Here is a 72,089-nt window from a genome sequence, read left to right on the forward strand (position 1 = left end):
CTGCATTTCTTTAATTATATTTAAATAGCCATTTCATTGTCCTTGCCCCACTCAAACATCAAGTGACTAGTATGTTATAGTATGTTCAGTAAGTATGATTTAAATTACCTTATGGTAATGTAAGGTACAAGCTTATGGTGCCCATTCTTGACTTGCCCGAGTGGAAATCCCAGGTTTGATAAATTATCTTATCCGGAAGTTAGCATCTCATCTGGTTTCTGGTCACACTTCAGACCTGCCCCAAATCTAACCTAATGACTTCAAAATACAGCCAGTAGAAAAGGAGGCACTTATCAAGCTAAACAGGAAACCCAGTGACCAAAACCAACTTTCAAGATAAATGAATACTTCAACGTGATCCAAAATGAGGGAGTACACAAAGAAATCTCTAACTTTGCAGATGACTCAGTTCTTCCAGATAATAAAATGGCAAGCTGCTGAACTTCAAGAAGGTCCGACAAAGGAATAAGTAGTAGACAGGAATATACAGCTCTAATTCTCTGGGAGTATTTGTGGTTATACTTTTCCTTAAAATGACTTCCAGAAATGTTACTTCTACTATTTTTATAAAATAAAGATGTCAACCTATCGATTATAACCCTGAGAAGAAACGTGGCCATTCACTGCGTCCAGTTCTTGGCAACATTTACCCATTGCCCCACTGAGTCAAAGGGTAGCAAGACCACCAATGTCGGAAACAGTCATTCTGTGTTTGCCTAAAACTGACTTTGAGCTGTATTTGGAAAACTATGTGAACTCTGGGTCACCACAGCTTTAAAAAGAGGCTCAAGGAAGCTCTCAGAGCACAAGTGATGGTTGTAGAGATGTGTACAAGGTCTACATACACTAGACAAGAAAACAGAGAGCTGGATAAAAATCCCAGTGGGTGTGGCTTGAGCAGACTTCCCCTTCTCAGTCTCTGTTCTCTCTGGACTTGAGAGAGGATCTGATCAGGTAACATTTGTGAAAGTTCCTTTCAGGATGGCTGGAATTGACTAAGGGCTCAGAAAAACCCCGATTTGCCTTTTCATGGGAAGCATGCTATGGGAAGATCCCACCATGCTGAGGATCTTCAACCAGAACAGATCAAGGCACTGGGGATACTAACATTATTACAAAAAACCAGGAGAATGTGTAGAATGAGACCATCCTCCCCAGGACCCTCAGGAAACCAACCAGTGTACCTTCCTACCTCCAGATAGCCAGCATTTAGTAGAAAGCACCACAAGGACCCCAGGCCAGTTCAAGACAAGATCTAAAAGCAGTGACAGCCAGCAGAAAAAAGAGAGCAGCCTGGCCAGGGGCAGGCATCCATGGAATCTTCGAGGGCTTTCTCTGTCCCCCTGCCAGCCCCAACCAACCCAGAGGTGTGCATTCAGGGGAAACAAAGAGGGTGTAAGATAACAGACCTCACTATATACACCAGTACACAACACACACACACACACATACACACACACACACACACACACACACACCACACAGCAGTGGGTAAATGGAAGAAATATATCATGAAATTAATTTTTTTTAATGAACAATACTAAGTATGAGCAATCAGAACCAGACTGTTCCAATAACCCAACATTATTGAAAAGTTATGAAAATGGACCAATGAGTCATTCGGGGGATCCACAGCCAGAGAAAAATGGGTATGTCAGGACACAACTGGCTATAGTTATTGAAAAAATTTCAAAACCATGTCATGCCTTTGCCCCCAAAGAGGTGAGACACCTGAATAAATTAGTTCCACAATTAGTAAAAGAAGATGTCTTTTTTCCAACAGTACCTGTGTGACATAAGGAACCGTGACGAGGGTGCCTATAAGGTGGAGAAGATGATAGCCTTATCTGAATGGCCAGTCTCCTGGACCTCACTGTGGCATGGGACACCACTGCTTCCTGCTGGAAGTCCTCCTCAAGCCTGGACATGAGCTCAGCAAACCAGCCCTCTCATCTTCTGAGCACCCGGCTAGTCACCTCAGACTTCTGGCTTCTTCAGCTGCAGGCATTCCCCCAAATTTTTGTTGTACTTTCTGCTTTACTTTCTCTCAGGAAGCTCATCTATAATCATCACTGTACCTACTAACCGCTCATGGAAACCTCCTCAGATGGCCTCTGATACATCTGACTTATGTTTGCAGGTTGACTCAGAAGACTTAGGTCCACCCCTTAAAATTCAACGCTGAGAATGGAGCATGCTTTCCCCTCTTGGGGACAGTTTCTTCCGATTCTTGATCCCAAATCCCAGATGTGGATCACAGAGGAAAAGAGAGAGGTGCCCAAATTTTCCCCATGATTTCCTAATATGTGTATTTGGAACTTAGTCGAAACAGTTGTATTTGGGCCTAAATGTAAAGATGGTACATGTCCTTCTAAAAAGGGTAAGGCTTCGGTGACTACAGGAAACAGAAAGTCGTGGCGAGTTTCCAGTTATCTACTGCTGAGGAACAAATTACTTCAAAACTTAGAAACTTAAAATAACAAGTATATTACTTCATCTTACAATTTTGTAGGTCAAGAAGATGGGCGGTTGGGTGACTCATCTGTTCCATGTGGCACCTAAAGAGGTTACTTGGTGGCACTCTGTTGGAAGGGGCCTGGTCTGGTGGGTATCTGCTACATCTGGCACTTTGGCAGGGGCAGTTGGGAGGCCAGACTTAGATAATAATCTCATCTAGAGCGCTTTCCTGGGCCTCTCCAGCATGGCAACCTCAGCGAGGTTAGGCATCTAATATGGCAGCTCGGCACCAAGAGCAAGCGTTCCAGTCAAGACGCCCAGCTGTAAGCTGTAGAGATACCTGAGAACAAACTTTGAGAGGCCCAGGAAGTTGCTTCTGCCTCATCTTATGGGTCAAGCAAGTCACTAAGATAAGACCGAATTTAGAAGGAGGGGATTTAAATGCCACTTTTGCTGGGCGAAATTGCAAAGAATTTTCGACCATCTTTTTTTTTTTTTTTTCTTCCCCGACCATCTTTAATGCACCACAGACCCTATTATTGTCCTTTTCACTATTTTATGCTTGGGTTAGGCCAACTAGTTTGCTCTGTAGATTCTTTTTTTAGAGTTTATTTATTTATTTTGAGAGAGAGAGAGAGAGCAAGGAGGGGCACTCTCTGCCCCTCCTTGAGAGAGAGAGGGAGAAAGAGAGAGAATCCCAAGCAGGCTCAGCACTGTCAGCACGAAGCCAGACGTGGGGTTCAGACTCATGAACCATGAGATCATGACCTGTAGTGTGCTCTGTAGATTACACCATGTCGTCCCTCGCTAGCTCCTGGTGACGTGACTCCCCTTATGCAGGTACTGTGGTGGCAGCAAGCTTAGCATTACTTCTAGGCCTAGAGGAATTAGTGACTGTTAGAAAAATATCATACCGACACTGATGCTAACATCCATTTTAGCAGATGATGAAGGTAAGAGTGTGAGTTTTGCAGGCACAGACTACCTTGGTTCAAATCCTTGCTCTGTCATTTACTGGCAATAAAAAAAAGGGGGGGACAAGAGGCTAAAATTTTCTGACCCTCACCTTTTGAATGAATATAATACCTGAGCAGGTGTCTCAGGGACCCCTCACTCCTGATCTGTGTCCATTCCTTCAAGTAAAACATTATGGGGGAACTTCTATGTGCCTTTCAGGAGATCCTGGGGACAAGAGCCCCAGTGGCCACAGTAGGCGAGCTCCATAAATCACCCTTTGCATGTTTTTCCCTTACTCCCTGCCTCCTTCTCCAGGCTCCCTCCCTCCTGCTTCCTGGTATCACCTCCCCCATAAACTACCTGCATCCAAGTCTTTGTCCCAGAATTCACCTTCAGGGGAGCCAAACTAAGGGAATTCTCACCTAACAGGTTATTCTAGCATAACTTAGCCTCAGAACATGAGAAATGTCCGGCACAAAACTGGGATATAGTTCTCCCAATCCTTGCTTATTCTCTGCCTTTCTGGGATGTCAGGACCACTCACCTTTCCCCAAACTTGGCCATCCCTTTCCAGATCCACTCACTGCTCAGCCTTCCCTCCCTCCACTTGGCAAGACCCCACTCACTCCTCCCTAAGCAAGGGAACAGCCCTAACTCTGTCCCTTCCCAATAGCACGACTCTCTCCTTCCTGCACCTTCCACAGTCTCACACTTTATAATACTCATTACATTATCTTCGTCTGTTTTCATCATGAGACAAGCTCTCACACAGCAGTGGACAAGTCTGTTCTTGCTGGCTAAGGTAGGAAACGTCAGTATTTGTTGAATGAATGAATGAATGAATGAACTAAATCCGCTTTCTTCTGTGATGCAAGCACTATCCTCATCCCCTTCCTACTTGCCCTCCACCGACCTGCACACACAACCACCCTGCAAGCCTTTCGCCTGCTGCATTCCCACAGCACACTGGTGTGTCAGGCATGTACCACGCTATTCTCCACAGTACAAACTAGTGGGTTTTGCTTGTATGTTTCTCTCCTTCCTTCTTTCCTTTCTTTCTTTTCTTTTTCTTTTTTCCTTTTCCTTCCTTCCTTTTCTTTTTTCTTTCTTCCTTTTTTCCTTTTCCTTGCTTCCTTCCTTTTTTCTTTCTTCCTTTCTTCATTTCCCTTCCTTCCTTCCTTGCTTCCCTCCTTTCGTGAGAGTCCCAGCATCATGGCCTAAATCATGTGCTCACCAGAACGTCATGCATGTTGGTGTCAGTCCCACCTGGGTCTCCCTTACATGAGCTCCCTGGGATTACTGCACTGCACATAGAGGCTAATATTTGGCCTTACCCCAGATCCACCCTCTTGCAAATCAAGGACAACTGGCTGCCCCTCCAAAATAATATTCTCACTTGGAAAATGAGCTGCCCCAAAGGAAGGGAGGTTGGGCACGGGATCCAGGTGTGGGAATACCTGCTGAGGGCTGAGAGCAGAGAAACATGCTGTGTTACCGCACCAGCCTTCTTCCAATCCAGCCCACAGAAACATGTTGCCAGGTTGCTAGGACACTGGGCTGTAATCAGTGAGAAAAGAAAGGCTGCTAACACGGCTGTACTATACAGTAGAAAACTGAGTGCACAAGGCTGGGATTGGCTTTCTCAGGAAAAGGGAAGCCCGTGTGACCGTTTTGTTCCATGAGACGTAGCAGGAAGCTCAGGAAAGGGTTTCCAGATGAAGGTAAAGACAGAACAGAGGCTCCCCTTCTCCTCCCTGCCTTGAATGTGGGAACTACGTCTGGCACTCCAACTGTCATCTTGTGACCATGAGAAAAGGTCAAAAATTCAAACGTCACTGATCCTGACATCTTTGAGCTGCCAAACCTCTCTACTTCCCGTAATGTGAGAAAAAATAAACACCCGTTTTGGTTCAAATCGCCCTGTATTGGTTTTTCTGCTCCTTGAGGACACATGCATCCCATCTGATACAGGTCTGGACTACAGAAGGCTTTTAGCTGCCATCGTGGCCCCTTCGCCGGTGGCACCCACAAGCTGGTGTGGCCTGGAGAAGCAGGTGCGGTCTGTGAAATGTCATGCCCACTCTTGTTCCATGAGCTCCTGGAGAGCAAGGAAATGCTGCAGAATGTGTCAGTGTGTCTTCTTTCAAACCCCCACCAAGCCTAGCACCTCATTCATGGTAGTTGTTTAATAGATTTTGTTTGTTTGTTTACATACTTTGCTTCTAAGCAGGAGAAAACAGAGAATCTGCTTTGGGCTATTGCAGAACAATTGTAATTTAGGAAATATTAGAGTCAGTGTTGTCAGTGAGCATGGGGAGGTCAAGAGGCTCATGGTCCCCCAACTTCCCTGAAATCACCCCCACTCTACCACCACATGCTCTGGCTTGAGGGGATGGTGGAATAGCAAAGGGGAGACTGAGGACGACCTCTTCGTAAATTTTCTCTCCAGGCAGATTGTAATGTCAAGTGCATTACAGGAATTTGTCTTTTAAAGATGACGGGGGTGGGGCTGAGGTGGGGGTGAGGGGGGCAATGATGCGCTAAAACACAAAGGACTGCCCATGAGATATCATCAGATGCCATTCTCTCCAGGAGACTTCTGAAGTCAACCTGGGCTTATGACCTTAAAGATAAGTCTTCTGAATTTCCTCAGGATGAACATTGCTGCGTAAAAGCTGACTCAAAAAGTCATGGCAGACTCAAATGTTTACCAAGAAAAGTGTGCTCAGCACTTGACATAACTCCCAAAGGACTTTATTCTAAAAATATTTTTATTGGAGTCTGAAATAACTTAATCACAGGCTCCGATTAGTCAGAGCTCAGCAAGCACCCTGTGCCCAGACTCTCAGACATTTAAACAGGAAAGTCTAAGTCCAAAGAACAGAAAACATTCTGAACCACGCCAGTGACTCGGAAAGTGACCCTCCCTGTTCATACCAAGCTGTCAGGCCCTACTTTGTTGTTGGAAGATAATGTTAAATCTAAATCTCAAAGCGGGGCTGGGAGGGTTCTTTTCACAAGGGGATGAAGGAGTGAGGGCAGACAGAGCCTGGCAACACTAGATCTTCAAGAAAGGGAACTCCAATCTCTGGGTGTAGGAGGGAGTAATTCCTGCAGTAGGACTCTAGTGTCCTCCTTTGGCTGCAGAGAAAAACCTCCTTATTCACCTCAGAACATCTCGCTTCCTATGAACACGTAGCCTGTTCACTCATCCATCTGATATCCTTGACATTGGGAAATCTATAGATCTCTGCTTTCCAAATAATATTTGTAAGGATGGATTCCTTTGAGGCATCCAAGTACACACATGGGTAGATAAACGGGGCCTTAAGGGAAAAGCCCATATAGACACTCCAGGAATAGGTAATGAGCTTTCTGGATGGATGTGGAGGTAGGGGACAGGGACTCTGTTTTCCTGGTCCGTGTGTGCTCCAAACCTTAACACTGTCCCTTGCTCATTCATTCACCAAGTGCCTACTGGGTGCTTAACATGTATTAAGTCAGTTAACCCGTGCTAAGCATGCCACTGGGACAAAGCCAAAGGGTATAAAGTAGAAACCCTACCCTTAAGGAGCCGATAATCCACTAGAAAAGACAGGTAAGGATGCAAGCAACTTCAGTGCCCTCAGAAAAGCGATTTCGGGGCCAAGAGTGTGGCATCCAGAGCTAGATAATAGGGTTCAAACCCTGCCTCTACCCCCCTTACTACCTTTGTAACCAAGACAAGTAACTGAACCTGCTCAAGCCTCAGTTTCTCCATATGTCAAGTTGGGAGGGGTATTATTACTAGCTGTCTTATAAGTTTGGGAAAGCGAAGGAGACAGTGTCTGAAAAAATATATAGAAAAAGCCTAGGCCGTCGGCTCAATAAATGACAAGTATTCTATCTGTGTTGGCTGCCTGGTGCCCTGCGGGCACATAAGAGAAGTGTCTTTGCCAGCTTTGGTGGGTTGGGAAAGGCTTTCCAGGAAAGATCTGAACAGAAAGGAGGAGTCAGCCAACTGAACACAAGGGAAGGAGTTTTCCAGGCCCAGGAAATAGCACAGGCCAAGGCCCCGAGAGACCAGAGAGAATAGAGACCTGGCAGAAATGCAAGCGGTTCAGTGTGACCAGCACTGCGTAAGAAGACAGGCAGAGACTGGCAGCAGGTGAAGCCAGAGGCTAAGAATTCACCTATTCACTCAAAAAGTATTTGCTGGGCACCTGCCTCTGCTAGAAGCTGCAAACACGACAGTGAACAGATACAACCCACTGCCCTCATGGAGCTTACAATCTAGCAAAAGGGGACAGAAGTAGACAAAATAAATGAGACAAGTAAGCTGACTGGAAAAGGCCTCTGGGTTTAGACGCCAGAAGGTGGGCAATAGGTAGCCATTAAAAAGTTTGAAGCAGAGCAGCGACCATCACGTTTGAGTTTCAGAAAGATGACTCTGGCTGCCCCGGGGGGAGGTGGGCTGGAGCTGGAGGCTGGCCTGGACACAGGGGATCGAGTCCCAGCTTGAGCAAAGTATAAGCCTAGGATGGAACTGTCTGTGGCCTGAAGAAACCGTGAGGCTGTGGCACACGCGAGAGCTGCAGGTGCACGCGTTCCTGCCCGCGGGCCCTCATCACACACCCCTTGGCTTTTGAGCTCCCCCTCCAGCGCCCCCTCGTGGCTGGCTCTCTGCGTGTTGGGGGGTCAGGCTCTCCGGAGAGAATCTGATTGGCTCTGAGATCTGAGCTGTATCACGCGGCCCCTCTGGGGCCTCTTAGAGCTCAGCCTCTTTTTTTTTTTTTTTTTTTTTTGCTTTTATTGCCTTTTTAATTTATGTTAATATGAAATTTATTGTCAAATTGGTTTCCATACAACACCCAGTGTTTATCCCAATGGGAAACAATCCCATTGCCCTCCTCAATGCCCATCACCCACCTTCCCCTCCCTCCCACCCCCCCATCAACCCTCAGTTTATTCTCAGTTTTCAAGAGCCTCTTATGGTTTGCCTCCCTCCCTCCCAGCCTGTCCTAAGCTTTCCTCCTCAAAGCCCTTGCGCGGGTCTACCAATGCTTTTTGCTCTGTGACCCTCTGCAGTCTGCTTTGGAGGAACAAAAAGTCAGACCCTGAACCCTCACTCAAATCACTCATAGGCGAGAAAAGAGAAACATGTGATTAACAGCATAGAAAGTTGAAAGCACTAAATGCTATAATAAAGATCCACATAGGATTCAGGGCTGGGAGGGATTATCCCTGTGTTTGGGAAGGCTTTGTGGTGGAAGCAGCATTTGAAAAGAGCCCTAAAGTGGGAGTAGGGTTTGGAGAGAAAGGAAATGCATGAGACAAAGCCAGTTGCAGGAAAGCCAATGGTAAATGGGCAAGCTCCTCCTCTGGCCCTATCCATTCAGTGCAGAAGCCATTCGTTGATTCATCCATTTATCCATTAAATCATTCGTTCATTTGTTTGTCCATTCATCCATTCATTTGTTCATTCATCCATTCGTTCATTCACTTATTTATCTATCCATTCATTCATTTATTCATCCATTCATTCAACAAGCAAATTGATCACCTACCGAGTACCAAGCTATAAGGACCTCTTGGCTTCTGAATGTCTCTTGAACAATTGCTGGACTTTTTTTTTTTCTTTTCTTTTTGGTACAAAGGTGAGGCCATATTGCACAGGAAACAAAGGCTTGGACAATGGCCTTAGAAAGGTTCTGCCCCACTCTCTGGGTCTGGCCTCCATGAAGAGAGCCCAGTGGTACTCGAACTTTTTGACCACAGCCCAGCGATTCTGCCTGTTCTTTCTTCCAAAAAGAAGTTTTTGATAATGAAGAGTTGGGCAGGAACAACAACAAAAGTTGCAGTACAGTTGCCAGAAATAACCAAGAATTGCTCATTTTTAGGAGGCAATATTTGGTCCCCACTCCTAATGTTTCCTTCGATTTGGACACTCCTGGACCCTGGTCCCCTCAATGTCCACCCTGAGGGAGGAGGTGTGAGGGACCTTCCATGAGTTTCAGAGAGGGGCCAAGCATGCCTTGCTCAGTCACATGCTCCTGTTCCACCTTTTAGGGGCAAGGCTATCGACAGGGAACAAACTTCTGCTGGGCTCCTCCCTGTCCTAAATTCTTCTGGGACTGAGTGCTGGGACCTGTCCAGCTCAGGCATTCAGAATCAGGAAGCTCCTAGGCCACATATCTACGACATACCCTCCAGCACCAGCTCCGTCCGTGATGTGGGTAATGCTCAGGTTCCCCTTCTTCTGCCTACTTTTCTGTCCTTCCTCTGAATTGCTTCAGAACTCAGCTGGGGAAAACAGAAGTGATAAGGAGTGGGATTTGTGGGTAAAATATACACCACGATGGAAACATCTGATGTGGCCCAGGGGACGCCTTTAAGTTGTGGTGGCCCTGCTGGCTCTTCCCTTGGAGGCTTGCAGCAGCCCACATGGGACCATGTGCTGCCTAGGTTGTTTTACAGAGAGTGGCGGGCAATTTCCAATCCGCATTATGCTTTGCCCCATGGAAACTTCCTCTGGCAGCCATTGCAGCTCCTGGGTGATTGGTTTGCTTGCTTGTTTGTTAGCATGTAGTTTCATATTAAGGCTGTTCGAAGTAGGATGGGGGTGAAACAGGGAGGCAGGCCCTGTAGTGACCAAAGCAAAGACAGGAGCCTTTGGAGGCAGACTGCTCCAGCCGGACCTTGAACTACATTAGCTACAGGCGTGTGTGGCATGATTTCAGGCAAAGCTGAATGAAAGTGGACTACGCCTTTTCAGTGGTGGTGGTACTGCATCTAAACTGCAAAGCTACTGAGTGCCTGTGCTGCCCATGGGCACTGAGACATTCTAGCCCTGCAGTCAGTCCCAGGCCCAAGCAGGCAGAGCCAGATTACGTGCCCCAGCTGCCTTCTCCACTTAGGCCAAGGACAATACTGTGGAGGGACGTATTTTAAATCCATGTGCCTTGTCCATAATCTAAGAATCTTAAAATGCTCAAATAATTGCTGAGTGAGTTTCAATGTGACATGATTCTTGCTAGATGGGGTGGCAAGAATTGTTTGTTGAGGGAACGTGGCTAAAACCGTATTTCAGGCAGTTTATTAGGACAGTAATAAAGGAAGGTACAGCACAGATAAGGCAGAGTAAAGGGGCCATTAGGACAATGGCATTGAGTCTGGCCTGGGGTAGATGTTGAACCGATAGCATATAGTGGGATTATCCAGCTTGAGAGAGAAGATGAGCAGGGGGCTCTGGCAAGCCTAAGCTTATAGAGTTTATAGTGTTCACATGGAAGAGCCAAATGAGACAAAAACCTAGAAGAATGTGCCAGGATGAATGAATGGATGAATGAATGAATAATGCTTGGTCTAGAAAGCAAAGGAAACTAAATGAAGGAAGGCTTTCAGACCCACAGGTGCTAGAAAACTAAACAGGACAAGCCAAGGTTCCAGTCCAGCTGCTCTGGGAACCACCTGCAGGGCATGGAAATTGCTGGCACCCTGACCACTGACAGCAGAATCTGTGCAGGTGGGGCCAGACTTCAGCAACATTGCTTCAGGCACTCCACGTGATTCCAGTATGTGGCCAAGGCTGGGAACCCTCCTGCTTACCTGGTGCACACAGGATTGGAGCACATCCCTCTGCTTCAGAAACATATTTAAGTGAGTGGGAAGTGGACTAAATGAGGGATGGGCATTATGGGGGGCATTTGTTGGGATGAGCACTGGGTGTCATGTATGTAAGTGGTGAATCACTGGGTTCTTCTCCTGAAATCAGTACTACACGGCATGCTAACTAACTTGAATTTAAGTTAAAAAATAATAAAGATAAAGAAAGATTTATGTAGGGGAAATGCTGCAGAGGGTCTTGATCATTCAAAAGCTGAGGGAAAATCAGGAACAGAGAAGCATGTGGTGAGGGGATCACTCTCAGGGGACCTCAGGGGCACAGGCAGGGTCTGCGATCTGCTGAGGGTGATTTTTCAGCCAAAGTGGGGCTGGAAGAGACACCTGCCCTAGGGAAAGGCGCAGAGGCCTAGAAATTTCCACAGCAGGAGGCTATAGTCACTGGTGCTCTGGCCCAGGACCACATGGCCTGCTGACAACATATCGGGGAAGCTCTGTCACCAGGCAGGGCCTAAAACACAGGACTCATCAGAACAGGCCATGTAAGAAGTTCTGAGTGGGGAGCTGGGTGGGGAAGAAAGACCCCAGGAAAGACTTCTGGGATAGGGGGATAGGGGCTTCCCCTGGAGACACATACGTTACTCAAGAAAACATCAGAGATCCAAATGCTAAGATAAGATGCACAGGTGGAATTTTCCAGATGAGGTCCCCATGGTGCTGTCACTAAGGCCTGTGGGAGTAGTTGGCCCAACAGACTTGACATTCCCACATCGTGGATTCTGGACAAACCACGTGGGACTCAGACTGTGAGCGTGCCTCACAACTCCCCGGGGGCACCACCGCAAGCTTCCCATCAGCGGCTCTGTCATTTCCAGTGAGTCCCCTGGGATGCCAATGCTGCTGGTCTGGGGCTGGCATTCCAAGAACCAGCTGCCTGCACCAGCACCCATCTGCCCTTCTCCCCAGCACCCCTGGGACTGCTATGGTCACTGCTGACACCCAGTGCCAGGTGGGAGCAACCATGGTCTGAGAAATCAGCTCCAGAAGCCAGGAAACAGCTTATTTTAAAATTTGGCGTGAGTGGAGTCAGGGCTGTGCTAATATTGCATTAACACCTGGGACTTTTTAAAGGGGACATGTGAGAGGCCAATTCGATGCCCAAGGCCTCGGCACCACACCCTTCCCTGCAAGAGACAGAAGACGGCCTAGACCGCAGTCCCCTGTCCCTGGACAGAGAAGCCGTCCTGCTGGGACCAAGCAAGGTAGAATTGGGGAGGAGGAAACTCAGACTTTTATTTCAACATTTTTGAGGTTTGGTTCCTTTACACTCGCATTTACAAGGGCAGGATAATTTGCTCTTTGAACTTTAATGTCTCCTTGGGAACCTGATAGTGCAAAAAGAATTTAAAATCAAACCTGGGCTACAGAATATTATTTTACAACATTTTCGTGCTAACCCTTGACAGGTTTATGGTGACTGCTTTACCAGCTTGAGTTTGCTTGATAAAGGATGTTTGATATTCTTGCAAAAAAATAAAACTGGGGCATAGGTATTTTGTTGGCTCTTTACTTTTGGCCATTTATTTCCTTGCTGAACTTCTGGCGAGCTGTCAGATGAAGCTGGGCATAACTGTATTAACCCTGTGTTTCTGACACCTGAGCTTTGCTGACCCTGAAGGGACTGCCCTTCCCTAGTTAGCCCATTCAGGGAGCATACTTTTCAAATGCACACCAACCAACCCAGAGTCCACAACCCAACTACCTCCTTTATCAGTCTCTCACGCTCTCAGGGCCACTATCCACCTGCCCTAAGCCAGGTACCAGTGAATGAAATTACTCAGTGAAATTAGTCAAACTGGCCAACCTGAAGCTTGCCTCCACTGTCCTGTCCATTCCTTCCTCAGAAACCATACTTGGGTCGCTTGGGTGGCTCAGTTAAGCTTCTGACTTTGGCTCAGGTCATGATCTCCTCGTCCTTGAGTTTGAGCCCCACGTCGGGCTCTGTGCTGACAGCTCAGAGCCTGGAGCCTGTTCGGATTGTGTCTCCCTCTCTTTCTGCCCCTCCCCCACTCACACTGTCTCTCACAAACATAAATAAACATCAAAAAAAAAAAGAAGCCATAGTAAAGGCCATGCTCTCCCTTCCCTCCCTCTGCCTCCTGACCCACCCTGGTGCTTCCCCATGTGGCCCTGCATGGCAAGGGCTGCCCTCTTCAGGGATCTATAACAAACCATCTTTTTAATGACAATCATTGCCTGATTTGTTGGTCTCACCACACCTGAATAATAATAAAACTGACATTTTAAAACAGTAATTTGGAACAGGAAATTTAATTTTTTTTTAAGTTTATTTTTGAGAGAGAGAGAGAGAGAGAGAGAGAGAGAGAGAGAGAGAGAGAGAAAGTGTGTGTGTGTGTGTGTGTGTGAGAGAGAGAGAGAGAGAGAGAGAGAGAGAGCAGGGAAGGGGTAGAGAGAGGGAAACAGAAGATCCAAATCAGGCTCTGCACTAGGAGGACAGAGCCCAATGCAGGGCTCGAACTCATTACCGTGAAACCATGACCTGAGCCAGAATTAAGAGTTGGCCACTTAACCGACTGAGCCACCCAGGCACCCCTGGAACAGGAAATTTAATTCCCATGCTGTCCCTAACCATTTCTGAGCCTTCAGGGGGCCAAATCTACATTGCCCACCACCAGGTCCAGAAAAAGTTCATGTGTTTCCAGGACAAGCAGCCTCGGAAAGGCCAACTGGGACTGTGTGGGTGGGCTGTCCACCTTCACCCTGCGGGATTCAGGCTGGTTGGAGTCCCACAAGACAAGAGAACTAAAACCCTGAGGAATTCTGTAGGGGAGAGGGACACTTGGGTCCCATTCCTGGTGCTTCCTTCCCCATGGTGGGACCCCCACTAGAATCACTCTTGTCCCCTCATGGATTCCAGATGTACCTCTGGTGAGTTTGGAGAGGAACCAGACACATGCATCTCAGCTCTTGTCAGTGGCCGGGTCACCCCCAGGAAAGCAAATATTTGCTCTGCTCCTTCTTTTCTGTGTTCTTGCAAAGGACTCACCCCAAATTGGGGCCAGCTGTTCTCCAGCTGTGTTGAGGCCTGGGAGTCAGTATCAGTTGTTTGCTGCCATACATCTAAGCCACTTTATGATGTAATATTTAAACTTAGCCTCCATGCCCTTGTCTCCAAAACATGGGTTACAGTATTCGCCCACAGATATTTTGAGGATTAAATTGAGTAAAACATATAAAATCTTGCACATTGTAAGCAATTAAATGTTGGTTTCCTCTTCTTCCTTGCTTTTTTCTCCCTCATCTAAAGCTTTCTCTGGCTTGGTCCTTGCAGCTGGCTGAGCAGCTCTTGGCCCCCTGTGACCCAAATCCTTGACCTCCCTCAGGAGCCTGGTAACTGCAGACAGGCCATTTCTGAAGAACCAGTAAGCAGCACCTCTGGGAGTTTCTTTGCAGGAGACTTTGTTTTGCTTCGCTTCATCTGAACAAGAATGAGGAAGAATTTTCTGCAGTCACGCCAGGGAGAAGAGGCATACTCCATGGCTGAGCCATGTGGGAGAAGGGCTGCAGGCCCCCACCGCCACTGCGGTTGTCTGGCTGGCCACATGAGCCATGAAAGGAGAGCTTCTGGCTCCTGGCACCACAGCTGACAGAAACTGCAGCCCAGGGTGGCGGTTGGACGGCTTGTCCTCCGGACACCCTGGAACACTGCCTTCTGGGGGGGAACAGTGCTCCATTGGAGGCCAGATACAGTACTGAGGAGCCTTGAAGAGATGGCATGTTTAGCAGATGTTTGTAGATGGGGACAAGAGCAGGAAAACAACCACCAAACACGAGGCCCATTTATGTGGCCAAGTGAGCTATTGGCAGGAGTCGTGCAAATAACCAGTGCAGATTTGGGAATAGGGGCAGGAGCCGGGAAACTTGGAAGAGTCCTACTGGTGGGATTCCATTTGTCCACACAGGCTGGCGAGTCCTGGGAAAACCCAAGCAGCACACAATTTCTCTATCCACCCAGCGGGCGCTTCTTAAGTACCTACTAGGTGGCAAGGCACCATGTCAGGTGCTGGGGATGTGGGGATGTGTCAATGAGCAGAAGCGATCCTGTCCCTAGAAGATCTTACTGTAGACATACGACCCTACCCACTCTGAAAAGCCCCTATATTTTACCACAGTCTCAAATACTTGAGACATCAAATTTAATTTGAGTGCATAAATGTTCATTCGTACCTGTTACTGGCATCCACTGTCACCCGCAGTTAGTTCTTGGGGAAGTGATATTTCATTACATAGGGCTTGTTTTCCTACAGGTAGCATGCCAAAATGTGAGGTTGTCAAATGCTATTTACTCCCCCATCCCCCCAATTTTGTGGAGGGAGGTGAAAAAAATCCAAATTGGAAGGTTCAACCAACAGAAAGAACATAAAACAGATGAAAACATTAAGAAAACACCTTGTTTCTTTTGTTTGTTTAATTTGGACTCAGATGTGCAGAATTAATCAGAATCCTAAGTTGAAGACGCACACTCTTCATTGGTCCATGAGTGGCCTGTGTCTTAATCTGTTTGATCCAGACATGATGAAACTTACATCTTCCTAATCCATCCCAGCCCTGGTCACCTGATGTGTTCACTATCGTGAGCCTTGGGTTTCTCATGCTCTTGCTTTCTTAAATTTTAGACAATTGTAAACCCTTAAAATCACATATGTACTCTTTAAATATAGATACATACGCATCCAAATATAGTTAAAATGTAGTTTTATCACATATGTGCTCTTAAATATAAATATATAAAAATACATGTATGTATTGCATATATGCATACAGAAGAGAGCTTTTAATTTTAGTTGTTTTTCATTTTATATAAAAAGGCATCATGCCGGGGGCACCAGGGTGGCTCAGTCGGTTGAGCATACAACTTTGGCTCAGGTCATGATCTCGCGGTCTAGTCCATGAGTTCAAGTCCTGCGTCTGGCTCTGTGCTGACAGCTCAGAGCCTGGAGCTTGCTTCAGATTCTGTGTCTCCTTCTCTCTCTGCCCCTCCCCCTCTTGCACTCTGTCCCTCTCTCAAAAATAAATAAGCATTTAAAAAAAGGCATCATGCTATAAATAGATGTTTCTGGACTTGTTTTTTGCTTAAGATTTCTAAGGTTCATCCATATTGTTGCATGTAGCTGTATTTTATTCACTGTCACCACTGTAGAAGATTCCACTGTGCCCAGCTTATGGATTCATTTTATTGTCTGGTGGGTATTTAGTTACTTCTATATTGTTGGTTTTTTCCTCTGTATTTTGGAAATTTCTAGACATGCAAAAAGAGAGAGAGTTGCATAAGGAACCCCTAGGCACCCGTCACTAGTGTTAACAATCGTTAACACACAGCCAATCATATTTCATCTATATTCCCTGCCCCTGCCATGGTACTGGACCTTTTTGAAGCAAATCTCAACTATCATCCATAAATATTCCTGTATGTCTCTTAGAAATATAATGACTCTTCTTTTGGGGTGCCTGAGTGGCTCAGTCGGTTAAGCTCCAACTATTGATTTCAGCTCAGGTCATGATCTCATGGTTGTGGGGTCGAGCCCTGCGTCTGGGTCCGCACTGATAGCACAGAGCCTGCTTGGGATTCTCTCTCTCTCTCTCTGCCCATCGCCCCCCTCAAAATAAACAAACCTTAAAATAGAAAAAAAAAAAAGAAATATAATGACTCTCCTTTCAAAATATAACAATTCCAATATCATACTTATACCTTGATATTATCATAAATGTGGTGTCTAAAATTGCCTCCTATTCTTTCTAAGAGCATGACCCCCAACTTGTGAACTGTGGACAGGAGGAAGTGCATAAGCTGTGCAGTCAAGGTGGAGTCTAAAAAGTTGTTTTCTGGCTGCAGTCAGCTTCTTTTCCAGGCCATTGTTGAAGCTGCCAGAATCTGAAGGTAGGGAACTCTGGAGAGCACTAGAGGAGGAGTCCCAGGAAGGAAGAGGGATGAGAGTGGGGTGGTGCCCAAGCCTGAGGAGCCAGAAAGGCAGAAGCACCCAGAGAAGCCCCTTGCAAAGTCCTCACCCCTTCTTCATTCTAAACCTGCTTCCACCTCCTTCACGGTGAAAGTTCTGATTCGATGCTAAAAGGCTCTGCCTTCTCCTTTCCTTCTCCTTCCTTACACACTTACAAAACAGGAAAGGAAGGACAGAGAAGATGATAGCAGGGAAATATATAAGTAAGGCTCGAAAACTGCCTACACATTTCCTCAGTCTAAACCAGTGGTCAGAGAACTTTTTCTGTATGGGACGAGATAGCAAACAGTTCAGACTTTGTTGTCTCAACGACTCTGCCTTCAAAGAGCCAATGCAGCCATAGACAGACAATACATAAACAAAATGGCATGGCTGTGTTCTAATAAAACTTAATTTGCAAGGGCGCCTGGGTAGCTCAGTCAGTTCAGCAACTGACTTCGGCTCAGGTCATGATCTCATGGTTTGTGAGTTCCAGCCCCACATCGGGCTCTGTGCTGACAGCTCAGAGACTGGAGCCTGCTTTGGATTCTGTGTCTTTCTCTCACTCTGCCCCTCCCCCACTTGTGCTCTGTCTCTCTCAAAAATAAATAAACATTAAAAAAAATTTTTTAACTTAATTTACAGAAACACAAGGCCAGGCTACATTTGTCCAGAAGGCTGAAGTTTGCCAACCTTTGGCCTAAACAATACAACTATTTTTATTCCTGTCTATTCCTCCTATGATTTTGATTATTAAACACTGCACTCTAGTCCCTGTTATCAACCCCATTTTCCAGATCAGAAGACTGACAGGGAGAGACTAATGAATGGCCTTGCCTAGGATCAGAGGCACCACATGGTAGACCTTGAATTAAACCTAAGAAATCGGTCTTCAAAATCCTTTGGTTTTTTTTCCACCCTTTTCTAGCTGGATATGAATTTTAATATTGTCATAATCACATAAATCGCATAAAATATACAATTTTTCCATAACATTACAAGTATTTCAGTCTCGCATTCTTGTTAATTATAATTTATAATTGATGCGTAATTGTTCATCATCACGGTGATGAGTTTCACTGAAATATTTCATACATCTGTTTATCTTCTTTTGTTCAATTACTGTCTAAGATTAATTCCCAAGAGCAGCATCCCCAGGCATCTGCAGGGCCCTGGAGTGGCGTACCCGGGAGGGGGGCACTGGCCTGTGGCATTTGCCAGTTTCTATGGTCAGTACTCCCAGGGTGGTGGATTTTAAGCTACCAACATGACATCACTGAACAGAGCTCAGAAGAGACGCTACACTTAGCTCTTGCAAGAAGATACAAGCTGTTCCCAGCACCCCACTGGCTTGATACAAATTCCCTTTCTACTTCCCAGTACCAAGTTATAAATGGAATTACAGGAAATGGGAGTTACCATTTGGAAATGACCTTGAGTTTGCCTTTAAAACTTGATAGTGTGTGTGAGTGCTTTGTTATCTCAATGTCACTTTAATTTACATCTCTGATTATTACTGAAACAGATCACTTTTCTATGGTTTCATTATGTGTTTCTTCCATAAATTCCCTATTCATGTTCCCCCATCTATGAGGGTCATGACACCTTTCTTTAAACCCTGAATTAACTGTATAGGCTATCATTAATTCCTTGAACTCGCCTGACATAATATCTTTTACCTTTTGCTTTCATTCTTCTATTAGGCACGAATTGTAACATAATTAAGTCCATCCATCTGTACCCTGCCCATTCTTGTATTTTATTGGTAGTGAACAAAAGAAAATACATCCTAGTTTCATTTATTCTACAAACGTTTATTAAATGTTCAGTGTATGGCAGGCAGGATTCCAGGTACTGGGGATACAGCCGTGACCAAAATAACATCTCTGCTCTCATGCAAATCCGCTGGGAAAACCCGCAAATAAATAAGTAAATATGTAATGGAAGGTTTGGTGATGATAAGATCTATCACACACAAAGCAGAGGGAGGGGACAGAGAGGGATGGAAAAGAGGTGCTATTCAGAAGTGCCTCTGGGAAGGACTCTTGAACAAAGACTCAAATAAATGAAGGAGTGAGTCATGCTAATTTTTCTACAATTTGATTTATTTAAATTTAATTTATCAATTCAACTGGGATTCTTTGGGAGGAGTAACATGATATAAAAGGGGTCCTAGTTTTGTTCTTTTTTTTTCCAATGTGTAATGCAATCATCCCAATACCTTTCTTTCCTCCTTACTTTCAGAACCTTTGTTGTAAAGTTGAGTCTGTTTCTCAGTTCACTAATATGTCCTAATAACATGTATTTTTCTCACAGTCTACTCTATTTTAATTGCTACTTTTTGGCTCGTCCTTTTGAAAAAATTCAGCCATTCTTGCTGATTCTCCTTCTGTAGCATTTCTAAAGCACTCTTTCTGGTCTCAAAATGAAATTCCATCTTCCCCAAGACGCAGCTTACATCTTAACTATTTTTGTATCTATAACACCTTCCACGGAGAATAGCCAAGGCAGACTTCTAATACGCTTTTGTTAAATGACTAATGAATGAATTATAAAACTCACCTAGATGTTTTTGACTCTAATTCAGGCCTGGGGGCACCTCACTCTTTTAAACGGTCACAAGTGGCAGGGAGCTACTCACCCGCCCACATGCACACTTCCTCCTGTCATTCAGCTTCAGGATAAACATCACATTCTTTCTTTAGGGCTTCACCATAAACACAGCAGCTCTGTTAAACTGAGGAAGAGCACTATCTTCGAAAAGGTCAAGCCACTTCCATGAAAAAGGATATCGCTTGGATTTGAATTGTTTTATTGCCTTTATTTCACTCACGTAAGATTGAAAATCTTAAGGGCCAGTCTTTAACGTGGTCAAACCATATGTTTTTCCAGTTCTGTGTTTATACCGTCTGTGCATCCATATTCCCACCAAAACCAAGAAGACCAAGGAGAGGGGGGCCAGCGCAATCCCCCAGGAGAATGTGGCAGCTGTAGGAAGAACAGAGTCACATGGTGGGTGGATGGAACATTCTCTCACTGCCAGGGCAGGATAGTGCAGGGCAGGTTTACGGAGAAGACAAGAAGTGGGGTTTGTTTTTTCTAATAATAGTGCACTGATTTTTTAGAAAGCATGTCCCTTACATCAGGTCAAAGATATTTGAGAATGATATCTGTGGCATTAGGGAAACAAGGAAGGTAGAACAAAAATCCATTAAAGAGAAATAGCAGAGAGTGGGGTGACGGGTCACGGGTCCTTGTTCCGCCCGTTGAATAGCGTGCAATAAGATGGTATCTGTTTAGCGGCACCTGGGAGGCTTAGTCAGTGAAGCGTCCGACTTCGGCTCAGGTCATGAGCTCACAGTTTGTGAGTTCGAGCCCCCATGGGGCTCTGTGCTGACAGCTCAGAGCCTGGAGCCTGCTTGAGGTTCTGTGTCTCCCTCTCTCTCTTTCTCTCTCTGCCCCTTCCCCGCTCACGTGCTGTCTCTGTCTCTCAAAAATGAATGAACATTTTAAAAAAATAAAAAAAATTTTAAAAAGATGGTATCTGTTTAGGCCTCACCAGCCAACTATGACTTGGCCAGGGTACAGTCTGCCCCTTTCCAATGAGTGTGGCTGTCAGGAAGATTAAGTAAAGTAGCAAAGGAAGAGAAAACAAACTTCAAATAAAGGAGCCTTAGGTGTCAAGATTATTGCTTGGACCCAGCTATTTTACATTCTACTCCTTGGTATCCCTGTGTTATGAAAATAGAGAGAGTACAAATAAAAACATAACAAGTACACACAAGTACATAAGTGTTACTGGACTCGACGATGAAGCCAGAGCTCTACATTTTAAAGCTATTTATCATAGTCTGTCTAGGCCTCCAGGAATCAACACAATCTCAGACCATTTCTCCAGATGATTCTTCTCTCTTAAAATCCCACAAGGTTTAGAAATGAGAAAAGCTTTAATTTTCCAAGCAGCCGCCCAGATGCACCTCTCAATGCTGGTGACAGGCTTTCGGCTATGCCTGCTGCCATGAGGCATGGCCAATCCCGCACAGGACATGCAGGGAGTGGGCTCACATTACAGAAATGTTTAAAGGGTCCCAGCTTCAGGACCAGACAAACCATAGGTTCCTTTGGGTCACAGTCTGAACCCCAGAAGTGAACTCTGCTTTCCGTGGGACGCTTCCTTTCCAAATCTCTACAACTACTGACCCTTTCATGGAAATGATCTAGAACAACGGTTCTCAAACTTGAGTATGAAAGGAGTACTGCCCAACTGCAGTCTTTTGCCTTACCCTGGGAGAAGCTGGGTAGATGTGGGGTGAGCCAAGGGTTTTGTGTTTCCAACTAGTGGCTTGAGACGTCCGGGGTGTTGTCATGCTCTGCCCTGAGGCTTAACCAAATCCTCAGCTTTTCAATTACAAGTCTGTCTGCAGCTGCCTTCCCAGCAAACACAGAGAATGTGGAGCGATTTCTTTGATTGCTACAGACTGCCCAGAAGGCATAATGAGACTGCAGCTGGAGATCACTTCCGGCTTGTCGGCTTGTCGCCTGTTGACCTCTCTGGATGCCAAGGGTCTCTGCACTACCTCTATTTCCCTTTCCCACTCAGTGCTTAAACACTGGGAAGAAATCAACTTGGTCAAAACGATAGCATGGGCTTTTCTTCTTTCTTAAAGGTCCATTAAATGGGCACTGGGTTGACTGGACTATAGTCTTGTGCTTTCTCTCCTCTCGACTGATGACTTTAACCCTGAAGCTGCCCTGAGCCCCGCATATCTCTCAGCCCCCACCTCTCGGGGAAGGGAGTTTCTCAATTTCAGGATAAAGAATGTCCCACCCTGCCGCTAGAGGCGTCAGGAAGAAACAGGTGGTCTTGCTGATCCAGGGCAGAACCAGATGAGGACACAAGGATTTTTTTTTTTTAAGTTTATCACAGAACCACTTTGTCTTTTTTCCAAAAGTCAGTTTGCTGTTTAAATTTTGATTTGAATATACTCTCCCAAAGCCAGCCTCCACCCGACAAAAAATAAATCAGAAAAAAATAAGAGATCTGCTTTCGGTGGCCTAAGCAATCACATGGAAATCACTTTGTCTAGCAGCCACAGAACATCAAACACGCTGCTTGATACATACCTTCTTTGACCGTGGTACGTAGCATCTGAGTACTCAGTGTGTTGCGCACAACGCATTTAAAACCTGTGTTCAAATCCTCTCTTATGACTGGATCAAAAATCAGTGGCACTTCAATGTAGTTCTCGTTATTTTCCGAGTATTCCCTGAGGGAGGAAATAATCACTCAAACATGATGTATCAAATGCAAGTTCGTCTTTACAATGTAGACATCCAAACACTCTCAATGAGAAGGATCTATTGTGCTTAAATTGGTCTCAACTCATAAAGTCAAGGGCACTTGTCATTCATTATATTTGTTCCCTATCTGGGAGAATTTCTAAGCCTGTGCCTGAAGGTGAGAGTGACACTGAAGCTGTTGGGAGTGACACTAAAGATGTTGGTGCCTGTAACAGGACGCTTGTCACAAGGAGAACATAACAGGAGCCAGTTTTGTTTGGATAATGGAAGAATCCATTTTTTAAGGCCATTGATGAACAAAGAGGCGGCAGTGGGAATAGAAATGTCTGGTTTGGGGAAACTTAACTGTAACACCAATAAATCATTTGCATATTGAGGAGGAGGGAGTTTCCAGGAATCCTGGCCTCCTTGGTGTTTCCTCCTCTCTGCTCCTTTGCCAGCTGTCATTCTGGAAACTCAAGTTGGGAGCAGAGAGCCGCAGATGGGCCAGGGAATGGCTCAAGTCAGCCATTCGTAGTGATGGTAATCTGAAGATGCTTCACTGCTACTGATGAGCATGAATAAAAACACCATGTATGTGGATATACTAGGACTATCTTTTTTTTTCTCCTTGGGAGAAAATAGGCTCCTTTAAGTGAGTGGACAGTGTGAGTAAGCCCACATGAGGCATGTTAGCAATGCCAAGCTTTTCTCAACAACGACTGTGCAAGCAAGCAGCTGTGCTAACCACATATAATTCTGACCTGCTAAACTGCATCCAGAAAGGTATTTTTTGATAGGTCTTTCAAAAAAAAAAAAAGATAAAAAATTGGCAATTGAAAGTTCAGGCTAATTCAGAGTACCAAAACTACAGTTTTAAAAATCTTTGATAATTGGGGACATTGAATGGTCTCCTTCCTCAAACAAATGGTTCACACTTACAAGGTCTGACTGTTCTACTTTCAGAGTGAGAAAACATATTCCAGAGAGTAATGCTTATGAGAACAGAATTCTTCCTTTCTTTTAGTATTAACCTTCCTTAGTGCCTGCGGCAGTCCCCTGTTCCTGGAGAAACAAAGGAGGCCCTTGGATACTGGGGCTAACCTTTAGTCTTTCGAGGGGTTTGTGAAAATGTTTGACACTCAGGTTGCCGAGTGCATAATGGAAATGTATTAACTCCAAAGTTTTTTGGGTTCCATTTTTTTTTTTTTTTTTTGAAAACTGCAAAAATCGACACACAAATGTTTTTGAAAAAACTGCAAAAATCGACACACAAATGAAACAGCTAGAAAATGCAACATCGATGCCAAGTCAGCAGCAACTCAGCTCCTAGAGAAAGTTTGATTCTCAAGAGCAATTGGTAATGCTTAGCAAAACTTAGTGTATAAAATCCTAAAACTCCAACAGTTTAGAATCAAAAAGATTATTTTTAATGTAGAATGTGTGTCATTACGAATAGGTTCAGTATGACCTTGTCTCTAAAAGGAAGAGCAAAGCCCACACCAGTCCCCTAACAGCTATGCCTAGAAGATGCTTCTCAGCTGACAAAGATCTTCACACACTTACTGGCGCTGCCCCTCAGTTACACGGCCTCCCTGGTACGCGCTCTCTATGCTGGTGGTGTTGGCCATCCACCACAGCATGGTGGTCGAATGTGTGCCAGCTCCCAGAAACACCTTACATGGGATTGTCAATCTTGACCCTGCATACAGCAAGACAGCACACATCATACGTCAGAACCCAGCCAGGAAACAGGGGTCACACCAGTCCTTGCGTCCATCAGCAAATCTGAGTGGTGGACCCTTCCCCATCTTTTCAAACACAGGCACAGGCCTGTCTGAACCCCAGCCTGACTTCAGTGTGGCTTTTGACCTTCATTGAGCCACCGGGACCCCTGAGCAGCTTTTCCTTCTGGAAAACAGGAGAAATGAGGCCCTCCTACACGGTCAATGCTGGCATCGAGTGGCATCCCGTTAGACATAGTGACGTTCAACAGTGAAGTGTGTGTGAGCCAGAGTGAAAAATGGAGACCCTGTCAGTCACTTTCCTCACCCCAACCAGCTAGCTATTTCGGCGACAAGAGACTGTCTCTTGGGGCCAGTAGTGGCAGGATCAGCCTCACTTTACAAATGGACTCTTACGGAGGGGCTCCTGGGTGGCTCAGTCGATTAAGCATCTGACTTCGGCACAGGTCATGATCTCCCAGTTCACGGGTTCGAGCCCCGCAGCGGGCTCTGTGCTGACAGCTCAGAGCCTGGAGCCTGCTTCGGATTCTGTGTCTCCTTCTCTCTCTGCCCCTCCCCTGCTTGTGCTCTCTCTCTCTCTCTCTCTCAAAAATAAATTAAAACATTACAAAAAAAATTTTTTTAAATGGACTCTTATGGAAAAAGCTTAGCATCAGCCAAGTTTTGGTAAAGTGAATGATTTAAAATATACTACAGGTGCTGGCTACATGAGGGAATCATGCTGTTAATCCTCTCATACAGTTAAGAACTGTCACCAGAATGTTCGGATTTTTACATGCAGATTTTTGTAGGTACGGTTTTCATGTAACAAAATAGACCTAATTTCAATCAATGCCACTTCTACCATCTCACAGAAGGAAATGTTCCCTCATATCTGTTATTTCTGCCTCTCACGCTGGGGTCCTGGGGTCCCACCCAGGGGGGTCACAAGGGTCTGGGACACTGCGCTTAGGGACTGCAGGCACCCCTGTGGGTTACACGGTCCTTGCGGGCCTTACCCAGCGAAGCTAAGATGGTCTGGTGGGGGGAGATAATCACAGGAATTGTCTCCTCTTCTTTTTCTGAGAATGATAGGAGGAAAAAAAGATTCAATTAGGAAAGCCTTCATTTCGAGCTGAGAGTCAAGTTCCATTGTTTAGCTAATTAACAAAGTTCTCCTCGACAGTATGGCCAGCCATTGTAAGATTCGACCTTTGTCTAGCAAAGGAAACAGGCTCTCCACAAAAGTGAGCATCTCTGGCCAATGCCTTTCCCAGAAGAGATATTACTGGAAGAGGCCACACTTAAATACACATTCCACTAACTGATGTTCTTTGCTCTGTGATAAATAATTAACCATTCCCCTCCCTGGCTTCCTGAATAAATCCTTAATAGCAATGTTCACAATGTCCACAAGATAGGCTTTACCCCAACATCTATTTGCCCTAAAATATCTCCATCCTTTCCATTCCTGCCTCTGAAGAGTCACTCGAAAAAAATTTAAAAAGGCACAAGTATTTGGGAACCACCTGTTTATACTGTTAATCCCACACTGAGTGACAAAGAGCACAACCCAGCATTGGCTACTATGTCTTGTTCATTGAAGACGTAAACTCTTTTGGGAAACAGAGGTGGACTTCTGAATAGCAACCCAACTTCCCAAGAGGAAGGTCTCCCAACCACTTGAAGAAACTGGGCACCTGAACTAGAGCAAAGAGTGTGACTGGGGGTGGGTGAAGGGCTGCCCATCTCCATAACTGCTCACTCCATCCTTACACCTTTCCTGCAGAGCCTCTTGAAATCCTAACGTGAGTAAGCATTAGGCAGTCTCACAGCAGAGGACCAGATGGCTTCTTGACCATGACCAGGAGTCTCCCCCCAGCCCCCCAACAAACACACATAATCACATGCCTGCTGCACAGATGCTGGGGCAACAGAGAGGCGGTGAGAAAAGAGCCTCAGGGGCTAGATACCTCAGTGCTTCTCAAATCTGAAGGTACATCAGCATCCGTGGGCCGCATGTTAAACACAGATTGCTGTGCTCCCCCCACCACATCCCTGTTTCTAATTCAGTGGGTCTGGGGTGGAGATGAGAGTTTCCAAGTCTAGTGAGCATCCAAGAGCTGCTACTTCCGGCTGGCCCAGGACCACCCTTTGAGAACCTCTGAGAAACAGTGAGATCATAACACTGGGTAATATGAAGGTTGGTCGCCCCCTAGTGTTCATATGCAGTATCACATAAACAGGATAATTAGGAGCCCCTTCAAAATCCTGGGAAGTTTCCATGATTCCCTGTGGGGGAACAAGTTGTTGGTATGAATAAATCCTCATAAGACAGTAAAATAGTCTAGAGATTTCAGTTCATGACACAATTTTCTCTGTAGCAAAACTGAATCTCTGGATTCCCTGTGACAAAAAAAAAATGTCTTCTCCCTTCAATGACTAATTATTTAACCTTAATGTATTTTCAAAGCCCTCCAAAATGCCTTAAAAGACTCCAACTGTGTACTTGTTCAGTATATAACATAAAGAAAAGCAGCATACTCTTCAGGGCAGAGTCCAGGACTTAAACACTTTTATGTTCCTTGCACCAAGCTTGATGTCCAGCATATAGGAGGTATGCAATAAATGTTGAACAATTTTAAATACTAATCAACACTGTTAACAACATTATTTTCAAGTAGAACTCATTTAAACCAATGAGAGCACTCACTATTTGAAATTCTAGTTTCAAGGGCCACGTGCCTTGGGGAAGAAAAAAAAAAGGGGGGTGGCATTTTCCACTGGATATGCCAATGCACAGCCTTCTAACTGAAAAGTCCAATAAAATTCTAGTATCCAAGAATTATACCTAAAGTTATGGCAGCCATGTTCTGATCACTGGCCCTGGAGCACAAGCCTTCCAAAAGGGGTTTTCCAAAGAGACCTTTCAAGTGAACCACTGTTTGGCCCCATCTGCTGGTGTGTTTTAGCCTCACACTTGGAACCCTATCAACTACCCAGGGATTCAGCTTTCCTCATGAAAACACCCTGCTTTCTATCTTTCAAAGGTTCACACCTGTCTTATTAGACTGATGCTTTAGGAGAATTGATAGGTCTCTCTTCCTTTCCTGCCAAAGACATTCAAGGAATTCCACGGGGAACCCTAATTTGTTCTTTGCATGCTTGCTATTGACAGGGTGGAAAAGTACCTCAATGGCAAGTACTCACTGTTGACACGTAGTTCAATATTCCTAGTCACGTTGTACTGCATGCCTTCGTGGGCGAATGTCATGGCACAGCTGTAATAACCCGCATCCTCCACAGACACATTATGTATGAGTAAGCGAGAGGTTCCCCTCACACTTAGAAACTTCTCATTGTCTTGATCCAAAAGGACAGAATCCTTAGGGGAAAATATTTTTCAAAGTTATACTATGTACTAATTTATATCTCAAAAGCTATATGAATAGTATCAGTATTAACAATTGATGTTGAATATGCAATCCAACAATTGCCCTGGTATTTACTTTACAAATGTACTTTAGGCATACTATTAACTGTACTTCTTAGCAGAGGGAATTTGTTAACATAGAAAACATAGTTGTAGGGTGCCTGGGTGGTTCAGTTGTTAAGTATCTGACTTCAGCTCAGGTCATGATCTCAGTTAGTGAGTTCCAGTCCCACATCGGTGGTCTCAAGCCCCATTTCTCTCTCTCTCTCTCTCTCTCTTTTTTCCTCTGCCCCTCATGGGAATCTCTTTCTCTCTCTCCTTCTCTGCCTCTGCCCCTCAATCACTTGTGACTTGAAAAGTAATATTCAGAAGAAATGATATTGCAGTAATTACTTTAAAGATTGTTTCAATTTTAGGAGTCAGTAAAGATGGGAGAAAATTTGTGAAAAAAAGAAAAACTAAATGTGAGAAATGAGGGCACACTTCCTATATGGGTGAGAGATTCTTTGGGTCTTACACAACAGAATCCTCAAGAGCAAGGCCTCCAATAACAGAAAAAAACTGAATGCGATTCAAAAAAACATCCTAATGAGCACACAGTGTTCTCAGGAACCTATCTTTCAAAACCATGATGATCGAAACCTTGCAATAGTCAAACATAACCTTGAGCTGTTTCAGACTCTTGCTCTGAATGGTAGCACAGACATAACTGGAAAGGTTTGTCACCTAATGGCTCATAAAGTATTATTTTACAATCGATCTAACCAAAAAGAGATTTTATTGTTCCTAACAGGAGGAGCCAAACATGAAAAAGCCAAACAGGGCTCAGTACCCCCATTCCTCCAAGGCCTCTAAGCCCCCAGGGGTCCCCTGCATGGCAGTGGTATGTGGAGCCTGGCCTCCTGGGCTGGAGTTCTGGCTGCACCATCTACCAGCTGCATGACCTTGGACAAGTGCCTTACACTTCTGTATCTCCATTTCTTAATCTGTAAAATGGAGATATTAACAGTCCCTACTTTGTTAGTTTATGCCAGGGAATCCAGAATAGACTTTTACCCGGTTCAGGCTAAGTAACGATAGCATTGATATCCTATACATATCTTGTAGCTATAATACCAGTCAACTGGTTGACCTATCCTCGATTACAGAATTATTTTGTATCAAATTGTATTTTTTGTATTTTTTTAATGTTAATTTATTTTGAGAGAGAGAGAGACAGAGAGTGCAAGCAGGGAAGGGGCAGAGAGAGAGGGACAGAGAATCCCAAGCAGGCTCCGCACTGCTGGTGCAGAGCCAGACACGGGGCTCAATCCCACACCCTGCGAGATCGTGACCTGAGCCAAAATCAAGAGTTGGATGCTTAACCGACTGATCCACCCAGGTGGCCCTATATCAAATTTTAAACAAATAACTGTACTTTTCAGCATCAGTCTATGGTCTGTCTATATCAGGGATCAGCAAATTTTCCTGTAAAGGACCAGATAGTAAATATTTCAGGCCTACCTTCCACATGGCCTCTGTCCTCTGGTAAGTTTGAAGAGCTATTCAGCTCTGCCCTTGGAGTATGAGACCACAGACACAGAAAGTATGGCCATGTCCCAGTAAAACTCTATTTATTGACACTGAAATTTGAATTCTATGTCATTTTCATATATCATGAAATACTAGTCTTATTTTTTTTTAACCGTTTAAGAAAGTGAAAACTGGGGGCGCCTCGGTGGCTCAGTCAGTTGAGTGTCCAACTCTTGATTTCAGCTCAGGTCATGATCCCAGGGTCGTGGGATTGAGTTCCACATCAGGCTCCATGCTGAGCATGCTTAAGATTCCCTCTCTTGCTCCCTCTGCCTCTCTCCCTGCTCTCTCTCTCTTTCAAATAAAAGAAGAAAGAAACAAAGAAAGTAAAAACTATCCCCAGCAAATAAAAACAGGTGGCCACTCAATTTGGCCACTGGTTATAGCTATCATTTGCCCACACCTGGTCTACACAAGTGATCTGATGACAGTATTTATTCAATCAGGCAAGAAAACAAATTGTCTATATTTACTCCTTTAACACAAAAGTTAATTATCATGTGCTTTAAAAAAGCTTCATTAATATGTGTACACAGTTGTTAAATAAACAATGGGTTTTTTTCCCATTGCTATAGACAAATGACAGTAAAAAGCTATTCTCTTCAACTGCCACTTACTCTGCATTCATTTTACATTCTGTCTTCTTAAATTCCTACTCTGAGGACCCTTGCCCCAGCCACATAAAGATGAACAGAACATATTAATCATTGCCCTTTTTAAACTAACTAGTTGAAAAAAAATCAGAAATATAAAAGTGAATGTGTTATCTTCAGAATGGGTATTTTATATCCTTCCTGTAGTTGGTAAGACACATTTTAATTAAATGGCAATTTAAAAAAAAAATTTTTTTAAATGGCAATTTTTAAAGATGTACCTTGTACCACTGAATCTTCATGTCCATTTTGTTACGGATGAATTCACTCAGCTCAGGGCAAACTAAGGACCCAGAGGTTGACAACGTAAGAATTTGCGGGTATGATATGAAAGGCAGGGAAGCTTCTGTCTTCTCAAAAACCCTGAGCTCAGTGGACATTTCATCACAGTAAGATGTGTTTCTGACATAAAAGAGAAAAAAGGATAATAAATCACAAGGAAAAATAACAGTAAAGCTAAATGACATTAAGAATAATTTGGGGCACCTGGGTGGCTCAGTTGTTGAGTGTCCGACTTCAGCTCAGGTCATGATCTCATGGTTCATGAGTTTGAGCCCCACAGTGGGCTCTGTGCTGACAGCTGGGAGCCTGAAGCCTGCTTTGGATTCTATGTCTCCCTCTCTCTGTCCAGGCCCCACTTGTGCTCTGTCTCTCCCTCAAAAATAAAATAAAACATTAAAAAAAAAAAACGAATTTCCCCAAACCCATTAAAATCTGTGTTCTGCAGTTTCTTGATTAGTATCACAATGCTTCTCTTCCTGATCTTTTTGAGTCCTTGAGAGACAAAACAACAAAAAAGTACCACATCATAACTATTATAAAAAAAAATGATGACATGGTCTGCATTTTTCCCAAAGGACCCTCTCTGCAAGCCTGATTTCAACCCCATTGAGGGTCACTAAGAGATCCCCAAATACCCTTCAAACAGGCCTGAACCTTTCCAGGTTCTAGGGGGTCCCTGAGCACAGCCCCAACCCAATTCAACTTCCTAGTGCAGAAGGCCATATCCAAAAAGAGAGATTGTTTGCAAAAAGCCACCATTTACCTAGAATAAAGTTCCCTTTACTTCTCTTGGGAATTATCTATGAGCGTAAGTCGAATTTCAGAAAACTGCTGAGAACTTTGTGTAAGATCTATAAAATATTTTTGCAATACTGCATGGGGAAATGAACTTGGCAAGTTTGTTTTGTTTTTAATTTGGGTGGTGTGTGTGTGTGTGTGTGTGTGTGTGTGTGTGTGTGTGTGTGTGTGTGTTCTTTTGGTTTTGTTTGTTTTTTGGTTGGCCTAACTCTAATCTCAGTATCATAATTCTATCAAGACCCTAGAGCTGGGGAAATGGCAGAGGCAAAACATTGATTGAAACATAGGAAAAAAAATAGAAAAACATGAAAATACAATGGTCTCAGCTAAGCCCCTGGCTATCTAAGAAACACAACACCAACAGAGACCATGAAAATGTGTGCTGTATAAGGAAGAGGCAGGGGGGAGGGAACCTGTACAGCAAAAGAAAAAACAATCTATATCTGAAGAAGGAACAAAATGTAAAAAATGTATGTGAAAGAAGTAAGTGATAAAATCTTGCTACCTGAAAGTAAAAAGAATTAATTCAAATATATAGAGCCAATATCTGTATTATATTTCATGTCTGGTTTAAAAAAGGAAAAGAATGAACAAACATTTTAGGCACAAAGAAATTCAGGAAGTTAACTATCATCTTGAAAAATATATAATCTCATTGTAAGAAATGTAAATGAGGAGGGGCACCTGGGTGGCTCAGTCCGTTGAGCAACTGACTTGAGCTCAGGTCATGATCTCATGGTCTGTGAGTTCAAGCCCTGCATCGGGCTCTGTGCTGACAGCTCAAAGCCTGGAGCCTGCTTCAGATTCTGTGTCTCCCTCTCTCTCTGCTCCTCCCCTGCTCCCACGTTCTCTCTCTCTCAAAAATAAATAAACATTAAAAAAAATTTTTTGAATAAGAAAAAAGAAATGTAAACGAGGACAAGTCTAAAGAAGAGTGTACACCTGAAAAGAGTCATCCCAGCACCTGGAGGAGATACATGCCAGGCCCTGTGTTGGGTGCTCTCTATATATTATTTTATCTATTCTCCAACCTTATGAGGCAGAAATTATTATTATATCATTTTTAGATGAGGAAAATTAGGTATACAGAAATTAAGTACTTTCCTAAGGCTGTACAACAACTAAGAGGTCAAACCAAGGTTAGAAGCCTGGTAAGGCTTTGGGAAAACCCACAAATTAGGGCAGGATCTGTGGAAACCAAACTTACTACGCATATTGAGAGTTACAAATCTGTTCACATTTTTGATCTGGTAATTCCCCTTGGGCAAGACACTCCGTGAAAATGACGCAAAAGAAAGATGGGTGCGGAATGATTTGATCAACACTCACATTCTCCACATGGTGTTACATCCCCACAGCAAAGGGGTGGTGGTCATTAGTGTTGTTCACCAAATGTGTCCAATTCCCCCATCCTGAGCATACAGTGGAATTAACATGTCATGGCCCCACTGTGGGTAGGTGCAGTTATGTGACTCTTTCTAGTCAATGAGATATACGTGTGTCACTTCTACACCAAAGTTTTTTTTTTTTTTTATGTGTATTTATTTTTGAGAGAGACAGGACAGAGCACAAGTTGGGAAGGGGCAGAGAAAGAGTTTGAGACACAGAATCCAAAGCAGGCTCCAGGCTCTGAGCTGCCCAATGCAGGGCTCAAACTCACAAACCACGAGATCATGACCTGAGTCAAAGTTGGAAGCCAACCGAGCCACCCAGGTGTCCTTGCACCAAAGTTTTAATAGCAATCTCCTTCTGGTATGGCAGCCAACATTTGAGATAGTGACTGGCCCCTCAGTCTGGGTTCTCGATTGTCTCTGAACCCAACATGGGTTTGCTGGCTTGTTACATGTGTGATAAATAAGCATTTGTGGTTTTAAGCCACTGACTTGCCCACCCTGGTTGACAGAAAGGCCTTGTGGGTTCTGGATCAGAAGATTATAAAAATCACAGGAACAGGGCTGTTTCATGACCTGTGACTATAAATCCAAAGGGTATTATGGCAACTGCTGGTGATTCTCAATCCATTGGGAGCCCAATCTTAGAGCTGGAAGAGAGTTCTAGAGATCAGCCAGGTAGACTCTCTCACATGCTACGAAACTTTGACCCACACTGAGATTTCTACCACCCCTCTCAATCTCAGATCTCTTTTTTTCTACAAGAATAGAAAATAAAATGAGTATGAGGTATAATTTTTTAAAACAACCATAAAAACAAACTTTAAAAGACAAACATGACTCAGCTGACATCTCCCTGATTTTTGCATAGTATCACTACAGGAGTCAATAAGCATTGCCTTCAGGAAAGAAAAGGCACTTTCGTGTATATATTGACCGTCTTCTATAGTGCTCCCTATAACTAGGTGCTTCACATGCTGTGATTTCATAGAACTCTCCCAACAACTCTCTTTACAGAGGAGAAAACTGAAACCCATAAATGCCAAGTAATAAGACCAACATCCTACCAGCTAGAAAATGAGAGAGCTAGGATTCACACCCATACTATTCTAACCCCAATTCCGTTCTTTTTCTAATGCACTGTTAAGTTTTCCTAGTAGTGCTCCTTAGGAAAACATTAGAACTCTTTTACACTAAAAGGAAAGAAAAACTATGCATTGATAGCTATTGTAAAATCAAGCATCCACATTTCCCTGATATGGAAGTAAGATATTGTTTGTCTATTTCCTAGGCAGGATTCATTGACAGGATGATTCATTGACACACTGGACTATGACTCAGCCACAAAAAAAGAATGTAATCTTGCCATTTGCAACAACATAGATGGATCTGGATGGCATGATGCTAAGTGAGATAAATCAGACAGAGGAAGATAGATACCATATAATTTCACTCATAAGTGCAATTTAAGAAACCAATGAACGACAACAACAAAAGAAACAAACAAGACTCTTAAACACAGAGAACAAACTGGTGATTGTCAGAGGGGAGGTAGGTGGGGGAATGGATGAAATAGGTGAAGGTGATTAAAAGTACACTTATAGTGCTGAGCACTGAGAAATGTACAGAACTGCTGAATACTCTACACCTGAAACTAATATAACACTGCATTTTAATTATTTTTCCATTTTTAAAAGAAATTGAAAATAAGACAACAAAAAACTTTAAAAATTAAAACTAGGCAAAGGACTCGAACAGACATTTGGCCAATAAAGGACATGGGTATACGCTTAGCATAACTAATCATTAGGGAAATGCAAATCGAAAGCCCAATAATATAACACTTCACACCCAGTAGGATGGCTATTATTCCTCTCCAAAAGAAACAAACAAACAAACAAAAAAACAAACAAACCCCAGAAAATAATAAGTGCTAGTGAAGATGAGGAGAAACTGGAAGCCGTGTACATTGCTGGTGGGAATGTAAAATGGAGGAGGCACTGTGGCAAACAATGTGATGGTTTCTCAAAAAATTATTAAACATAGAATTACCATATGATCCACCAATTCTCTCCTAGGTATATACCCAAAAGAATTCAAAGCAGGGACTCCAACAGATTTTTTTTTTTTTTTTTTTTTTGAGACAGAGCATGAGCAGGGGAGGGGCAGAGAGACAGGGAGACACAGAATCCAAAGCAGGCTCCAGGCTCTGAGCTGTCAGCACAGAGCCGGACATGGGGCTCGAACTCATGGACCGTGAGATCATGACCTGAGCCGAAGTCGGACGCTTAACTGACTGAGCCACCCAGGCGCCCCACTCCAACAGATCTTTGTACACCTATGTTCAGACCAGCATCACTCACAACAGCCTAAAGGCAGAAGCACCATAATTACCAAAATATGGGATATTTATGCAATGGAATACTATCCCATTGAATAATGTTGAAAAGGAATGAAATTCTAATACACAATGCAGTATGGATGAACCTTGAAGACACTGTGCTGAGTGAGATAAGCCAGTCACAAAAGGACAAACACTGTAGGACTCCACTCATATGAGGTATTTAGAGCAATCAAACTCATAGAGACAAAAAGTAAGACGGGGGTTGCCAGGAGCTGGAGGGAAGAATGAGGAATTCGTGTTTAACAGGCTCAGAGTTTCAGTGTAGGACGATGAAGAATTCTGGAGATGAAGGATGCTGATGGTCGCATAACAATGTGAATGTGCTTAACGCACGGAAGTGTACCCTCAAAAAGGGATAAGATGATAACTTTTATGCTATGCATATGTTACCACAACTTTAAAAAAAAGCAATAGGACAAAGAGGGAGGGGGGTAGACCCCACATCAGGAGATTTGGGTTCCAGTTTCAGCTCCACACCCACCACCTAGAAGCACTTCATAAGTGAGCTTGGTCCCCTCACACGTACAATAAGCAATTGGATTAATTCATTCCTACAGTCCCATCCAGTTTCTATATCAATTTCTTTTGTCCATGTGGATGCAGGCATGAACAAAACGGCCCAAGTCCCAGTCCTCCTGGGGTTTACATTCTTACAGGGTAGGCAAACATTAAATACGTGAACACACGTGTGTCAGGTAGGAAAACTACCAGCAGGGTAAAAATAGAGAGTGTCAGGAATGCTGTTTTAGGTAAAGTGGCTAGGGAAGCCCTCTCTAAAGAGGTGACATTTGATCAAAGACTTAAATGGAGAGAAAGAGCCATGAGGGTATCTGGGGAAAGCTCTCGGGTAGAGGTATTTCAGGAACAGTGAAGAGGACAAAAGGTAGATTCTCATTTTGAAATCCAGGTCAACACTGAAGAACCATGCAAAAGTCCATTCTGGAAGGAGCTCCACTCCATACCCTAGTCCTGGGGGGGCCTCACCTGACAGTGCAGAGGTAGGTGCCAGAGTCCTCTTGCAAGGCTGGCAAGATCCAGAGAGCACCATCCTGGACCCACATTCGTGTCTCTTCTTCCCCTGGAATCGTTCTAGCAGAATCATTTTTATGCCATGTCACATTGACGTGGGGGCTGACAGACTCCCACAACCAATACTGCACCTGGGGGCACTTCAGGACCACAGGCTCCCCTTCCACTTTGAAGTCAGTTTTGAAATGCTTGCCAAGAAACTGGCAGTTTCCTGCAGCCACTGAAGGACAGAGAGATCATAGTCAGGCTTTGGATCTAAAACCTCCTTGGATGGGCAGCTCTGAAGAAGCCGCGTGCCCCTAACAAGTGGCCTGCACCCCGGAGGCCCCATTAAACACTCCTGTTATAATGATTTCAAAACTCCCAAAAACAACTTTTGGGTTACTGTCAATTCCAATTTACATTTTGTGGGGAAAATTCAATCTGGTTCACATGGAGATGAAAAAATGATTAAAAAGTTGGGTCATATTTTTCACTTGTTGACTCCTTATCATTAAAAGTAGATTTGGGGGGAGCCTGGGTGGCTCAGTTGGTTAAGCATCCAACTTTGGCTCAGGTCATGATCTCATAGTTTGTGGATTCGAGCCCCGTGTCGGGCTCTGTGCTGACAGCTCAGAGCCTGGAGCCTGCTTCAGATTCTGTGTGTGTCTCTCTCTCTGCCCCTTCCCTGCTCATGCTCTGTCTCTCTCTATCTCTCAAAAATAAATAAACATTAAAAAATTAAAAATAAATAAAATTAAAAAATAAAAGTGGATTTTGGCTGAATTCAGATACAAAAAGAGCTTAGTTGTGACAGGACATGTGGTTAAAATCCAAAGGCACCTTTTCCTGAGGGCAAATACACCACCTTCTTGGCTCACTCTTTGGCAGGAATGACCTATGCCCAGAGCAAGCACAGTGCAACAGAGGAGATGGGCAGGAGGAAGCATCTGTCACAACTTGCCTTTTGAAAACAATAGACTTCACTAGATAAACAACTGCTTTCCCCCAGAGAAGCTTCAGGCAAGCCCTTTCCAGCTGAAAGATTCATTTCTCACCTGTGTGTTCCTCAGGCTGAACGGTGAAGGAATAAACGCAGATTATCAACACGTACAAGACAAACATTGTTTCCAGCAACTTCTGAAGGACACGGGAGGTGATCTCAGGTTCAGCACCCCCTAATCTGTAGGAGGAGACAGAGGGGTCACCAGGAGCCACACACACACCCAGAGAGAGAACACCTTGACGATGGTCCCAGCAGGAGGCTCTGAAGGCTTCACCTGAAGATGGAAATCTTTTTGCCCAGACTTTATAACCAAGAAAACACAAAAGTTTTGGATTTTCTCCTCAACAGCTATATTCACTGAGCATACCTAACATCAACTCCCCAGAGCACTAACAAGGTGCCTTGGAAGAGGTGTTCCATATCTTAAGTGTTTCTATCTCCTGAAGTGTGCCTTAGTGCTCCCTGCTGCAAACCGAGATGCTCTTTCCTTGGTTGTGGCCACTGCCTAGGCTCTCTCCAACTTTCAGGTCTTTACTCAAAATCATTTTAGTGAGGTCTTCCCTGACCTTCCCGTGTAAAGCTGCACCACCCTTCTGTGAATGTTGCACATTTTCCTTTCCTGCTCTATTGCTATCTGTGGCATTCATCATCAACCACGTTCCCTCCCTATAGAATGCAAGCTCATGTACTCAAAGACCCTATTTACAACTATATCCTTAAGTTCTACTTGTTGAATGAATGAGTGGCTTAATCACTAGAAGCCAAAAGGTCTTTATATTTTACTTGTTGGAGAACTCTTCCTTCTGTCTCTATGGATTAGCTCTTATTTTACATACAATTCTGACGTACCTGATGGATGCTATGTACCGCTAACTCTCTGGTCTAGAGCATCCCAGGAGGAAAAGCAAAATAAGTTGCAAATAGTGAATAGCTTACACAAGTTCATAAAGTACTCCTCCCCACATACTTCCCCAAGACTGGAGCACCAGATGTCTCCATAATTCCCTGCAGTCCCTTTCACACCGTAGCGTAATGGTCTGTTGTATTAGCCAACCATTGCCACAACCATACTACCAACAATCCATCTCAAGACTGAAATGAATAAAACAAGCGCCATGGCGATCACGCCAATGGTGTAAAGCAATTCTATCTCACAGTCCGTGAATCAGATAGGGGTTGGCTGACCTAGATCGGGCGGTTAGGCTTGACTCCATGCTTCGGGTGGGATTTAAGTCTCCTCCATGTGTCTCTCATCTTCCTTGGACCTACAACCTCCTGGGAGATGATCTTCTGTGATGGCAAAAAAAGGACGCAATGTGGCAAGAGCACTCAAAGCCTTGCTCAGAACTAGCTTACTGCTGGTTTGCCCACATTCCATTGGCCAAAGCAAGTCATGTGGCCAAAGCTGCCATCACTGGGGCGGGGAGATTACGTCCACCTCTAGTGGGAGGAGCCTCAAGTTACACTGGAAATGGAAATACCTGGGAGCAATGATGACGTCTGCCACAACCATGTCTTGTTGGCTCCCCTGGGTGGGGACAGTCTTGAGAACCGAGGCATGGTCTAATTCACAGCCCTCAAGGCCTATAAAATACCCAGTCCCAGAGAGTACCAGAGATTATTTGTGCTCAAAAGCCTAGCAGGAAATTGGGAGTGATGAGTGAATCCAGGAAAAAAAAAAAAAAAAAAATTCCCTATCACCATCCCTTCCCCATTTCCTTAAAGTTTAACTTGTTCCCTGTCCCTGGAACATTCAGAATGGAACAGATACCATTCTGAATGTCTCACAGTAAACCCAGATGGACCTTAAGTGGCCAGGGCAGGATTGGCAAACTGAGGAAGTACACTTGCATGCTAGTAACCCTCCCTCATCCGAAGGCACGGGTTCAGAGTTGCAGTCTGAACTCCCCCTTGAGTGACGAGGAACTGGAATGGGCAGTGAAATGACCTGAGATCTTCCCCTTAGCTGTGTGTCTACCCCAGGGCTGTTTCCCCTAAGCTCTTCCTGCTTCTGCGTGGTCCTATCCTTCACCTATTTCTGAAACACAAATGTTTCCTGTGACTTTAACCACTAACCCCAGCCTCAGGTTAACCAGGCAACTTGATTAGCATAAGAGTCACAACAACATTGACCAAGTTGCTTTGCCCTCTTTGCACACACATTAGCTTCTCGCATCCCCAACTGTACTGGTCCCAGCCAGATTCACTGGTTCTCTAGAGAGGCTTTGAAAAAAGAGGGAGTCAAATACACATGCATAACCAATACCACATATCCAAATAAGTGGATGAAGTCAAAGATGGTGACACGGGGACTGAAAAAATAGTGAGCTACTGAGCTAAACACTGAGAAAATAAGTTTTGCCATTTTACCCCCATGATGTGAATCTCATGATTCACATCAATTTGACATATCGTATAATACAAGAGATTAAGGAGGTTATATAGCTTGACCAATATCTCACAACTAGTAAGCAGGAATTGAAGTTTAACCCCAAGACTACTGATTCCAAAGCCCTTACTCTTCAAAAATATAGTATTTATGACAGATGCTGCTAGCTTCCTCCTCTAAGATCTGTCCTCCCTGCTTTGCCAATTATAGAACCCCTGACTCTTAGTGTGACACATTACTATCCCACACAAAGTCTATATTTCCCATCCTCCCTTGCAATTAGGAGTGGCCTAGTGACAGAATTTGGGTCAATGAATGTAGGTGGAAATGTATGCTCCTCCTGGGAAGTCGACTTAAAAGCCTCCTCAAAAGACTTAAAAGTCTCCACTGGTCTTCCTTCCTGCTAGCTCAGTATGGATATGGTGGGTGGATTACAGCCACCATATTGGGTCACAAGGTGCAGACCACTTGCACACAGTGCTGGGATAAGACAGGAACATGAGTCCTTCAGTGGTTTCATGGGGCTCCCACCCTAGACTACCTTTTTTTTAAATATGTTTAGGCTTCCTGCCATACATTGGCAAACTGAATCCCAATATGCAAACTTTTCAAACTTTATAAAAAGAACACCGGGGGAAGGAGCCCTGACAGGTCAGGTGTTGTGTTCTCACTGGTCCTCTTTCTGATACTCAACTGTTTCAAACAGTTTCTGCTGACTGACTCTTTAAGAAGTCACTTTGACTCAGCTTCCTGGCTGGTTCAGTCGGTAAAGCAAAAACTCTTGCTCTTAGAGTTATGAGTTCAAGCCCCACGCTAGGTGTAGAATTTACTTAAAAGAAAAAACTTATTTTATGGGGTTCCTGGGGCTCAGTGGGTTAAGTATCCAGCTTTTGATTTTAGCTCAGGTCACAATCTCACAGTTTGTGAGATCGAGCCCCATAGCGGGCTCCGTTCTGAGCATGGAGCCTGCTTGGGATTCTCTTTCTCCCTCTCTCTCCCCCTTCCCCATTTGTGCATTCACGCACCCTCTCAAAATAAATAAATAAACTTAAAAAAAAATAGAAGTAATTCAACTCAAAGGCAGGAGGAGCTGAGCAGCCTCCCTTTGGATGAGAGCACCTCCCAGGACACAGGTGCAGGCTTAGTCTTGAGTTATGTGGTTTGTAACCACGTTTAAAATTACTTTGACGCCAAAGAGTCAGACTGTGTCCATCCAGGGGGAGTTATCAGCTGAGGCTTCACAGAGCTACAGAGCTGGAAGGGTCTTAGGGAAATCTAGTCGTTTCACTTTCTTTTTCACATGTTGAAAGTGATTTGGACATTAACCTTCTTCTCAAAATCGCATGTCTGGTCAGGGTGAGAAGTAGAGATATTTCAACAAGGACCCTGTTCCAGTGGCATGAAACCCTAAAATGTTGTACTCCCCATCCCCTCTCACCCACCCACCCCCCTTCCAGGGCCCCCTCAGCCAAAGGAATTAATTGCCTTGGTTTCCCTCTGAAGACTTTGGCAAAAAACAACTGCTTTACTGTGACCTCTTCAGGAAGTGGCTTCAGACAACTAAACCACAAACATGCAGTAGTGATCATTTTTAATAATCAAAACCTCAGGAAAAGGCTGGAACCAAAATTGCCCTAGCGTGGGAAATAGTAAGTCTTTGGCAGGCCTAAAGGAAAAAGAATTTGTTCTGCAGAGGTGTGCAGCAAAACATTCCTCTCCTGCCCTACTTTCTTTCAACATGTCTTTAAATTACAGACAATTTGACATTTCTTGAATCCGAGTTGACCTTCTTACTGGAAGAAAGAAATTTTAAAGGCAACTGATTCCAAGAATTTGAATGACAATTTTTTTTTCCACACAACTATGTTTCACTACACCCAGTGTACGAAAACCGAAGAATAAGATGGAAAGCAGGGCCAGGAATAAGAAAATGACCAACAATTTGTGGAAAGTTCAAGGAAGGAGAAAGGACACAGTACGGTGGAAAAAGCTGGTGGCCCCGCACTGAGCCTAGCACCCCGCTTACCGCCTTTGATCCCTGGTGTCAGCCTCCTGCTCATGGATGGTACACATAGCCTAAGAGTATGTAGCTGTTTGCTTCAGCTTTTCATTTAATTTTGAAAATCCCAACAGACTAAAAAAGTGAGGATGGCATAACACCAGTATGTATTTCACGAGACTCACCAATTATTAACATTTTGCTTTATTCTCATTCTCTCTCTGTCTCCTTCCCTATATATACACACACATATATGTGTGTATATATACATATATAAAGCATGTATATACATACGCATATATATACATATATACATACACACACATATATACATACACACATATATACATATATACACATATATACATATACACACATACGCACACACACATATATACACATATAATATACACACATATATACACGCATGTGTACATATATACACATGTATACATATACATATATACACATATGTGTATACACATACATATACATATACTTACACATATACATACACATACACATATACATATTGTTCCCCTGAACACTGGAAAATTACAGACATCTCAAACTTCACCCCTAAATACTTTAGAATGCATATAGGAACACATGTTTTAGCAGATTGAGAACAAATAAGCAAATAAATGATAGCTCCAGAGATCAATCTTCAGGCATTTAAAAGGATTAAACATGTTACCCTCTAGTATATTTTAATATATCTCTTAATTCACTGAAAAGATTAAACTTTATTTCTAGCTTCACCTTGTTCCGGAAAGATTTTAGGCAGCTGCCAATCTCTGAGTCAGGGAGTACAGTCACCCAAAAAAGTAAAACAAAGATGACAGATCTTGAATATTAATGAAGTCAAAGAGTTATCAGGCCCTACTCATACTATTTAGCCACCTCCAGTTTAAAGTAAATTCCTAAAAACTGACACATGTTGTTGCAGGCATGTGGTATGAAACCTTTTGACACCCAAAGGAAAATAAATATTTGCATCAATGTTAAGCTTGGAAATTTTTAAAATTTAAAGCCGAAGCAAAATAAGAAGTATTTTGAACTAAGTCTCTGGAAAGCACAGGATGTTAAGAGCTTAGGGAATAAGAAGATTCTTTAGTTTCAGATGCAGAGAAATACATGATCAGTTTTGAGGCAGCTTTTTTTTTCTTTTTAGTATACTGGCTTAAAGCAGAACCCTTGATGGGTTGTCTACAGAAAGGAGAGAAACTAGTTTCCCCACCACACCACACTCCCCCCACCCAACCCCAGAATTCAGGGAACTCAGTGCAGCATGGTGGGACAATTTCTGGTCTGCATGGCCATGTCAGAATGAGAGCACCTCAATGTCCTTGACTCCAGTGGGGTCTGGGAAGATGGAAATGCTTACTGGAAGCCATGGCACAGGAAGACCCATCTTTGGGCCATGATGGGCTGAATCTCAAAGGGAAAACTTAGAGAAGCTAAGACTTGGCTCCACCAAGGGCTACATGCCTTCTTTATGTTTTACTTTCTGAAACCACTCTTTTTTCATCAAACCTTTTGAGCTTGGTCAACTGCCCCAACCAAGAACCATTGACAAAGAGGTTTAACAAATCAACCCAACTCATCTCCCCACTCATTTGAATCCTCTGTTCACACTTTGCATTCCCAGTAAGCCTGAGTCATTCAGAGCCCCCAGCAAGCTGGACCATCAACCAAGACACTTCCTTCACCTTCTTCCTGCATCAGGCCCTCTTACAGGCTAGCCCCTGACAAGACCCACCCTTCCAGCTCAGAATAATTGCCATCCTCCTAGAATATGACTGATGTGGAGTGGAAGCTCCACCCATGAGGCCCTCAGCACCCACAGTATGAATCCACCAGGCTTCACATTCTCCTAACCTGATATTTGTGTGAGAGGAATTTTCTGCTCTGAAAAATTCCAGAGGGCTAACTAAACTCATGAGTCTGGTAGAGTGCATCATCCCCATTATAAACATGAAGCAATGGAAATAGACTCAGATACATTAAGTAACTTACCCAAGGCCACAGAGCTAATGGAATGATAAAGTGGAATGTAATCCTGAGTCAACACAATCCTTAGCCTTGGTATTCATCCTCTGCTCTATAGAAGCACCAGAACCTGGAGCTAGAGGGGGCTCTAGAAGCCATAAAGTTCAGCAGCCCAAACAGTCTTTCCAAACCCAGCATCCTCCACAGATTGCCAACTTTACCCCTCATTAGATGGACACTTCCAGTCTTGGAATATACACGTGATCAGAAACTTCTGTCATTTAGGGGCATATGGGTGTCTCAGTTGGTTAAGCATCTGACTGTTGATTTCAGTTCAGGTAATGATCTAGCAGTTTATGGGATTGAACCCCACATCTGGCTCTGTACTGAGGGCACCGAGTCTGCTTGGGACTTCTCTCTCCCTCTCTCTCAAAGTAAATAAACATTAAAAAACAAAAACAAAAAACCAGAAACCTCTGTCATTTCAAATGTAAATTTGCCTTCCCCTAAGCTCCACTCATTGGTCAGAGTCCATCCTAGAAGGAAGCTCAGAAGAAGTCCGTCAACATTGCACAGTAGTTCTGAGAGTTAGGGAGTCTCTACGGGAAAGAACTGTGGAAAGCACATGGACTTGAGAGTCTGACAAAGCAAATGTGAGTCCTGCCTTCCTTGTGTGCCAGCGGGATGGTTTAGGGCCTGTGGTGGGGCGGGGACTGGGGGACATGGGGATCATACTGCCTCTGAGAGACTCAGTCTGCTAATCTGTAAAATGGCTGTAGCTAGCATGTGGCAAAGAAGGGTCAGATTCCATGTGATATGTAAAGAGGTCAACACAGAGCTGGCAAAGACAAATCACTTAAAATGTGGTGGCTCTCATCAGCACTTTACAGAAGCAGACCCAAAAACTCAGGAGGTGAGTAACTTTATCAAGAGCACACAACTGGCAGAATTGAGTTAGAAGTCAGAGTTTCCACCACCTGCATTCTTACTAACTCCTGCTAAGGGTCCCTCTCACAGCCTGAGAACTTTCTGGTACTATAGTCAATAACTTACCTAATACCAGTTGCTACATTAGAATGGTGTTCAACTTTACCTAATGGAATCAATAAACCTGATGCCTAAATCCATATTATAGAAAAATGTTTGGGGCACCTGGGTGTCTCAGTCAGTTAAGTGTCTGACTCTTGATATCAGCTCAGGTTGTGATCTCCCAGTTGTGTGATTGAGCCCTGAGTTGGGCTCTGCGCTGACAGCACGAAGACTGGGATTCTCTCTCTCCCTCTCTCTCTGCCCCTCCAGTGCTTGTGCGTGCATGCATGCTCTCTCTTTTCCTCTCTCCCTCACTCAAAATTAAATAAATAAACTTTAAAAAAAGAAGTGTGTTTAACATGTAAACACACAATTGTAAATACATGCACACACACACATTGAAAGCCTACCATGGAATTCTGATGCTTTCATTCAGACCGACATCTTAGCGGTAAAGTCTTTAAGCACATTAGAGCAGGAGATTGAAGCTGGATTTCTGGAAGGTGGATTCACTCTACCATTAACTAGCTATGTGATCTTAGGCAAGCCACTAAGAGATTTACCCAATCTGGGTCACAGTTTCTTCATCTCTAAAATAAAAACAAGGACTGAGCTGCTGAAAGCTCCCAGGTCTCTTTCAGCTGTAAAACCCTAGGATTCAAAGTCAGTGTGGATTTGCACTTAGGCTCCGGCCATGGGCACAGCTCCAGTTTCTAAAGCAGGAAGTAAGGGGCCTTAGTCAGATAACCACCAAATCTCATCAATTCACTTGCAGAAGTCCCAAAGCCAGAAAACAGCAGAGCCAGGATTCAAGACCTCTGAGTTCTCCTGAGGATGGGAGTTCTAGCTCCACTGGGCTACTCACTGGGTAATGTTTGTTGTGTGTTGGCATGGGACAGGAAGCAACCCCTTTAAGCCGAATGTGGCTTTCAACCTCTTGTAATCTGAGTGTATGTAATAAACACCACACAGTCATTCAGAGAACTTATTCATCTGAAATAAGTCATTCAGAGAACTTATTCATCTGAAATAAAGGTGGGCAGAGGAAACAAGGACAAAATGATCTGAACAGCTGAAAGAGAGCAATATGATCCTGGCACAAAGGCATGTATATTTTACTCACAAAAGGAGCTTTTCACCTCTCTCACAGAACCTCTTTCTGGTTGCGTATAGAGTATTATCACTTCTCAGAGTGGCAATTATATTTTCTAAAGATGGCCACAACAGTATCTCCCATCTTATGTGGTCTTCTATGATGTGATTGTGCACTCTGCCATCACAACTTGGAGTCCAACTCCCCTCCATTGAATGGGGCCAGCCTGGGACTTGTGTCTAACCAACAAAATAATGCTGGGTGAATGCTTCCACCTAGTTTCCTTGGGATGCTTACTCTGGGGAAAGTCAGCCACCATGTAAACTGTCCAACTACTCTGAGACCACCTTGCAAAGGAGGCCACATGTAAGGAATATGGTTGACAGTTCCAGCTATGTCTGGCCTCATAGGAATCCCCTCAAAGACACCATCCATGTGAGTAAAGCCCTCTTAGACTCTCCAGAAGAGTCCTTTCACTAGCTGAGTACCACTGTTTGAACCCAATCAAATCACATGGAGCAGAAGAATTGCTTAGCTGAGTCCCTCTCAAATTCATGACCTGCAGAATATGTGAATTATAATAAAATGTTTGTTATAAGCTGCTAAATTCTGGGGCACTTTGTTACACAGCAATATGTGACCAGAACACTTCATCAAATGCAGATTCGAGGTGGCAAATTAGAAAGAGGGACTGTACTGGTAGAAGAAAATGTACAGAGAAGCGAGTGACAGCTGATGGCCCAATGACACAGGACACAGAAAAACATTAAGACAGATGCAGGAAAAAGGAAAAGAAAAATATGAAGACAGTTGCAAGAACCAGAGTACTTCAATCAAGGACCTTTAAGAGCAGACATCAATGGTCCCTCCACCTCACTATGCCTGACTGACAGTGTCAGGGTGACACATTCCAATGTATTTCTCTCCTTGCTATCTCCAATTCTTCTGCCACGATAGCCCAAAGAAAAGGGAAGAGCAAAACCCTCCCCAGAAAGGAGGGAAGGAAGTGGATGTGACATATTCCTTCCTGGTAGGAAGGGGAAGTAGAAGAAAAGGCTTTGGGGGCTGCAGGGTGAAAGGAGGAAAACCACAAGAGCAAGTAGGCATATTGGCATGCTCCTGAGACACACGGTAGAAGGGATGGGGGTGGGGGAGCAACTGAGAGCAGAGAAACTTTTGTTCTGCTTTCAAATTGGGTCTCCAGAGGAACACCACCATGGTAAAGCAAGGCATCCTGACCAAATGGGGGTGCTAAGGAAGAAGGTAAATAATGGCATGGCATAGAGGGATGCAAGGGTTAGTCCCCTGCTAGATTGAGTTCTTCACTGATGGAGAAGAGATCCAGATATTCCCCTGTGCTTCCCGTGGAGAACGGGAGGTAAACTGAGATCTGGGCTACTATGGGGCTGACATGATGAAAGACGAGGTGACTTGAAGCCAAGACTGCCAGATATTCAGTCCATGAGGAGCACTGTGGCCAAATGTGGAAACATACCCCCAACAGGTGGTAAATTCCACACACTTAAGCCCTGAGCTCTCCACCCTCTACTACCATGGCTTTTCTGGGGCTCCCCTGAGATCCTCTTGGTCCAGCAACAAATACTACAGCATCCATTCCAACTGGTTGATGTTCGTTCATCCCTGCTGGTTGTTAAATATTCTGAGTATAATCTGCACAAATGGCCAGTCTAAGCCAGGAGAGAAACGTGGCTATGGCCAAGACACAGAGAACCTACGGAGCCAGTGAGGCACACAGTGGACCCAAGTTGGCCACTGTCATGGCTCTGACCCAGCTGCAAGATCAGACCATGGGTTTTCCCAGCCACAGAACTCAGCAGTAGATTCAGCAAGACACTACATGACCACCCCATCCAGAGACATCTCCATGGAAACCAGTGACGTCCTCAGGCCATCAGGTGTGGACTGTCACCCTTCCCATCCTGCCCTGAGGACATGGCCTCCCTATTGTCAGACTCCTTCCTGGCTAGGAGGTGAGAAACTCTGAAAGCCTGAGCTCCACCCAAAAGAGACTGAATAAATCCAAGAGAGGCAAATGTGAGCCAGCAAGATGGGGATGACATTTTCCTAATGAAAAGGGGCCTCAAGACCAAATGAGATTCTTATTAAAATAATGATTAAAGGTACAATTTTTAGCATCAATTTGTAGTGAGTATAAAGTTTCACCATGCTACATATATTTTAGAAAGAGTTCCTTCCAAAATTAAGTTGTCAAAAAAGGTGGGTTTTTCTCTTTATGCATTGAAAGATCATCTTCCACTCCCTGGAAAATGTGCCCAACCAGGATGGCTTGTCCTCTGAGGGTCACAGAAGGTGGCAGCTTTCCCTAGCCCTGTGTCCAGCATGTCCATGAGAGCAGAGAAAAGTCAAGCGAAAACAAACCATTAAAAACTCAAACGATTTTGGGGTGCCTGGGTGGCTAAGCGTCCGACTTCGGCTCAGGTCATGATCTCACGGTTTGCGAGTTCGAGCACCACGTCGGGCTCTGTGCTGACAGCTCAGAACCTGGAGCATGCTTTGGATTCTGTATCTTCCTCTCTCTCTGCCCCTCCCCTGCTCACGCTTTGTCTCTCTCTGTCTCAAAAAAAATATAAAACATTAAAAAAAAAAAAAAAAACTCAAATGATTGTTATCTATACCGTCTGGGGAAATCCATTGCCATGAGAAAGCCCACTAAAGCCCAGACTTACTGGGTTTTCCACAGACCCGAAAAGTCTCACCAGGAGTCCTTTGCTGTCCTCTGTGGCTGGGGTCAAGCATTCCATTCACACACTAACTCCTCTGGCTGTTTTCAGCCCTGTAATGCCCAGCCGCCTTGTCAAGAAGAGATCTGTGAAGCTGGACGGTCTGAAATCCTGCTTCCTCCCAACCTGAGCAACATGCTGTGGTAGACAGACTCACGCTGACCAATATCTGGAACTTTTCTACTTTGGATACACACAGAATTTCACTTCTCTGTACCCTTGAAGTTAGACATAGTCACATGACTGGTTATAGCCATGTAAAGTAAGTAGGAAGGATATGGATCACTAAGCATTTCATTTCTGGTGCCTACCCTCCAGCACTCTTTCTCTGAGCCCTTGTTTATTGACGGCGGCCACATAGGATGATCAGGTTATCCTGATGGGAGGCTGAGGTCTATCTACTTCCATCCATGGATCCACTCAGTTGTCTCTGCATGTCCTTCTCCTTCAGTTAAGTAGGAGAAACATCTATTTCCCACCCCAGCACTCATGTCAAAACAATCTAACAGATGGTCTTCATGAATTCTCTTTTGAAAATGTCCTCAAGTGGCTACAGCGAGCCGTCCACAGTCTCACACAGCTGACCAATGACAATGAGATAGCATGAGCAAAAGAAACTTGTGTTGTACTAAGCTACTGAGATGTTTTAGGTTTATCTCTAACTTGGAATGATATGCACAGCAACCAAAGAAAACAATTGTAATTGTTTTCTATTGTTGTGTAGAGATACCATGAACTCGGTGACTTAAAATAACACCCATTCATTAGTCATACTGCTGTGGGTCAGATGTCTGGTCTCAGCATGGATAAAGTCTCTGCTCAGGGTCTAGCAGACTATCAAAGCTCAGGGTCCTGTTCCAAGCGGTTTTTGGTAGGAGTCAGTTCCTTTAGATTGTACAACTGGGGTCCCCACTTTCATGCCGGTTGTAAGCCAAGGCCACTCTCAGCAGCTAGAGGCCACCCACCATTTCTGGCCTCATGGCCACCTCCACAAGATGACAGTTTGTTTTCTCAAGGCCAATAGAACAATATCGGATGTTGCTTCATGTATGTCTGACCTCTTGACTCTGACCTCTAGACTTTTTTTTTTTTTTTATACAGTCTACCTGGTTGTATCAGGCACACCCAGGAAAACTCCTTTTGATCAACTTCAAGTCAACTAGTCAGGGTCTTAAATTACACCTGCAAAATTCTTTCACCTTTGTGGTACAAGGTAAACCTAATCATTACATTCTTATATTCCCTCCTCATTCAGGGGAGGGGATATACAAGGGCCTGGATCAGTGGGGGTCGTCTTAGGATTCTGCTTACCACAGACATTTAAAAAAACATTCCGATGAATATTAACTCTAGAAAATCCAGGAACTATCCACAGCTTTGCTTTCACTTCTTCCTTGCTCCCAAGTAAGAAAACCTTGTCCCAAACGTTTTGAAGCCTTGCTATTCAAAGTGTCATCCATGACCAGCAGCATCACTTGTGAAGAGAGGTGAAATCTCAGGCCCCACCTCAGACTCAGGCATCAGAATTATGGGCATATTAACGAGATTTCTAGGTGATTGAGAAGCATTGATCTTTAGATTGGTTCATCCTTAAATAAAGTAGGCAGAGGTCTACATGGAGTGAGAGCACAGCTTATATTAAATTCCCATGCCCTGATCACTCCAGGCTTTCAGAGCGGTTTCTGAAATTTTGCTGTCAGAATCACATAATCTGATGATGATATAGAAGATGGCGATACTAGCTAACATTTACTGAACATCAATATATGCCAAGCAGTAGGCAAAGCTCTTTTAATTTCCCCAACGTGTAATGAGCTACATATTATTATTTTTGTTTTAGAGATGAAGACATGGAGGCTTACAAGAAGAGTTCCTTACTCCTCTATGGAAAAACAAATAAAAGTGGTGGGGCCAGGATTTGCCATAACTCAGGGTGTATGTGATCGTATTGTCAGAAGTTGTCAAAGCTAGTCTGTGAATCACAAACTAGGGTCTGGGCCAATTCAGCTTGTGAGTAAGCATTCTTCAGCCAGAATGTTGGTATTACTTTTCACTGAATTTCTTTCCCAAGGGACAACCTTATTCCAATTGGCCACAAGCCCTATCACTCACAGACTCACAGAGTTGATTTACTGCCTGGACTGTGAATATACTCAAGCCTGAAATCCCCAATTAAGTCCACGTATTCTTGAATTTCCCCTTGACATTTCATGACAAATGTGGGTGGTATGAATACTTTCCAGAGATCCTTAACAACAGCAAAGAACCTCTGCTCCCTAACCCATCCCTGTTATCTGATGAGTGAAACTAATGTCCAGAAACTAAGGTACGTGTCTACTTCACATAGCAAGATAATATCAAGGTTCTAAATTGGGCTCTTTTGGCCCTGCAATCAAATATCACAATCATCTGCCTCCTCATGTTTAGGAAACTATTTATGCTCAATATGAAACAGAGGTTCTTAACCAAAGTATGTTTCAGAAACGTTTGGATGGAGGTTAATACAGATTCTCAGACTTCTCTCCTATTCACACCACTGGTGAGTCAAATGCCCATTAATCTGAAATTCATCAGATAAATTACAGGTTCAGAACACAGAGTTTGAAGTTGAGCTAGTCCCTGAATAGTTAATAGAGGTGGGACAGTAAGGAGTATAAGGGACAGAATAGGGCAGTGGCTCTCAGCCTTGGTGATACATTGGAACTCCCTGAAAAGTTTTAAATTTTTCTTTTAATGTTTATTTATTTTTGAGAGAGAGAGAGAGTGTGTGAGCAAGGAAGGTGAAGAAAGAGAGACACAGAATCCAAAGCAGTCTCCAGGTTCTGAGTATCAGCACAGAGCCCAAAGCGGGGCTCGAATTCACGGACCACAAAATCATGATCTAAGTCAAAGTCAGACACCTAACCAACTAAGCCACCCAGACACCCCTAGAAAACTTTAAACACTACTAATGCCTGGATCCCAGTGCCCGACATTAATGATGTAATTGGTCCCAGGTACAGAGATTTTTAAAAGTTCCCCAACTGATTCTAACACTTGGCCAGGGCTGAGAACCACTGGAGTAGGGTCTCTGAGATGCTAGAGTATTAACAGCACCATCACCATTTCCCTTGTGACCCCACTGGGTTTGGCCCATCACCTGGCCACAGAAACTTCCATATTCCTTTCATCTTTTTGCTGCCCTTTGCCACCCCCTTCCTATGTTAAGCAATGTTCCTTCATTAGTAAAGAACAAAATTGATAGGAGCCTGAGGTCAAGATTCAGACACTAAGATACCTCTTGTTCCTGCTGTGATTATGTGTCCATCCGTTAAAAGAATTCTCCTATTTAAGACCTCCGGCCTCTGGTACTCATGTCAAACCCAGTGGGTCTCTGAGAGCTGTTTTGAAAATGGCCTCAAAATGTTGTTGTCCTGAAACAACTCCCTGGTCAGTTTGCACTGGGTGTAAAACTTCTTGTTGTTGCCTAAAGAAGTGGTTCTCAAAGTGTGGTCCCCGGACCCGGAGCATCAGCATCACCGGGGAACTGCTCAGAGATGCAAGTCCTCAGACATTCTGCACACAAGTACTGAATCAGAAATCTGAGCAGATCCAGCAGTCTGTGCTTACTAAACCCCAGGGGTACAGGTACACCCTCAGGTTTGAGAAGCACTGGCCAAAGGCTCTGTCTTGACCATGTGCCCCCATACGGAAAGCAGCTGATGATAACATAAAAAGGCAACCTAAACCCATACAACTGCCATTTGTCAGTTGCGTTTTTATGTGACACGGACTCTGCTAGCCTGGGAGGGAGGAGGAACAGGTCCTGAGGATCTTAATCACACAGTAGTTTGTCATGCAACAGCTGGGGTGTGAGGTCCAGTGGGAGCCAGGAGGTTGAGGGGACACCTGCTGGCAGGAGTTGGGAGGTGCTCCCTGGCAGCTGGGAATCAATGGAGCAGAGACTATCCTCACAGCTCCTCTGACCCTACCCAAGTTTCCTGCTTGCCTCTTAGGGTAACCAAAGAGGCCAAAATGTGGGAAAATGCAATGGAAATGGACAAGACTGTAATGAGATGTGACTGTAAATGAGATGTCAGTTGTGTGTGTGGGAATACCACACCGAGCCGGTGGGATGGAACCCACTGCCCCCCTTGAGATGGCAGAGCTCAGAGAGATGGGCCAGGGCAAGGGTGAACTGGGTGGGATGGGGTGAGCTGAGGAGTAGGAAGCAGCATCCCATCGCAGGCCCTGAGCAGCTGGTGGCGGGGGGGGTGGGGGTGGCGGGGGCTTGACAGGTCAGGTCACTCAACTGTCTGTTTATAGAAGAGGAAACCCAGACAGAGACGAGGCTTGACCTGGACCACACCACACTAATGGCAGAGCTGGGAGCTTCTGAGGACACTGGGGTTCCATGAGGAGCCAAGGCTTCCAAAGGTGTGGGATTCAAGAGAGATAATGCCAAAGAGTGAGAGCCAACATCTCGGCAGCACACACGGTGTGCCAGGCTCCAAGCGCTTCCCGTGATTCAGACTCATTTACTCTTCCCACTACCTTGGGATCCTCCTCACGAAGGTCACTATTTACAGATGGGGAAACTGAGGCACTGAGAGGCTAAACATAAATTGTGCAATGTATTTCATTATAATTGGGGATAAAAATTAACTTTGTTTTAAAAATCGTACCTAGTTTTATTATTTCACGAGAATGAAGCAAGGGATAGAGGTAAGCTTAATGCTTCCTGGCTATTGATTACTGGCCAGCTGCTGGCCACTGCATAGATGATCTCTATCAAAATTGTACTCCTTATTCACTAGAGTACAGAATGGTTTAAAGACAGTCATGTTATGGACACAGGTGTGACATCATACAGCTAGTAACAGGCAAAGTCAAAACTCGAACACAGACCCTTTAGCCTCACAGCTCATACTTTACCACCACTATCTGCTTGCTACTCCTCCAAGACAACCCAGAGTCCTGGCATTCAGCCGGCTCTGAAAGCCCCAGTGTTAGAAGAGTGACACCCACTTTTAAAAAGGAAACATGCCCTACTAGAAAGTTCCCCAACCTTCCAAAGAAGAAAGCCTCTGAATTCAGTGTAAGCCTTGTAGGCACAGCCTCCCCCGAGGTGACCTGTCTACAACTATGAATTTCCTTTTATTGGATTCTGCACCAATTTTACCTGTTGCTTGGAAACATGGAAGATCCTCAGAGACCCTTTGATCCAGCCCTTTTTTGACAGAGAAACTGAAGCCCAAGAAGGTCAAGGTCACCTTCACACAAGTGAAGATCAAAGAGATGAGGAATGTCACCCAGGAAGACACCCAGAGACATCAGGAAATCTGCTTGAGGTTCCATTCTGAAATGGAACCCAAGGGTCCTGACGCCTCAGATTTCCCTCTCTCTCTCTCTCTCTCTCTCTCTCTCTCTCCCTCTCATTCTGTCATTCCCTCTCTCTCTCATTCTCTCACTCTCTCTGTTTCTCCTTCTCTCTCATACCCTCACATTCTCAAAATCCTCTTACCTGCAGCCCTGCATTCTTTGACTTTGTTGCTTCTCGCCTGGGGAAGGCTGCCAGGCCCAACTTTTACCTTCAGTGGAAACTCAGCAGTCCAGGCAGGGATTTATATCCTCGTCCTCCAGGGATTTCCTAATAGGGCTTGTGTCACTCTCTCTGACTGAGTGGCTGTGAACACACCTTTTCCCTCCTTACCGGGGAGCACCCTCTGGCTTATGGTGCTGGGTGCATGATCACTCAGTTGGGGAAGTGGCCAAGGAAACTGTGTGTAAGTTTCCTTATTTTTTTGTGACTCGCTAAAACTTACGTACTTCCAGCTGAGAGGTGGTTTTAAAGTGATGTGTATTCTGCCTGACCATGGCTCCATCAAAGAGAAAAGGAGGTCTTCTGGGCTTTAACTGGTGAGAGAGTTGATGTCTGTCCCCATGGAACCCTTCTGGGATAGAAGGAGAGTTAAGCTTTGAGTCCTCCGTGTCCCAGTCTTATATGATTTCTAATTGTTAAGTGAAGGAAGGCGGTGACTTTCCAAATCTTTATTACAATTTGTTGAATTTGTCAAACCGAATAGTTTGTCTGCTGGAAATGGAAATTCAGTCCTAAATCATGTCTGTACAAAACAAATGTCTCCTAACTCCCTCTAACAGGCCCAAAGGTTATGTTGATGGTTTCTCTATCCCCTTCATCAGCCACCAGGAGTTAGAGAGGAGGCAGTCATGTGGGATGGGAGTGGAGGAAGAGAGGCGGTAAGCCAGACCAGTGGCTGCCACAGGAGCTTGCCCACTCACTGGGACCTGCTGCAAATCCTCAGATGCACAGGGCCCCTGATGGATTCACTGCCTTGCTGTTGGCCCAGATGGGCTTATGAGCACCCACCCCATCACCCTTGCCCCCTCCACATACCCCAGGGTCCAGTGCCCTCCTTGATATGAACACGAAGCCACATGGGAAAGAGTAAAAATCTGGCCGGGACCAAGGCATGGGGCCAGAACATGAACCCTCTGGGTCCCCAAGACCTCCTGTTGGGCCAAGTTGCATAGCGTAGGCAGAGGTGTAATGTGGATCCCCCTGTTGGTGAATGGAAAAGAACATTTATCCAAACGTCCTTAAAAATCCATATTACTAACCTTAATGACACATTCTGTCTAACTTACTCAGATACTCAGGTTCTTACAGGTGAAAAGGCAGATAGAGAAATGCTTTTAGAGAAGTCTTAGGGATTTCATATCCAGAACAAATGGCTGGAAGCTAAAAAGGCCCATTGGCCCTCGTTTTATCCTTTTGCTAACAAGGAAGATAACTTTCAGGGAACCACAGCTCAAACTGGGTAAATAAAATCTGAGAAAAATGCAATGTTGGACCTAGATAGAAACTTAGAGGTGGTTGCAAATTGAGGTCCAGGCACTTAAGGAGACCACAGGTGAGGAAGCTGTATTAATTTATGTAATTTCATGATGGAAGCTGTAATACCCCCAAAATGGAGTTTCTTGGGCAAAGAGTAAAGGTTACACTGTATCCATGCTTATTCTTTCTCCAATGACCAGTTGAAGGGGGAGCGTTTGGTTTTGTTCTGCAATCTTGACATGGTTAGATTGACGTGTGAGCTATACATTTTGAGTCAAGCCAAGTAATTTCAAGGGTGTAAATTCACCCTAGCAGGGAAATTTCCCCAAATACCTCATCATCCCAGGATGAAGGGTATACAAATAATTGAGTATTGTCCTCACTCTCTCTGTGGTCAACCAAACATACCAGCCTCAGCTAACCTTGCCTTGGCTGGGATCCTATTTGGTAAATAGCACAGGGAAGCCCACAGCTTAATATAGCCAAAGAGAAGAAGTGAAACCATGCAGTCTGCTTTTGGTCAAGTATAACTGCTGATCTTGTGATCCATAAAGAGGAATTTACATAACCTCACTTCTTCAATGGGAAAGTACGATCATGGAGCCACAAGAATTGCTTGAATAGCCCTTTGAGGAATTAATGCCTCAGACCCAACTGTCACTGAAAGTACTCATGGAAAAATGGCGACCCTCCCATATCCCTCCATTTCCCATCCATGGTCTACACTGTCCCCTCCTCATTATCACTAGAGTGTTTGGTTCAATTTCTCCACCAACTGATGGGAAATGGACAAGGCACAGAATGTTCTATAGTATCTCGAAATCCTCTGAGGTTTGAGGTGAAAGTCACCCAGGATGTTTATTGCAAGGATTGAAGCAATGAGTCTTCATTTTTCGAACCCAGCCCTTTCCAAAGTCTGTTTGGGGTCAGAAATTGACAGCAATCTTCTGAAAACCTCTGTGGCAAGCTTCCAACCTGCCCTGTGATGTAGAGGCCAGAGGGTACAGAAAAGTGAGGAGGGAGTTTGAGGGAGCAAAGAATCTGTGTTGGTCACTGTGTCATGGATTACAGCAGAGACTATTTGTCCCTGGTTTGATGGGACGGCCTCTGTCAAATTATCCTCATAAATTCACTCATTCTTATCCTTGATTTGGATTCAAGACAATATGGTCACCAAGCCCCTAGGGTCATTGAACATTCCAAGGCCTGCTCTGGTCAGTGGACCAATAACAGAAAAATACTCTTGTGCCTTATTCACAGAGGCAAGAGAAAAGTCTTCCCGTCCCCATACATAATTAACAAACTAACAAACTAAACGATTGACTGCAAATGGGCTTCTAACTCATCTGTGAAAAGAAGTAAATGCATTCTGTGTGGGTTTCCAGTTGCTTCTGTAACAAATTACCACAATCAGTGGCTCCATACAACACCAATTAATTCTCTTACAGTTCTGGAGGTCAGACGCATGGCATGGGTCTTGGAGGGCTAAGCTCCTTCTGAAGGCTCCTGGGGAAAATACACTTCTAGAGGTTGTCCTCATTGATTCACTGAGGCCTCCAGCACCCTCACCTTCCCCCCCACCCCCGTGGTCCCATCATCACATGACCTTCTTCTATGTGTTCCTTGCTCCCTCTTGTGAGTTACGCTGGTGATTATATTTGAGACCCACTCAAATACACCAGGATAATCTCCCCACCTGAAGATTATTACCTTAATCTCATCTGCAAAATCCCTTTTGCCATAGAAGGCAACATAACCATAGGTTTCAGGAATTCGGACATGGGCATGTTCAGGAGACGATTGTTCAGCCATGTACAAGCACAAAGTTTGCTCCCAGTTCTGTTTTGTTTTTTTTAATACCCACAATAAAGGCAATCTATAAAACTCATTTGGAGATAAAACTTCCAAGTCACCATCCCCGGCCTTTTATGACTGTAAGTCTCAGGTCAAATGGCCTTCCTGGCCACCGTCACTCACACCCCAACCATGGCCCACCCTAATATAGCCCCAGTTTCCATAATGGCTTCTAGTTCCCACACAGCTCTTTTTTTGAGTCATGAGAACTTTCTCTGCCTTCTAATAATCTCTTAGTAATGTATAGAAAATTTTGCTTTTTCGGCTGACACACTTCTGAAAAGTGGTGACGGGGCCTGAGTCATCCTGCAGGGCCTCAGGGGTACCATCGCCTTCTCATCTGTGTATCATGTTATATAATGCACGGCCTCACAGTGACCCCACCTGCGCAGTGACACACCTGGCCTGCGACAGGCACGCACACTTCATGCAGAGCCCCGACCCCTCCAGCACACTCATCGCCCCTGGGGCAGGTCGTCACAAGCAGGCTCAGCACTTGGGCTCAGCAGCCTTCAGCAGCTGGAAGGAGGGCCTCAACTGAAATTAATCACAAAGGAGAATCCACGCTTCTCAGCATCCTGTCATGGGCTGGCACTCCAGCTTCCCCAGGAAGTGACATCCACAGTGGTTACACATGGTGCTTCATCCAGCACTACTGAAGCAATTGCCTCTGCCCCTTCGGGCCTGTGGGTGGCCCATGACCTCATGCCACTGCAGCTAGCCTCGGTGCAACAATGCATACACTGGACAGGGAAAGGGTGGTGACAGTCACACCCCCTAACCTGGTCTGGGAGATGTTGAGCTTAGAAGCATGGGGCAGTTACATGCCAATGTGTATTTTATGGACGAGACAGTGTTTTTAGAACAACTTTAAAATGAATCCACAGGGAACTCCATTCCTATGTCTGCCAAGTCAGGGCCAACCATTCCCCTTCATTAACCATGACCTTTATTAACAACATCTGTATTGTGAGGCTCTGACATCCGGGCCTTGCTGAGCCCTCAAGGGCTAGCCAACTCCTAGAGGTGGCAAACGACTCCCCCTACAAGCACACCTCTCAGGCATGCCCCAACCAATGTGTGCCCATGCCCCAACCACTTACGAATGTGTCTACCTCCATGGACTTGGTCCCCATTTGGGGGGTCCATTTCCCCTTCAGATCAAACACCTTTTGAAGCATTCCAATCCTTTGGGTTGAGAAGAGTAGATTAAAAAAAAAACAAACAAAAAACGTTGGGGTGCCTGGGTGGCTCAGTTGACTAAGCATCCGACTCTTGATTTTGGCTCAGGTCATGATCTCCCGGTCTCTAAGTTCAAGCCCTGCATCTACCTCGGTGCTGACAGCTCAGAGCCTGGAGCCTGCTTCAGATTCTGTGTCTCCCTCTCTCTCTGCATACCACTCCCCCAACTCACATTCTCTTTCTGACTCTCAATCTCTCAAAAATAAATAAACATTAAAAAAAATTTTTTTAATAAAAATAAATTGTTTTCTGTACCCTGTCAGTATCCTGGGTCTCAGCAAAGGGCAGGACGGTGTAGAGGCAAAGCAAGTGCCCCAGCAGGGGAAGGAAGAGCCAGCACAGCAGGGGCAGGGAGCAGAGAGCTCTGTGCCAGCGAGAACCATGCCCGGGTCCCTAGGGCAGCAGTTCTCAAAGGGTTGCCCACACCAACAGCAGTGGCACGTCCTGAGATCCCGGTAGAAATGGCATTCTGAGCCCTCATGCCAGACTATTAAATCAGAAATAGGGAGGTACCCGGCAACTGGTGCTTAACAGCCCCCCCACCCACATGATCCCCACGTGATTCTGATGCTGACAATCTCTTCTCTTTTTTTCAATTTTTCTTTTTTTTTTTAAATTTTTTAATGTTTATTCTTGAGAGAGAGAGAGACAAAGCACAAGCGGAAGGGGCAGAGAGAGAGGGTACACAGAATCTGAAGCAGGCTTCAGGCTCTGAGCTGTCAGCACAGAGCCTGACACGGGGCTCAAACCCACGAACATGAGATCATGACCTGAGTCAAAGTCAGACGCTCAACCAACTGAGGCCACCCAGGCACCCCTCTTTTTTTCAATTTTTAATTGAGGTACAGTTGACATGCAATATTATATCAGTTTCAGGTGTATGACGTAGCAATTTGATATTTACCTTATGAAATGCTCACCATAGTAAATAGAGTCACCATCTGTCACCATACAAAGTTATTACAATATTATTGACTATATTTCTTATGCTGTTTGTTTCAACTTTGTGACTTCATTTATTTTATAACTTTGTGCCTCTTAATCCCTTCACCTATTTTGCCCGTCTCCCCTCCCCCACCCTTCAAACTATCAGTTTGTTCTCTGTTATTTATGAGTCTGTTTCTGTTTTGTTTGTTTTTTTATTTTAGATTTCACTTATGAGTGAAATCATATGGCATTTGTCTTTCTCTGTCTGACTTATTCCACTTAGCATTATACTCGCTAGGTCCATCCATGTTGTCGAAGATGGCAAGATCTCATTCTTTTTTATAGCTGACTGACATTCCAGTGTGTGTGTGTATGTGTGTGTGTGTGTGTGTATACACACACACACATACATATATGTATATATGTATACATATATGTGTATATATACACATATATATATACATACCACATCTTCTTTATCCATTCATCTACCAGTGGACACTTGATTTGATTCCATACCTTTGCTATTGTAAATAATGCTGCAATAAACATGGCGGGGGACACATATCTTTTCAAATGAGCATTTTTGTTTTCTTTGGGTAAATACTTAGCAGTGGAATTACTGGGTCATATGGTAGTTCTATTTTTAACTTTTTGAGGAACCTCCATACCGTTTTCCACAGTGGCTTAACCAGTTTGCATTCCCAACAGTGCACGAGGGTTCCCCTTTTTCCACATCCTCACCAACACTTACTTTTTGTCTCCTTTTTTAACGTTTATTTATTTTGAGAGAGAGAGAGAGTGCAAGTGGAGGAGGGGCAGAGAGAGAGAATCTCAAGCAAGCTCTGCACTGACAGCCCCCCATTGCAGGGCTCCATCTCACAAACCATGAGACCATGACCTGAGCCAAAATCAAGAGTTGGACACTTAACCAAATGAGCTACCCAGGCGCCCCTCCTGTCTTTTTGATACTAGCCATTGTCATTTGGTCTTGATTTGCATTGCCCTGATGATGAGTTATGTTAGTATCTTTTCATGTGTCCGTTGGCCATCTGGATGTTTGAAGTGACAAAATTTTGAGAAGCACTACTCCAGTGGTTCTCAATTCTGGCTGTACATGAGAAGCTCTTAACAAATACTGGTGCCCAGGCCCACCTTCATACCAATTTGATCTTGAAAGAGGTGGGGCTGGGCCAGTCAGTACTTTTTAAGCTCCCACAGTTATTCTAATGCGTTGCCTGCCACAGTTGAGAGCCACTGCCTGGGGAGTTGAGCTGCTCACAATCTTCAGAGCTGTGTCTTTACCTACGGCGGGAAGAAAAGGTAAATAAGTGGGGGAAATTCCCACTGAGGACAGTTATTTAGAAAGACAAAGGTGAAGCTGAGCTAGATCACAAGAGCTGAACTTCCAGGCTCTACCCTGGAATCAGACCAAGCATGGGGACAGCATTCCCATTCATTCATTCATTCATTCATTCCACTAATATGATTTTGAACACTTGCTCCAAGCCCAGCATTGTTCTAGACACTGAAAACTCACACTCTAGTAGAGGAAATGACAATAATAAAGACATAAACAAATGAATGTCAATTTATATCAAGCAAGATGCTAGTCAACCAGTAACCAATACTAAGGTAATTCAAATGTCATTTCTCACTGGGTTTGGTCTCAGCAACTGGCATCATCTGTTCTCACCCATCGAGTGTTCAGTACATCACCCCCATTACTTTTGGGACATCTATAAGCCTTGATCTGATGACAATAATCCAGTAAAAGCAGGGGCGTCAGTAATGCTGACAGTTCGGAAAAAGGTCTAGAGTGAAATTTACTCTGATTCCATCTGGATAAAAAGGGTTGCTAAGTGGGGCACCTGGGTGGCTCAGTAAGTTAAGCGTCTGACTTCGGTTCAGGTCATGATCTCATGGTTCATGAGTTGGAGCCCTGCATTGAGCTCTCTGCTGTCAGCACAGAGCCCGCATTGGATCCTCTGTTCCTCTCTCTCTCTGGCCCTCCCCAGCTTGTACTCTCTCTGTCTCTCTCAAAAATAAATAAACATTAAAAAAAAGGTTGCTAAATAAAAAACAAAACAAAAACAAAAACCAGAACTATAGTGAGTACACATTACATACTTATGAAAAATAGTCACATGCCATAAAGTGATGATGTATTGATAACATATCATGATGATTTGTTCTAGGCTTCTCTATTCAGAACACTCTGTTAGCCTGGATCCATTTACAGAGTATACTTGACAGATTTCCAACTGCTTTTTAAATATATATATTCTCCAGTAATTCAAACTAATCTGCTTCTCAAAACATTGAGAGTCAAAGTAATAAATGGCCACTTTCCTGAAATCATGGGTTCATACTTTTTCTTCCAGCTTTTGCAGGCAAAAGTAAAAATCCCTACACTAATACTACAAAGAAGCACCCTGTCACCTCCATCAATGCCTCAGGAAGATGAATGACCCCACAGTCATCCTGGCCACTCTCCAGGTGGCTAAGGTGACCAAGAAGGCAATGTTAGGATCACACACAAGCAGACATGCCCACCTGGTTTGCCTTCCTGGGCCTGTACTCAAAGGAGTTCCATCCCCAGACTCTGTCAGAGCCCTGGTGGAGGGGTGGGGAAGAATCTGCTGGCTTCTCTAGGATTCAGTCAACCCACATATTAATCCTCTTCAGATTTAGAACCCCAGGAGCTCCCCAGCCCCAGCTCTGGTTCCTTTGGATTCTGAAAGACAGAAGGGGTCAGCTGGGCCCACTCTAACAAACCCCAAGGAGCTGTCCAAGCCTTGGGGCCATTTGGGACCAAATACTAGTAGAACTAAGCAAAATGTTACAGGGATTTGTTATGTCAGACCGTCACGTGTTTTGTTCTCATACTCAGAGATCCAGAGATGCACAGATTGTCAGAGTAAGAAGAGGCTCGGGGCCACCCCGGGAACCCCCTCTCCCTTTGCACATGAGGAAGGGATTTGTGATAGGATTTCACCCAAGCTGAAGACTGAGGGATGAAGCCATCCCTTACCCCATTCCCTCTCCCCCACCCCATGAGTACTCAAGATCTACTAGAGCCCTGTTTTTCTTTGAAAAACAGGTGGGGAAAACACTTTCCAGACTAAGCTCTGTGTGCTCTGGATGCAGCCAGCTTCCTTTCTTCCGTGGCACAGGGCCAGGCCATGCAGCATAATGCTGCTCTGGGTGGGGTGGGGCAGGGGGCGGGGAAGTAGCTATCACAGAGTCATCTCCGCTTCCAAGCAGACTTAGGTTTGGAACCCAGCCTCAAACCATCCTCAAGTGTGTTAACTCCAGAGACTACACTTCTGTAACTGCAAGAAGAGGGTCCCAGTAGAAGCTGCTCTCACTCACCGAGCTAGCAGTCACTGACTTCCTGCCTCTGTCCCAAGCACTTTATTCACATATTCACTTATTTCATCATCCCAACAGCCCCACGAGGTATTATGAGGGATTGACAGCCCCATTTTGCAAATAAAGAAACTGAGGTATGCAGTCATTAGTAACTTGTCAAAGGTGACAGACACAGTGTTATGGTTGAATTGTGTCTACCCCCAGCAATAAAAGAAGGTAACCCCCAGGACATCAAAATGTTACCTTAGTCAGAACTCAGTTCTTTACAGAGGCAATCAAGTTCAAATGAAGTCATTGGAGTGGGTCTTATCCAAAATGATTGATGTCCTTATAAAAAAGGAAAAATTTCAGGTTGCCTGGGTAGCAGTGTCGGTTAAGTGTACAACTTTGGCTCAGGTCATTACCTCACGGTTCGTGAGTTCGAGCCCCGCATCAGGCTCTGCACTGACAGCTCAGAGCCTGGAGCCTGCTTCAATTCTGTGTCTCCTTCTCTCTCTGCCCCTCCCCTGCTCACATCCTGTCTCTCTCTGCCTCTCAAAAATAAAAAAATTTAAAAAATATTACATTTTTTTTAAAGGAGAAATTTGGACACAGAGACGTAAACAAGGGGAAGATAGCTGTGTGATGCATCTACAAGCCAAGCGACCCCAGTGATTTCTGGTAACACCAGAAGCTGGAAGAGGCAAGGAAGGATCCTCCCCTAGAGCCATCAGAGGTAGCATGGGCCTGCTGACACCTTGATCTGGGACTTCTAGCCCCCAGAACTGGGCCAATAAATAACTGTCGTTCTAAACCATCTAGTTGGCAGTAACTGATACACAGAAGGGGTTGGTGCTGGAGCTGAGATGCCAACTCAGACCCTCCAATCCCAGAGCCCATGCTCCTCATCACCATCCTACGGGGTGGCTATGAGAGGGACAGTGGCCAGCTCAGCACCAGGACACGATGTAGCTCACCCGTGGTGGTGGCAGAAGAGGTTAGCTACGAACCCCACAAAGACGAAATAAACAACGTTTACTTGTTGGCCATCCACATTCTCAGAAAATAAATATATATGATGGAGATGGAAAATATCTCCAAGACTGAAACCATCCCCAACTCCCCAGCATGTAGCAACAGGACAGTTCAATTCAGAATGCCACGTACCTTGCAGAGTATGAGGCGGTTGTTTTCCACTTTCTTTTTCAAACTGATATTTCACTCTATCACATTCCATCAAGAAGTTAATTACTTTGCTACTCTTGCCAAGTGGGAGATTCCAGACGCAAAATGCCTTCCCAGGTGGGGCAGGTGAAAGGCCCTCTCCAGACCTGCTCCCCTCAAGCCTGGTCACACCACGGGGTCAGCAGTGGGTCCCAGACCCAGCACAGAGGGAACCTGACTCAGGGTGCTTGACAGAAGCACAGCCCTCACCCTGGCCGGGAGCCCAGTCAGCACCACTGATCTTGAACAGCTGTCCCCAAAACAATCGCTGGTGAGCAAGAGTGGGAGGGAGATCAGTCACTCATTCAGTGAAGCCCAACATTTATTAAGCACCTGCTGAGTTCAAGGACTGGATGTGCAAAGGTGAACATGACTGTCTACTAGTTAGTGGCCTTGGGCACAATTCTTAACCTCTCTGTGCCTCTGCATTGTCCTCTGTATAGTGGAGACAATAACAGTGTCTGTCTAGGGTTGTTTTACCATTAAACTACCACTTAGAAAAGTGCTGTACACAAAGTAAAGCACTCAGTAAACCTCAGCAACTACTACAAAGCTAACACCAACTCGTTAATGCACTGGACATGAAGACCCCGGCTGAAGCATAATGACATGAGGTGCCGAGAAAGTCTGAGGGCCGAGTAAGGGCCTGCCCTGCTCCCAGCCTCACCTGCCAGAGTTCCTGGCACCACTCATGAGCACAGCCCCACCTTGGGCACTGGGACCAACCTACTGCAGTCGGAAAGAATTTATGAAGCCCCAAGCTATTGGCTCAGTATCGATTCAGCCTTGCCAGGCCTCTTCTGACCTTGTTCCTGCCAGACCCCTCCCCCAGGTCAGGCCGGGACCTGCAGGAGCTGCTGTGCACAGGCATCTAGGGCCAGTCTCTGCGGGGAACGAAAGGTCAGAGGCCAGAAATTGGTCTGGGCACTTGGAAGGCAGTGACATCTGTGGAAGGCAAAGGTGGGTGAGTAAGGTGGGAAGTAGGTGGGTAGATGGGTAGGGAAAGGAGCAAAGTCCACGCTTCCAGAGATATCTCTGGATCCCTGCCAGAATGATCCTTGTGCCTGCCTGGCTCTGGGAGACAGGCCCCTAAGGAAGCAGGCAGTCTGCACAGATCGCTGGTTCTGATGGCTGAGCTCTCCACTTCCTTCTCAAGATCAGCTCCACTGTACACCACTGTTCTCATGAAAAGAGACAAAGGGAACTGATGTTTGTGAATCCCATCTGTGCTCCAGGCACTGGGTTCAATACACAACATGCATCGTTCCACTTCAAGTACCAACCATCCAGGCACTGCATGGCATCAACTTACTTCTCCAGGGATCAGGAAACAGATCAATGGAAACAGGAAACAGGGGCAGAGAGCCCACTTCACACAGCCAGCAAGGAAGAGAGCCAGAGTTCCAACCCAGGGATGCCTCTGAACACCAAACCCTGTTCCCTGATCCTAGATCCCACATCCTGGGGACAGTATGTGCCCCTCTCTGCCAGACATGTCCCTGTAGCCCCCTGCCCCACTCTCTGGTGTGGACTGGGGTGGAGCCCATTTGCCTGGCCTCTGTCTCCTGACCACTTCTAGAATTGACTGCTCCCATTGGCCAGGGGACTACATGCAGGTCTATCAGTGACACCGCTCCCCAGTCTGGCACTTCTGCATTCCTCAGAGCCCTGGCTCTCACAGGGATGAAATTTTAATAACTGGATGCTCATACCGGGCCGACCGAATGGAGACGTCTAAGCAATGGGGCTCCTATGAAGTCATAGGCTCAATGTGGCAGGTGGGAAGCAGACCATCACTTCATACAGAAGGTGCTGACAGACAGACCAGCAAGACTGGGTCTCTTCGTCTGTGCAGTCAGGGATTCAGAGCAGCCCTTTCTGAGGTGACGGCGCTTCTCATCTTCCCAGAGAAGGTGTTGGCTGCTTAAGGCTCCCTGAATGCACTCAGTTACCTAGCCAGTGACCAGAGTCACACCAGAACTTGGTCCCAGTCTACTTGTGAGAGAAGCCTGTGGTAGTCTCGTCAGTGGCCAAATCAGGGTATGGCCTCCTAGTGACAGGACAGAGACCTAGCCACAGGCCTCCCACTCTCCACCATCAGCCTGCTGGCCTCAAGTCATCCTGCCCCAGACCTTCACTCAAGACCCTCTCCTGCAGACACCCATCCACCGCCCCCCACCCCTGGCCAACACTAGGCCCCTTGCTCCCCACGCAGGGTTGTCCCCCTCACTCCCTCTCCCAAGTGGTAGCTTCTTCAAAGTCCCCTCCAGGTTAACCACTTGCTCTTGCAGTGGGCCTACTCTCCCAAATGAGTCCCTGATAGCTTTTGTCCCTGAAGTGCAAAAGTCATTCACATTAGAGCAAGAGAGCCAGCACCTACACACCAATGCCTGCTGGCCTTCTCTTAAAAATGAAGAGAGACATTACTGTGTTTGCTCTTTCAGACCCTTCTACTGCCCTGAGAACCAGACGGGAAGCAGTATGTCAACAGCCTTTCCTAGGGATATAATTGGGCCAGCTTGAAGACATTAGTTCCCCTCCCAATGCCCCTGAGGGAGGAGGGCAGGGTGTGCTGCAGCACCCCAGGTATGTGAGGACAAATTTGGCTAGCCACTACACACACCCCAAATCTCCAACCAGGCCTTTCTAGTCAGAGTTCTTCCTCCCTCCACATTCATAACCTGGACCTTTCCAAGACACCAAGAGAAGGAAAGGAAGAGGTAACCCAAAGTGATGGGGCAGTGGGGTGGCATCCATGGCACAAAAATCCCCAGCCTGCCTGGCCTCCACCCCTAGAAAAACATTCCAGTCTCTCCTTGGCTCCCTTGTGGGCCCTGCTCTTTGAGGTGGCGGGAGGAGAGGTCCCAGCTGTCTAATCTCCTGTGGGACGGGGATCCTTCCTCCAATTGTTCTCAACCCAAACCACACCTGATCATCACCTGGGCCAGGCCCAAACACAGACATTCTGATTTCACAGGTTTGAAGTGTGGTCTGGTCATCAGGTTTTTAAACAATGCCCAAAGGAATTCCAATGGTCAGCTGACTTGGAGAATTGAAGCTCTATGCCCTGAGCAGGACCCACTTTTATATTTCTGTGTGTCCAGTTTGCCAATGCAGGATGGCATCCAAATTTCCCTCATGCCAAGCTAAAAAAGGGCTCTTGGCTTTCTTTTTTTTTTTTTTTTCTTTTTTTAAATGTATATTCATTTTGGAGATAAAGAGAGAGAGGGAGAGAGAGAGGGAGAAGCAGAGAGAGACAGAGACAGAGACAGAGAGAGGGAGGGAGGGGCAGAGAGAGAGAGGGAGACACAGAATCCAAAGCAGACTCCAGGCTCTGAGCTGTCAGCACAGGGGGGCTCTTGGCTTTCTTAAACACTCGGTGAGACTCCGGAAGGAGGTTCCCTCAGTTGCAAACTGACCTGACAGAGAACATTAGCTGGCAAAGTCTGAAGTTGGCGATTCCACTCCACAGCCTTGCCATCATGTTACACGAAAAGTAAGTCTAAGACCAACTTTTATCTCATACATGTAGACATTTTTTTTTTAACTAAAAATGCTTACTAGCAAGAAAGGACAAAAGAAGTTCATATATCTTATTGGGTAGGCTCCAAAAGCTCCAGTTTTCCATTCTTATAAGTACTCCAACCACCACCTGGCATGAAATAGTCCTGTAAGCTAAAAGCCAAGCCAGTATGAGTTCATGAGAATCCACAAAGGACCTGTACTGAATACAGGATGACTGGACGTCATCCCTAAAGGGGCTTTTCACGTCCTGTTTATGCAAGAACGGAAAAAGCTCTCTATGATATCTTAGTCACACGTCTCAAATACCTTTAACCTCGGCAATGAGAACTGGTTTCTAAATTGTACCCCGCACATTAGCAGGGTCACTCTCCTCACCAAAAACAAAACGAAAGCAAAAACAAAACCATTCTAACCATTGTTTAGTTGTTGATTGAGACGGAGGTGACAGGAAGCCTCCTTTGGGGGACACGCTGACCTTTGGCCTAAACTCTCTTGACCCAAATGCTTACAGCACCTGGGGCATAGCTTAATCTCAGAGCCACACATGAAGGCACATGTAGATGCTTACATGGTTCCAAGGTCAGTTATCTGAAGCACGGAAAGGAGCTTAACCTTACCTGGGCACTCCCATCAAAGGCGCACAACCTGAATCCAGTCACTAGCAAATGCCAGACAGAAAGCGAGGGACCTTCTACAGAATCCCACACCCTACTTTTCAAAAGTGTCAGTATCACGAAGTGCTAGAAGACTGGTACCTGTTCCAGATTACAGGCGAGGAGCAACAAATGATCTTGGATTCTCTTTCCTTTTAAAGGGCATTATTAGGACAAGTCAAGAAATCTATTCAAGGTCTATAGGTTAGATACCAATATCATGGGAATGACCTGATTTTGATCATTGTGCTGGGGTTATATAAGAGGATTCCTCATCTTTAGGAAATATAACCCAATGTATGTAGGAATAAATGGATATGCCTACAACTTAGTCTTTATTGATTCAGGAAACAATAATACACACACTTACGCACACATGCACACATACACATGTGGGAGACAGTGGAGAAGAACAAAGAAAATATAATATATTAACATTTGGGGAATCTGGGTGAATGACATGAAAATTCTTTTCATTTTTGCCACTTTTCTCTAAATGTAAAATACGTCAAAGTAATTTTTAAGTCAAAAAAAGCCAGCCCTGTAACACGATCCATACCTGGCTGCTTTTCTCATCTGCTCACAGACCTGGGCCTCCGCCTCCCAGGCCCAGATCTTCTGTGCACACCCGAGGCCACCTGCTGAGGGCAGCTGCACATGACTGTGTGCCATGTTTCAGGGACCCCTTGAGTCAGCGGCTGGCTTTCAGGGGGACCAGCTCTCTGAAATTCCCAGGAGCCTAACACAACAGTCACGATCCCCACTCTTGTGAAACCTCCTCCTATCTCCCCGCCATTGGGCCTAGGAGGGAGCCACTAAAATTGTCCCTCAAGCCTTATTCTCCACCCCTCTCCAACCCGAAACCTTGCTCCAGGAACTTAGGGAATTCGTTGGGGGGCAGGGAAGGGCTGGCTCAGGAGCCCTCCGAGCTGGCTCTATCTACTTTGTGTTAGGTTTCTTCATGGACAGATCCATGCTTTTGTGGAAATAAAGGAAGTCCACTCAGATGAGAACCAGCAAAGGCTATTTATTCAGAGCTGGCTATAACAAGCATGTCAGCCACCATGTCTTGGTTTTGGGAAAACTTTATGATGGAAAGAAAGGAATGCCCTGGTTGGAGGCTGTCGGCATGGAGAAGCTATAGGCCCAGTAACCAGAAGCTGGGCACCCTGTGTGATTGGTGAGAGGTCCATAGTTGGTTTTCTCTGGCTGTTACAAGGGTTAACTTGTAACTTGGCTTGGTTTCTAAGACTGGTTGCTAGAGAATTACCCTGACCTCCTACAAGGCTGCTTAGAGATAGCAGGCTTGTTTCCTGGGCTGGTTACTGCAGACTGTGGGCCAGAGTGCTGTTTTTACATATATCCTGGCCATTGTCCATTTGTATATTCCACCTCCCAGTTGTTAAGACCAAAGTCTTTCTATCAGTACCCAGTGATCTCAAGTCCCAACTGTCAACCCAGCCCTGGGAGGTTTTTAAGGAGCTAGAACAACCATTTCTCTGATAGGTGCCCCTAAGTGTGTTTTGGTGTGTCTCTGAATCTTCACTCATCTGGCTAAAGTCACCCACACTGAGAGCATGTGCACTGAGAGCCATGGGGCATTTCCTCAGCACCATCCTGCCTGGGCCTCCCAGAGCTGCTGATGCCCCAGGCGCTCAGCTGAGCTATGGAGCCAAGGTTCCATCCCTCCTCCCCAAGGGTGGCGTGTCCTCCCAAAAAGCACCCTCGGCTTCTGGTAGCTCACTGTTATCACCATCTTCATCATCAGTACAGCTGGCCCTGTTTCCTGCCCATCACGTCTCAGGAGTCAGGCCCAAGCTCAGGCAGAACAGTATTGCCACATCCTCATTCCTGACATTATCCCTGCACACCCCTCTTTCTCTGAGAAGGGTTTCTGGTATGGGGAGTTGGATTCTGTTTATTTGGGGAAGGTTTTGTGTTGTGATTGTTGTAGTGGCCATGTTTCGTCAGTCAGAGTCTGAAATAGGATCCCTAACATCACCTTCCCTGCCCCTATCTTTCTGAGCAGTAATTTGCGCATGAATTCTCCAAAATCTGCCTTTTCTCTGGTAAAAAGAAAGCCTCTAGCCCAAGGTGGAGTCACTTGGCCCCAGGACAGCAAACCAAGACTTAATTGTAGTTTCAGCCTCTCAAGGAGTGAAAGCTTACAACCAATCAATCCTGAATTTTCTGGTCTACACCAGTAAGGCAATCTGGGCCTCTGGGCCAGTCATGGGCCTCTCTGGCCCTCAAAGGAAGATGAGATGATCCATCTAATAAGACCTCCTATCCTTCCCTTAAGGGAAGGTGACCTTGCCTGAAACAATCTTCTTTTGCTAATAACTTTTTGTCCCACCCTCCTTCCTATAAAAACTTTCCATTTTGTATGCCTTGAAGCTCTGCTCCACTTGCCAGATGAGATCTTGCCCAATTCATGAATCACTTAATAGAGCCAAATTAGACCTTCAAATGTACGTGGTTGAATTGTGCTACTTAACACTCTAATCAACTGGAGCTGTAGTGAGTCTGTGGTACAGATACAAGCTGTGCAAATGTTCTCAGAAAGCCCAGACCAACCTCCAAAATCAAGCAGCCATGACATTTGCTTCATCAGTCTTAGTCACAAGAAACTTCACATTTCCTAATTTTTCCACACCAAATTAAATCTGGCTCAGACACACCCCCACCACCTCCCAAGCACACACATATACTTTAGTCAGAGCTGGTGAGAAAGCCAGTCTCGGTCAAGTCCAGGGTCAAATAAGAATCCATAAGAAGGAACTTACTACCATTATCTTCACTCTGCCCAGGAGCCACATGGAAAACCCTCTCCACAGACAAGCCCAGCACCAAAGGCCCTCATCACTCTCTCAAGGACACCCTGCTCTGTTCTCTGTGAGACAGAGAAACTGAAGGGACCCACTTAAAAAAAAAAAAAAAAAAAAAAATATATATATATATATATATATGTATATATATAATAAAAATATAAATATAAAATATAAATATAAAAAATATAAATATAAAATATTATATATATATAATAGAGGCAAATTTGGTTTTTCCAAGGAAGTAGGGGGAAGCCAATTAAATCTCTTCCAGACAGGACATGATTTACATATCTATCAGCTCCCTACAATTAACAAAGAGCTGCAGAATGGCTCCTAGGTGATGAAGAGGGTTAGACTCTGATAATCCAATGCTAAATGTCAACCTATAGATGATGCATAATTTTCCATTGAAACACACTTTTTCTTCAACACAAATCTCACTGAGCTCCACACTTGCTCTCCCATCCCACCCTCATCTGGATCAGTCCAGGCTATTCCTGCAATGGACTCAAATCCCCTGAGGGGGAAAGGAGTGAGAGATTGAATATACAAACAATGGTCAGATGTTTAAGGCCAGGACTTGATTGGTAAATGACAGCTGTCCTAATATTTGTCCTCCTCTCCCACACACTTCTAATTTAGGACCAGCCAGAGAAAGCCAAATACACGCCCCTAAACCATCACAGAGGATGCCCAGCTTCCAGTAAATTCACCTTCAGTTTCCCCATGACAAATATCTCCAATCAGGGCACACCCAAAACCTCCCCTATTTCTACCAGAAAGCTTTCCCACTCCTCCGCCTACCTTCCAGTCTCTGCAAAAATCAAGTGATGGTGGCTAACTCCCTTGCTAGACCCAGCTCTAAATACATAGTGTTTGCTGCTCCCATTTGGATAGTTTTCCACTTATTTTCACAAGGTTATGTTCTGCACAACAGGATATAAAATATTTGTTTACCTGCCACAACAAGAGAGGCCAGAATTCAAAATCCAAAGGCTCGGCCTGCCTGCCTGTACCAGAAAGAAGAAAAATCTTACCTTGCTCATTCTCTACAGAGGCAAGAATGAGTTATTTACACTTCACGTATCACCCTGTAGGAAGGGTGCGTGGAACATGGGTGGGTAATCAGCATTGGAAGCCCCCATCATTTTCTGATCACTGAAGGCTATGGAAGGCAAAAATTGAAAAAACACTTCTTTAAAAAGCATTTGAATACCTCAACCCCTCCCAAACCTACCTGCACCCTATGCAAAGTCCCCTCATCTAGACCTTTGCCCCTAGTGTTTCAGGCACAGGACCACCTACGCAAATCCCACCCTATCCCTGCTGTGGGTCACTGTAGCAGCTCCATCAGATGCTGATTCCCACTGCTAAACTTGCCCTTCAGGTGAGATAGCCAGCAACGGAAGCTCTATTCTGAGAAGTCTTTCTCCAGGCGGTCCACAGAAGGCCCTCATTCCCAACACCTTGGCAGGTGGACCTAAAATGAGTCTTCCTCTGAAGTTTTCCTTGCAAGCTTGGGAGGACGGGTATAGAGGAGAGGTGGGCAAGGATGGGGAAAATAGGAATTGCAAGAGGCTCTGGAATCCTTAGGAGTTATCAGGAGAGACAGTTAATTATATTCTTATGTTCATAAGTTACCATTTACCCAGGGTATAGAGATTCTATTGTTGATCCATAAAATAAAAATTCATTGAAAGCGTTGGTGAATCCATTGTGGCTTTTGTATTTATGTCTTTTTTATCAATTAATCAATACTTCAAACACCATTACTGTTATCAAGTAGGAGACTA

The 72,089-nt window shown here is 44.8% G+C and overlaps 1 protein-coding gene across 2 annotated transcripts; it reads right to left on the bottom strand.

The window, feature by feature from the left end:
* Positions 1-19,828: 19,828 nt before the first annotated feature.
* Positions 19,829-53,588, bottom strand: IL1R2 (interleukin 1 receptor type 2). Of its 2 annotated transcripts, none has more exons than XM_019428542.2 (9): positions 53,352-53,588; positions 36,637-36,761; positions 35,555-35,819; positions 29,917-30,097; positions 27,248-27,422; positions 25,057-25,119; positions 23,880-24,015; positions 22,158-22,300; positions 19,829-20,021 (listed from the first exon to the last, which is right to left on the bottom strand). In XM_019428542.2, the coding sequence occupies exons 1-9, from the start codon at positions 53,363-53,365 to the stop codon at positions 19,882-19,884; spliced, it is 1,242 nt and encodes a 413-aa protein (XP_019284087.2). In that variant the 5' UTR covers positions 53,366-53,588; the 3' UTR covers positions 19,829-19,881. The 2 variants fall into 2 exon arrangements, with proteins under 2 accessions (XP_019284087.2, XP_019284086.2); XM_019428541.2 differs by lacking the exon at positions 53,352-53,588 and adding an exon at positions 37,770-37,896.
* Positions 53,589-72,089: the final 18,501 nt, after the last annotated feature.

The sequence above is a fragment of the Panthera pardus genome, unplaced genomic scaffold (genome assembly GCF_024362965.1).
Source record: "Panthera pardus isolate Hobbes unplaced genomic scaffold, ASM2436296v1 HiC_scaffold_25, whole genome shotgun sequence".
Lineage (NCBI taxonomy): Eukaryota > Metazoa > Chordata > Mammalia > Carnivora > Felidae > Panthera > Panthera pardus.

What these genes read in the sequence shown, in the direction of transcription:
- IL1R2 (XM_019428541.2), bottom strand. Translation starts at nt 37,798, where the DNA reads ATGGAGTCAAGCCTAACCGCCCGATCTAG. An exon ending in TGAAGATTCAGTGGTACAAG is followed by an intron (nt 27,423 to 29,916) that starts GTACATCTTTAA and finishes TTTTCCCCTAAG; the next exon opens with GATTCTGTCCTTTTGGATCA. An exon ending in ACGTACCACGGTCAAAGAAG is followed by an intron (nt 20,022 to 22,157) that starts GTATGTATCAAG and finishes TTCTTCCTACAG; the next exon opens with CTGCCACATTCTCCTGGGGG.